At 43.6% G+C, this 72,089-nt stretch overlaps 2 protein-coding genes across 3 annotated transcripts in view; one reads left to right on the top strand and one right to left on the bottom strand.

Annotated features, from left to right (window-relative positions):
• Window positions 1–12,876, top strand: part of LOC123757942 (zinc finger CCCH domain-containing protein 13) — a 122,637-nt gene extending 109,761 nt beyond the window's left edge. For both annotated transcript variants that reach the window (XM_045741910.2, XM_069338802.1), the window contains 2 exons: window positions 6,030–6,354; window positions 10,183–12,876. In XM_045741910.2, the coding sequence (XP_045597866.1) occupies window positions 6,030–6,354; window positions 10,183–11,137 (1,280 nt within the window). In that variant the 3' untranslated portion in view covers window positions 11,138–12,876. The remainder of the gene's footprint in view (window positions 1–6,029; window positions 6,355–10,182) is intronic.
• Window positions 12,877–35,173: 22,297 nt separating this feature from the next.
• LOC123757943 (centrosomal protein of 41 kDa) lies at window positions 35,174–55,640 on the bottom strand. The gene is made up of 4 exons (XM_045741911.2): window positions 55,339–55,640; window positions 49,713–49,913; window positions 41,463–41,654; window positions 35,174–39,312 (listed from the first exon to the last, which is right to left on the bottom strand). Exons 2-4 carry the CDS (start codon window positions 49,908–49,910, stop codon window positions 38,749–38,751), a joined length of 954 nt encoding a protein of 317 aa, XP_045597867.2. The 5' UTR covers window positions 49,911–49,913; window positions 55,339–55,640; the 3' UTR covers window positions 35,174–38,748.
• Window positions 55,641–72,089: the final 16,449 nt, after the last annotated feature.

Raw genomic sequence — 72,089 nt, 5'->3', positions numbered from 1 at the left:
TGACATCTTGACCCTTTCTATAGCTCATGGTAAGCCTTACCCACTTGTTTCCCATGGAACACGACCTGTCAGTGGCTTTCCATACCAGATAACCCAATTACTGGACTGACCCCTAGTCAATTCTCCATCGCCAGGACGCGAACCCAGACCAAATAGTAAGTTTCAAACTTATTTTAATTCTCGTCTTTAACGTACTCGTTCCTGCGTTTCCTTTATCTCTCGTGTCCCCATGTTACTCTAATTTGTCCATTGTCAACTTCCTCACCTCCCCTGAAAAATGAGCATTCATTGCTTTTTGTATAACTATGAAAGCATAAGTGTGTGTTCATAGCTATACTATGTTTTTAATTTGGAAAAATATACTATGAAAAACAATTGCAATGATACGATATATTTACACCAAATCAAACCAGCAATGTTGCATGTGCTTGTAAACTGATGTTGACACAAGTGTTGACTGGCCCGAGGTGTGAGCACTGTGCTCAACACGTCACTAACACTGGCCCGAGGTGTGAGCACTGTGCTCAACACGTCACTAACACTGGCCCGAGGTGTGAGCACTGTGCTCAACACCTCACTAACACTGGCCCGAGGTGTGAGCACTGTGCTCAACACCTCACTAACACTGGCCATATTTGGAACCTTACATGGACATTATCTCAACCACTTGGCGTCTGTGTATTTACTACTTGTATCTGCAGAATCGAGCTATTAGCTCTTGGACCCCGCCTTTCTAACCAATTTATTTTTCCTCTATGTCCACTATATACATATATTTCTCTAACACATACACACCCAGGAAGAAGCCCGTAGCAGCTATCTTAACTCACAGGTACTTATTTACTGCTAGATGAACAGGTGAATCAGGGTGAAGGAATCTGCCCATTTGTTTCCGCTATCGCCGGGGATCAATCCCCGGACCCTAGGACTATGAATTCCGAGCGCTGTCCACTCGGCCATCAGGCTCCTGATTATCAGGGGGTAATATGTGTGTGTGTGTGTGTGTGTGTGTGTGTGTGAGAGTAATTACCTAAGTGTAGTTACAGGATGAGAGCTACGCTCGTGGTGTTCCGTCTTCTTAGCACTCTGTCATATAACGCTTAGAAACTACTGACGGTCTTGGCCTCCACCACCTTCTCACCTAACTTGTTCCAACCGTCTACCACTCTGCGAAAGTGAATTTTCTTATATTTCTTCGGCATCTGTGTTTAGCTAGTTTAAATCTATGACCTCTTGTTCTTGAAGTTCCAAGTCTCAGGAAATCTTCCCTATCGATTTGATAAATTCCTGTTACTATTTTGTACGTAGTGATCATATCACCTCGTTTTCTTCTGTCTTCTAGTTTTGGCATATTTAATGCCTCTAACCTCTCCTCGTAGCTCTTGCCCTTCAGTTCTGGGAGCCACTTAGTAGCATCTCTTTGCACCTTTTCAAGTTTGTTGATGTGCTTCTGAAGATATGGGCACCACACAACCGCTGCATATTCTAGCTTTGGCCTAACAAAAGTCGTGAACAATTTCTTTAGTATATCGCCATCCATGTATTTAAAAGCAAATCTGAAGTTAGAAGGCGTGGCATAGGCTCCTCGCACAACGTTCTTTATGTGGTCCTCAGGTGATAGTTTTCTATCTAGAACCACTCCTAGATCTTTATCAGAATTCTTTAAAGATTTCTCACATAATATATAGGTTGTGTGGGGTCTATGTTCTCCTATTCCACATTCCATAACATGGCATTTATTAACATTAAATTCCATTTGCCAAGTGGTGCTCCATATACTAATTTTGTCCAGGTCATCTTGAAGGGCATGGCAATCATCTAAGTTTCTTATCCTTCCAATTATCTTAGCATCATCAGCAAACATGTTCATATAATTCTGTATACCAACTGGTAGATCATTTATGTAGACAATAAACATCACTGGTGCAAGAACTGAACCCTGTGGTACTCCACTTGTGACATTTCTCCAGTCCGATACATTGCCTCTGATTACTGCCCTCATTTTTCTGTCGGAAAATTTTTCATCCCTGTTAGAAGCCTACATGTCACCCCTCCAATATTTTCTAGTTTCCAGAACAACCTCTTATGTGGAAGTCTGTCGAAAGCCTTTTTTAGGTCCAGATAGATGCAGTCAACCCAACCATCTCTTTCCTGAAAAATCTCTGTTGGTCGATCATAGAAACCGAGTAAATTCGATACACAGGATCTTCCAGATCGAAAACCATACTGTCTGATATTATATAATTTCTCTCCAGGTGTTCTACCCATTTAGTTTTGATTAGTTTTTCCAATACTTTCACTGTCACACTTGTCAATGATACAGGTCTATAATTGAGAGGGTCTTCCCTGCTGCCACTTTTGTAGATTGGAACTATGTTAGCCTGTTTCCACACGTCTGCTACGCTTCCTATACACACGGATGCCTGAAAGATCAGGTGAAGTGGAATGTTGAGCTCAGATGCACATTCTCTCAGAACCCAGTGAAATTCCATCTGGACCAACTGCTTTGTTCTTACTTAGCTCTCCCCCCTCCCCTCCCTGTTCAGCTCGTTGTTGTCGTGAGGGGGGGCTTGGTAGGCGGCTGCCGGAGTGATGCTCCTTGGGTCAGTCCTATGTCGTTTTGTAGCCTTGTGCTCCTGCTGCTGTCCTCTCTAATTGTGCTGAACGACTTTTCCTTTTCCTTCGGTAATCGTTTTTCTCCCCCTCTTCTCCTATCTGCTTGTCGTTTCCTGCTGACCTTTTGCTTGTTTTGGTTATTCCTTTGGACTACTTCTATTTTGACGCCCAGGTGCTTGAGGAGGCATACTCTTGCACCCGTAGAACTGTAGTACCCAACGTTGAGAGCGAGGGGAACCTTTTATTGTCAATCCTCCTTTCGTCACTGAACCTGATCTAGACTGACTGACAGTTCTTAAGGTGGCGTTTGTGGGGCGTATACTCACGACGCACCCCTAGGGGGCCCCGACATGATTGGCGATAGCTTCTTGTTGGGTGTTCTGCCTCTAATTGTGGCTCCATGGTGGGTGTGGGGGCACATTCGTGAATGAATGTTTTTCTTTCGTACTTATGTCGACTTCTGTTTCTCTTTTCCTTTCTCAGGCTCGTGGAGTGGGCGACCAAGCCCCCGAGTCGGTTCGTGTTGGAAGACCGGGTTCTGTAGCCTCCGCTGCATTGGGCCCCGACCTTGCTCCTCCTTTGGCCTCTCTGACTACTCTCCTCGGCTCCCTTCCCTCCTCTGTGGTTGGGTCGAGCCCCAAGCCCTCAGTGGTGACTACCTCGTCCCCTGGCACGGCCCAGTCTCTTGTTGTGACTACTGTGCCTTTCAACCCCTCTTTCTCTGGGTGTTCTCAACGCCGTCATCGACACGGCCGCACTCGTTCGATTCCTTCTTGTTCTGATGCATATCAAGCCCTTGTTTAGTCCCGCTTCGTGAGCCAAATACTTTGATCTTCTCCCTCTTGATTCTGCGCCTCCTGACGATTTCTCCCTTTATAGGCACCTTGTTGATTTCGTAGATGCCTCTGTCACCTTCAACCCCACCCGTCTCGGTACACGTATCGTTGCTGCTCCTTCTCAGGATGCGGCCTCCTGCTTAGCTGCTTTATCCTGCCTTGGCGAGACCCCTGTTCGGATCTCCAAGAACGCTCGGTTGAATGCCAGTGTTGGCACTATTCTCCTCCCGCCCCATGTTGCAACCGGTGTTCGGAATCTGCAGGACTGCCACGATGATATTCAGCATGTCCTTGAGGCCCAGGGCCATTCTGTCCTCCAGGTAGACATGTTTACTCGTCCACCTCGTGGTCGTCGCCGTCAGCCCCTTCGGGTTGTGAAGATTACTTTTGATGGTAGGACCCTTCCGCCCTCTATTATTGTTGCTGGTGCCAGGTGCTCCGTCCAGGAGTACATTCCCTCTCCTCGGCTCTGTAATAAGTGCTGGAGGTTTGGGCATGGTGCTCCCCGCTGCTCTGGAACTGTGCGTCTGTCCTTTGTGTGGGGGCGAGGGTCACTCTTAAGTCGGAGTGCACTTCTTCCCAGGCTTGCTGCCTCAATTGCGGTGAGGACCACCCAACCTTCTCCCGTGCGTGTATACATTACAAGCTTAAGGCAGCCGTCCTCGACGTGAAGCGCCGGGAGCGTTTATCTTTTCCTGAGGCGAGGCACCAGGTTCGCCGGCTCCCGCCTTATGCTCGCGTGTTGCGCTCTTCCTCTCCTCGTCCTTCCCACCTTCCTCAGACTCGACCGTTTCTGGGCCTTGTACCCTGATACGCCCACTGCCCCCTTCTGTTCCTGTTAGTCTGTTTCCACACATCTGCTACGATTCCTGTACATAGGGATGCCTGAAAGATCAGGTGAAGTGGAATGCTGAGCTCAGATGCACATTCTCTCAGAACCCATGGTGAAATTCTGTCTGGAGCAACTGCTTTCTTACTTAGCTCCTTTAGCATATTTTCCACTTCATCTCTAGACACCTCTGTGCTCTGTTGTTCTCTGGAATTCTTATTGTGTCTGGTTCCCTGAAGATTTCATTTTGTACAAACACACTTTTAGAACTTTTCGTTTAATGTTTCACACATTTCATTTTAATTTTCCGTGAATCTATTTCCCATATTCAACTTCCGAATATTATTCTTTACTTGCAGTTTGTTGTTTATGAATTTATAGAATAGACCTGGTTCTGTTTTACATTTTTCTGCAATCCCTTTTTCAAAATTTCTTTTTGCCTCTCTCTTCACTGCCGTGTGAGGAGTTACACACACACACACACACACTGAGTGAGTGAGTGTGTGTGTGTGTGTGTGTGTGTGTGTGTGTGTGTGTACTCAAGTTATGCCTGTGGGGGTTGAGCTTCGGCTCTTTGTTCCTGCCTCTCGACTGTCAATCAACTGGTGTACAGGTTCCGGAGCCTATTGAGCCCTTTCATAACTACATTGAAACTGTGTATGGAATCGGCCTTCTTGAGATGATTTTGGGGCTTTTTTTAGTGTCCCCGCGGCCCGGTCCTCGACCAGGCCTCCACCCCCAGGAAGCAGCCCGTGACAGCTGACTAATACCCAGGTACCTATTTTACTGCTAGGTAACAGGGGCATAGGGTCAAAGAAACTCTGCCCATTGTTTCTCGCCGGCGCCTGGGATCGAACCCAGGACCACAGGATCACAAGTCCAGCGTGCTGTCCGCTCGGCCGACCGGCTCCCACTACATCACTGCCTAATGCATTCCATCTGTTAACTACTGACACTGAAAAAGTTTTTTTTCTAATGTCCCTGTGGCTCATTTGGGTACCAAGTTTCCACCCGTGTACCCTTGTTCGTGTACTACCCATGCTAAATAGTTTGTCTTTATCTACCCTATCAATTTCTCTGAAAATTTTACAGGTGATAATCACGTCTCCACTAACTCTTGTCTTCCAGGGTTGTGATGTTGAGATTAACATTTGAAAATATTGAGATTAATGAGTCTATACCTCTGGAAGATTATTTATATACTGTATATCAGAAACCAGATAAGTCTGAGTACAGAACCCATTGGGACTACGCTAGTGACATTGAGGTCTCACTCCTCACAGTAAAACTCTGCTTCCTGTTGTTTAGGTACTCCCTTGTTCACTGGAGCACCTTATCTGTTACTCTAGCCTGTTTCTCCAACTTAAGCAACAGCTTCTTATGGGAAACTTTATCGAAATCTTTCTGAACATCCAAGAAAATGCAGTCTGCCCATCCTTCTCTCTTCCTTAATGCTTGTTGCTTGTCATAGAAGTCAATTAAACCCATGAGGCACGATTTGCCATCTTTGAAGCCATCTTGTTGGTTTGTTACAAAGTCCCTTCTCTCGAGATAAGCTACAAGCTTTTTTTTCGCAATCTTTTCCATCACCTTGCATGGTATACAAGTTAAGGACACTGACGTGTTTGCACACGAGCACGAAAGGGGAAGATGATGTGTGTGAGGGAAAAAGGAAGGAAGGCAATGTGTTGTAATATATAGAAGACGTAACATTGAGTGCAGGTAATAATGGTGATAATGTTTTACAGATGAGGAGTGGGAGCGACATGTGAGCACAGAGGCGAGGGGTGATGTTGGGCTTATCTTAGTACAACCGTCGTGGCGTGGACGGGACCCCCCCAACCAGGCTCCAGGACCCCCTCCACCTGCCAGGGTGGCTCATAGGGCCCCTCCACAACAAGGATACATCGCAAGAAGCCAGTCACCGACAAGAGGACGAGCCCGCGGGGCCCACAACTCGCCACTTGGGGCCCGTCACCCATCACCCACACGGGCTCCTCGTGACCTCTCGCCCATTAGACCCGTACACCAGAGGAGGACTCCGCCTCGCCGACACCAGAATGCCAGAGACCGGTTAGTGCCTTCACTGCATATTCCTGCCCCTCTGATAGGTCTTTTCAGCTTTAAGTCTGCTCACCAGGTCCTCCAGCTGGGGTTTACACAGTTGAGGCACAAATGAAGTCACTCCTGTTTATTTTAATAATAAAAATAATTTTTATTTAAGCAAAAGTACTTGCCTATATATTCTATTCTTCTTGTATCCTATATATGCAAGACAAGTACTATGTCTAAAGCCACTAATACACACACAGCATTTCCCCCATGATGTGGAATAAAATAAAGAACTTAAAACTGAGATCCAAAGCAAAACTAAATTGAAATAAGAGAAATAGAAACAAAATTATTAAATGGTGACTGGAACAGAAATTGCAACAGAACAACAGATAGTAATTTTCACAGAATAAACAGAAGGAATAATTTTTTTTTATTAAATTTTTACATGACAGATAACAGCAGTAAAACAGGTCCAGTAATTAATGTTCAATAACAGCAAAACATAGGTTGACATTTAGGAAGTAAGGTAGAGTTTATCAGGTAGTTCTTAGTTTTCCTTTTTAAACTATTTGAGAGAACGACAGTCTTTGATGTGATTAGGGAGGTTATTTCACATTTTGGGACACTTGACTTGCAGAGCATTTCTACTTTAAGTCGCACTCTTGGAATATCAAATAGATACTTGTTTCTAGTTTGGTGCCCGTGGGTTCCGTTACAACCCTTTAGGATGCGCTTAAGGCTGGGATTTGCACTGCAGGTCAGTGTTTTATATATATATATATATATATATATATATATATATATATATATATATATATATATATATATATATAAAATATAATATTGATGATGAGAGAGAGAGTGCGCATACTTGAAAGGAGGCATTTCACTTTTTCGACAGCCCCCTTCAGTCCTCCTAAAATTTTCTGCGAATCTATCAGAAGAAAGCTAGACAAAAGATACAAAAGATAAAGAAAAATCCAAAATATTTTTTCACATAAGCAAAAGCCTCCACCAGTATTGGACCTTTAATTACAACCGAAGGTACGTACAAAGGAAAACAAGGAAATTAGTGAAAGTCTAAGAAGCCAGTATGAGGCTATGTTTAGCACACCAATAAACAACATGAAAGTTGAATATCCAGACAGCTTCTTTATGAATGACATCCAAGCAGCAGATAATATAACGGATATTAACATGAACTCGGAAGACTTTGAAGGATAAATTGACAACATGCCCATGCACTCAGCCCCTGGTCCTGACTCATAGAATTCAATATTCATAAAGAAATGTAAAGTACCAGTAATGCAAGCGCTCGGTTTAATATGGAGATAGAGCTTGGATACAGGGAAGATACCAGCAGCACTTAAATCTGCAGATATAACTTCTCTGCACAAGGGAGGAAGTAAAGCTTTGACAAAAAATTATAGACCAGATGCACTAATATCACACACAAAAAAAGTTTTTGAAAGTGATTAGGAATCAAATTTCTAGTTTTATGGAAAATAATGAACTACACAAAAAACCCAGGACAACATGGATTTAGAGCGGGAAGTCTGTCACAGTTACTCAACCACTATGACAAAATCACAGAAGCCCTAGAAGAAAAGCAAAATGCAGAAGTTGAATACACAGACTTTGCAAAGGCATGCGACAAATGTGACCATGGAGTGATAGCACACAAAATGAGGTCAATGGGAATAACTGGTAAAGTAGGATGGTAGGTACTAAATTTCCTAGTCGAACAAAACAGAGTAACAGTCAACCATATAAAATTAAGTCCAAGCGCAGTTAAAAGCTCTATACCTCAGGGTACAGTCCTTGAACCATTGCTTTTCCTTATTCTCATATCAGATATAGACAAAAATACAAGTCACAGCTTCATATCATCCCTTGCAGATGACACAAAAATCAGCATGAAAATTACCCCTACTCAATACATTGAAAAACTACGAGCAGATACAGCATTATTAAAGTTTTCGACTGGGCAGCAGAAAACATGTTTAACAGTGATGAATTCTAGGTACAGTACTCGGGTATGGTAAAAGTGAGGACCTTAAGCATAATACAGGGTACAAAACAATAAAATCTGCCCATAGTAGGAAAGCAGCATGTAAAGGATTCGGGAATAATGATGTCTGACGACCAAATGTTTAGGAAGCATAACCAAGCAAATATTATGTCCACCAGCAAAATTATAGGATGGATTACTAGAACTTTCAAATCCAGGTATCCCATCAGTGGTTGTACTATTCAAATCACTTGTGCTGTCCCATCTTGAGTACTGCTCAGTACTCACTTTCCCCTTCAGTGCAGGAGAGACTGCTGAAAATAGAGGGAGTACAGAGAATGGATTTAGCATACAAAGTTTCGATAAAGCACCTAAATTATTGATCATCTCAATGTTCTCCAAATGTACTTGCTAGAAAAGAGACGAGAGAGAGATAAAATAATGTAAACGTGGAAAATACTGGAGGGCTAGGTCCCAAGTCTACACAGTAAACTAACAACATACTGGAGTGAACGATATGTAAGAAAATGCAGAATAGAACCAGTGAAGAGCAGGGATGCCATAGGCACAACCAGAGAATACTGTATAAACATCAGAGGTCCACAGTTGTTCAACATCCTCCCAGTGAGTAAAAGAAATATTGCTGGAACAACCGTGGACATCTTCAAGAGAACACTAGATAGTTTTCTTTAAGAAATGCTGGACCAGCCAGGCTGTGGTGGATATTTGGACCTGCGGGCTGCTCCAAGCAACAGCTTGCTGGACCAAGCTCTCACAAGTCAAGCCTGGGGCTCAGGCTGAACTTTGGGAGAACAACTCCCAGAGCCACATCAAGCAGGATGTGTAGTGACTTAATATCTAACATATTTAAAGATTTAAGTAAGGGGGGGCCTGAGTGCTGTTTGGTGCTTGAGTTTGTTGTTGTTCTAATAGCTGATTTGTGTTGAGTAACTAGGGGTCATAGAGTGGATAGCAGAACCTCAGATATAGATACCATAGGTGAAATAAGGATAGATGAGAGAGTAATAAAGCATTACCAAGGCAGGGCAAGGTACCAGGGCAAGGCAAGGCATTCTTTCTAAAATTAGATACTAACTGTTTTCAGTTTTTTGTTTTTTTTTTAAAGTTAGATTTTGCAAATGGTTCTGGAAATTCAACTTATCAGTGAGAACACAAAGGAATTTACTGTCTATTTTGGTATTAATTTAGATATTATTAATTCTTGGGTTAATCTGATCAGTGGATTTATTACCAAACAAGATATAGAAGGTTTTATCAGTGTTAGGGGAGATTTTTTTAACAATTAGCTGAAATACTGGGTTCTGCTGAAGACTTACTTGCCTTTAAGTTCTTTTTCGTAGCTCTTGTTTGGATACGTCACATCATACACCAGACCAGTTCACCAGTGAATTTTAAAATTTACCCAAACCAAACCAACCAACCAAACCTAACACAGCCTAACCGTACATCCTAATCTAACGACATACTCTACTAGATACTGTTTTGACACTCGGAAAATGCGCTTTATTGAATCTTCTTGTTTATGATTTGAGCAGCCCAGACCCACATATTCTGGATTACTTTAATGTTCTTGTAGGTTCATCTTGCTAGTCTATATACACAAGTAGTGCTGGAATCCTTGATATAAAATATATTGTCTTAATAGAAACCCAGTCATTTTTCTGCCTAGGTTGTAGGATTAATGAATAATTTAATGTGATCACATTATAACTTGTGCTTAGCCAGATGTAGATTACATTCAGGATTAGGGGAAAAAAATTTGTTAGTAGTAAAACTTGATCATTGATAACGAGAAATTACATTTTTTATTTCAGGAGCGAGTCGCCCGTCTCTCCTCGTGAGAGGTTCCAAGATGCCCGCGAAAAGTTCCGCTCTCTGGAACGAGACTGGCAGCGCCCTGATCGTCCAGATGCCCACTCTCGCCCTCAGGGTATCTCCCGTACTCCATCTTGGGAGCCTAGCCCCAAGCCCACTACAGGGGTGAGAGAGACCCGTGGTCCTGTGGAACAGGTGCAAGCGAGCCGTGATGAAGTAGTTTGGCCAAAGAGTGACCGTGACACAGGCTATGGCTCTCGTGATGGCCTTCTGCGAGAGCGACCACGGGGCCGTGAATATGATCGTGGCTATGGCACTGGTGACACACGTGACTCTGACCCATGGCGCCGTGACCAGGGCCACCGCACACCAGATCTGTGGCAGAAGGAGCCACGGGTACCAAGTCCCAGCCGTGTACCTCGTGGGCGCAGCCCCACCAGAGACTACAGGGTACCAAGGGTCAGGTCTCCAGAACGCTCCGACTACCATAGAGCCAAATCTATGCATGACCTGAGCCAACGACGCTCTGCCAATGAAGAAGAACGTCGAAGTTGCAATGATCCACGCAGACGATCCATGTACGACACGGCAGAGGACCCACGACCATTACGAGAGAGTCGTTCTGGCCATAGATACCGTTCACAGGCTAGCCTTCGCCATCACAATTCCTGTAGCTCTGACTCTTGCCATTCTGGTGACAGTTACGAGCTCCCAGAAACTCGCAGGTTTCCTGGTCTAGACCGTGCTACTGCTCGCCCAGATCCCTTGGAGACTGCCCATTCTGCCCATCTTAATCATGTCAATAAACGTACATATGATTACCCAGTGAATGGTGGCACAGCTGCCGTTCACATCAGCCGAGCCCAACACGACGACTACCGCCGCTTCCGTTACGATCACACTGCCACTCCGCAGTTTATTCGTTCCACCTCTGTCCCCACTGCCCATTACTGAGTTTGGTACTGCCTCACTTGACCAACAAAGCCCAGCCATTGTTTATACACTTTCTTAAATATCATGATGTTTAGTAAAACTCTTCCTGACTTTTTTTTTTTTTTTTGTGACGTATAAAGCTGTGTACTTTTAAAATATTTTATTTACTGTTTCTGCTTGTTTATAGTATAGAATTTTTGTTTTAAATACAATTTTCATGATTTACTTAATATTGCTACACAGTTGGTTCAGGAGTGGTTGCCCACCGATTTAGCCACTGTAAAGTAACACGGAAAGGTTCTTAAAATACACAGGGAAATCACAATACTGTAATGTGATGTATGAGAATATTTGGAGCAGGATGGTGGGATTGAACCAGTGGGTTCTGGTGGACTTCAGGTTGTGTAACTTTTAGCATATTGTGGTCCATGGGTATGGGGTTGCATCTGGGGATGATAAAGAACGCTGGTTTGATCCCAACGTCCTGCTCTGACGACTTTCTCATGTTCTTAAGGTGTTTTGGCTTTGTCTATGTGCCACCAACCTGTAAGTGTTGCACAAGTACAGGAGGCTTAACACTGCTGCTATGAGTATCAAAACAGGTGTTTTGATCAATGCCCCCCCTCCATGTTCTAGGACTGTACTGTACTGCTTAATCGTTGTCTCGCTGTATTATTGTGTATGACGTGCTTTCTGTCACACACGAGAAAAAATAGTGATATTGAGAGGTTTTGCATTTCCTGTGTTATGAGTTACTATATTGTGAATATTAATCTTAAAGTTTGAGCTATACTGATTTTAGTCTTTAATCTGTAATGTAGCTTTTTTTATGCTAACTTGAACTATGTATATATTCTAATGCCTTTGTTAGCTGCCTGTGAGTACACACAAGCTTGTCTGTGACTGCAAGTTAGCCAGCATCTCAAACATAGCTGTAAAAATATAATAAAAATACAAAAATCATAATTTGCCATAAGTTTTCAATTATAAAATGTTTCAAAGAGTTGGATACTCTAGTTATTCTGCCCTGATAGAGCAATTATAACTGATTGTACACAGTTATACAGACTTGTATATGTTGGTATAACTTTATATTGGTGTTTTGCGCTGCTGCTGCTTGGGCTGTGATTGCCATGGTGATATGTGGCAGAGCCCATGCACCGAATTTTGCCAAACATTAAATTATAAGCCACAGGATACTTCCTGCTGCAGAGGGTCCTTCTAACATGTTGACAATGGTCTCTCGATCAGGCAGAAGAATGTATCATTGTTAAGTTTAAGATATTTGCAGGCAGTACAATAATTGATGACCACTCTTCATAGTGGAGATGGACTGTTGTAACTGATCACTCTTCACAATGGTGGGAGACTGTGATATGATGATCATTGTATGATGGAGAGGTAACTGTATTGTAACTGATCACTTTTCATAATGGTAAGCTGCTGCTATTTATGATCATTTATAAATGGTATTATATGTTACAATATTTAACTATTGTAATTTAACCAATATAATTAACTATTGGCTGGCATCACATCTGGGTTTTCAATAATGTCGGCTTGTTAAGAGACCTAACAGAATTATAACTGTTGTGATAAGGTGTTTCCTACATAACTGATCTTGTTACATTAATGACCCAAGCTCTTATACTTTGTATATAGAATGTACAAATGTGAAGTTGTATGTAAATTATGACATTGCTCTGAAAGCCATTATATATATATGTTTGCGCTGGTATCTTTAATAAAGATTAAGGGAGTGTATTTATTTAATTTCATACTCAAATCTGGGTTCAAATTTAGTTAAGCTTATTCAAACTCCAAAATATGGACAGTAAATTTAATAATTTTTCAGTTATTCAGAAAACAAAAATACATACTGTGTGTGGTGGTAACATACTTACTATTAAAGCGACTAGAAGAAACTCAAGATTTTTTAGTTAATCATGTGTAAAGTATTCTGTAGTTCACCAATGGAAGTGATGGTGTTATCCTGTGATGTTAGTATTAATATTAACTGGTAGTGTTAGTATTTTTAACTGGTAGACCATGTGTTAAAAGCAACATACATGCAAGTTTGATGAACCAAATGGAGATTTCACTTTAGCTCACTTAGCTTGAATTGAAGGAGGTTGCAGATTGTGTCATTCAAGATCTTGTACAGATAGAAATTGTCTACACTTGAAATTCGGCTAGTAAATATGTAAATTATTTCAAATTGCAGCACTCATAAATAAGGATACTGGAATCAACACACTGTAACAAGTTTTAGAACACAATTGGGCAAATTTAGGCAAGGAAGAAGCCTCTTAGTGGGACATTGCCCTATTTCATACGGTCCTACACAAAGAAACCCAAAGTAGACATTCTACTTAATTAGCTGTCATTTGTAATAAGTAGCATGAATGCCATTGTCTTAAAGGATTGACTTGGGTGCTCTTGGTACAAAATTTAAATTACACTCGGTAGTTGTGACTTTGCAAGATTATCAGCTCAAGTCACACACATCTCCTTGTCTTCTTATTCAACACTACATTGTTTACACTATCAACCCCCAACATAAATAAGTAATTATCAAAAGAAGGCACCAAGCTGGGGAGGCTATGTAGCACTGTCATATGTGCGGGATATTCAAAAGGTGCTAAATATCATTAAGGATGCCAAAATGAGAATAAAAGCTTATAAGGTGAACATCATCAAAGGTATCTGATTCACCAAGGAATCTATGGAGGAACAGGTCACCACAAGGGACAGAAAGCAAGATGCAAGCACATCTTGGAAGTTGGGACATTCAACATGGATATGCATGACTGTACGAGGGACAATACAGTTTGGACAATGAGTGGGGCGACGCTCCATTAAGTCCCCGTGAGTTAAACATGTAGGGCCAATACGTAACATTGCCAGGACCATTTCCCACCGCCAGTTACTATGCCATGTACGAGGGTGGCCATGGGGACACGCTACCCTTAAGAGCACGCAGTTTGTTACCAGTAACAGAAGACTAACTGTGCTAACTTCTTTGTCTTTGTGTTCTTCGTCATCAAGAAGACTCAATCTGTGCCAACGAGCATGGATTGAAGAATTGACTGGGTAGAAGTCAAAATAAGGAACACCTTTGTGGGAAATGGGACAAATGCTGATAGCCTCCTTCGTGGCAGCATCTGTGCGCTCATTTAATTAAGGAAACACCAATATGGCTGGGAACCCAGCAAAATGCGACTGTCTTACATCTGTAGATAAGAAACAGCCAATGTTGAATTTTGACGACCACAGAATGGACAGGATTAAAGGCCTCCAGAGCCATCAGGGCACTGCGAGAGTCGACTACAACAGCAAAGGAAGAATGACGGCTAGAAAGCAGTTGAAGTGCATACAAAATTGGATAAAATTCTGCCATGAAGATGCTAGAGTCCAGAAGCAGGTGACATGTATTTCCTGATCACACCTATATAACGGAGTAGTCTACACCGTACACCGCCGGCAGACTTGGACCCATCTGTGAAGACGGAATGGAGCAGGAGTGTGAAGATAAGTGAGCAAGGAAAAGGCGTTTCAGAACTGTAGGAGAGGTAAAAACTTAAGTCATGCAGGTCAAGGTTCAACAGAACTCAGGAAGAAGGACCCTCTATGGGGGCAAGGATGGAACGACACATGGAGAAATATTGGTAATACGAACCGAGAGAGAACCTTGCGAGACAATCGTATGGAAGGTGGTGAAAGGGAACAGGCCCCACAGGAGGGGTAAAAGGCAAAGTACGACATAAGCGAGTGTGTGTTGTATGGACCCTGCAAAGCAGCGAAGACAGTAGCGATCACGGCGATCCTGTTTAGATAGGATGCCGGTTTCAACATACAGACTCTCGGTAGGAGTCGAATAAAAGGCACCAGAGCTGAGGCATAACCCAGTATGGTGCAGAGCATCAAGACGACGAGGAGTTGAGAGAGAGGGGCAGACGAGTAAGTAGGACAGCCATAATCGAGTTTAGACAGCACTAGAGAGGAATGTAAAGAGAGGAGCATGCGCCTATCAGCTTCCCAGGAAGTATGGAACAAGACTAAGTAGGTTAAGGGCCTTAAAACATTCAACTTGGAGGTAAGGGATATGGGATGACCAAGACGAATGTGTCAAAGATTAACTCCAGAAGTTTGGCAGAATCCTTATACAAAGGATTACCATAAAGCAACAGAGGGGGTCAAAGAATGACCTGCTTCCAAGTAAAAGTCATAGCACAAGTCTTAGTTGTAGAGAAATTGAAGCTATGATTGGTGGTCCAGGACGACACGGCATCAATCGCAACTTGAATCCGCCGTTGGAGGAAAGGCGAGTCATCACCTCGACAGTAGAGGGTAAGATCGTCAACATAAAGAGCAGAGAAAATGTCAGAGGGAAGGGAGGAAAGAAGACTATTGAGAGCAACCAGGGGGGGAAAAAAAAAGTAGTGGTGAGAACACTACCTTGGGGTACACCTTTGTATTGCCGAAAAGAGGCAGAGAGAGCGGTACCAAGCCTCACTCGAAAGGAACGACAAGAGAGGGAGATTACCACGAAGACCAAAATAAAGGGGTTGGCATAGAATATGGTATCCCCAGGTAGTGTCATATGCCTTTTCCAGGTCAAAAAGGACAGCAACCACGGAGGTCACAGCAAAGGCAGTATGAATATAGACCTCCAAGTTCACAAGGACATCAGTCGTGCTGTGACACTTGCAAAAGCCAAATTAAGAAGGGAAGAGGATTTGATAGCAATCCAAGAACCAATCAGATGGACATTGACCATACGTTCAAAGAGTGCAGACACAGTTCATTAGAGTAATGGGGTGAAAGTATATAGGGGATGACCCTAGAGAACCAGGTTTCTGAATAGGAAGAACAACCACCACAAACCAGTCCTCAGGGACTGACGATGACTCCCAGACATAGTTATAAACATTCAGTAAATACTGAAACGTGCCTTGAGGGAGATGGTAAAGCAGCTCATAGTGAATATCATCTGAGCTCACTGCTGTAGAATCGCAGGGGGCCAGGGCAGACTGGAGTTCTGAGAGAAGATCGTTATAGGGAAGCTGAAGACGAGTGCAAAAATCTAAGGGACAAGATTCAAGAAGGGGCTTATGGGTAAGGAAAGGAGGAGGAAGATTAGAACCAGAGCTAACAGTCAAAAAGTGTGAACCCAGTTTGGTCGCAACCGACCGAAGTGAGGTCCAAATAAAGAGAAGAAGAGCAGAGAGAAAAATCAAGATAGGAAAAGGTGTGAGTGCATGAGTCCACATGAGTGGGTTCATCAGAATTCAGAAGACAGAAGAAAGGAAACTGGTTCAAGATGGCGGCCTTGGGTGATTGTCAGAACATCTCCCCCAGAAGGTATGCAGACAGTTAAAATCACATAAAATGAGCACAGGCTCTGGTAAGGAGTCCAACAGGTGCTTAAGATCAGGAAGAGAAAGTGGGACATTTGGGGGAAGATAAATGGAACAGACTGTATACCATTTACTCACAAAGATACGGGCTGCAGAACACTGAATGAGCAACTGAAAAAGTAGAGGGACGAAGGGATATCATGACTGATCAAGAAAGCAGTAGAGTTATGGGCCCCAGCAAAAGTTGGAGGGAAAGAGATAAAGGAATAACCATGGAAGCGACCAGGAAGAGCGCCAAGCAAAGGCTCGTGGAGACAAAGTGGTGAAAACTGTGTGATTAGAAGTTGGAGTTCATGGAAGTTGGCATAAAAACCATGAATATTCCATTGAGGAACAAACAGACAAAAAACAGAGGGAACAGAGATAACAAAGGCAAAGAAGAACACAGTAGACTAAGGAAGATCAGGACTAGAATCAGTGAAATCGGGGTGATGGGGCATAGGCAAAACTAGCAAAAATAATGGAGGAAAGGAAGCGGGAGGACAGACAAGAGGCGGATTGACAAGAGTCTGGAGTGGGAAGAGGCATCAGAGAGGCGGTCAAGGGAATCCGGGGCAGGAAGGACAGAAACAGGAGAAGGCACCGGATCAAGGGCAGCATCCAAGAGAGGATCAAGGACCAAGGGTACCTCCATAGTAGGGACAGGTTACCTTAAGATACCTTGAGGTGATTCTGGAGCTTAGCGTCCCCACGTACCGGTCATCGACTCGGCCGCCTAAACTCCTCCAGAGGTGACTTTGCCACTGGGAGGGAAAGCAGGGATAGTGTCGGAGTCAGAAGGTGAGGAATATATTGACGCCTTCTTACCCGCCGGGAAGGAAATAGATAGGAGCCAGGCTTACGTTTCTGACGTAGAGACAGGCGCACCATTAGCAATGTACTGGGTGATAGCCTCAACAGGTTCAACAGGAGGAGAACGGGAAGTTAACATAGAAAACAATTGGAGGAGGATGGACAATGACCCAAACAGACAGGTGATGAAGAGGACCAAGAGACAGAGGGGAGGGGAGGGGAGGGCTTCTTGAGGTTATCTTGAGATGGTTTTGGTGCTTAGTGTCCCTGCGGCCCAGTCCTCGACCAGGCCTCCATCCCCAGGAAGCAGCCCGTAGCAGCTGTCTAACTCCCAGGTACCTATTTACTGCTAGGTAACAGGAGCATCAGGGTGAAAGAAACATTTTGCCCATTTGTCTCCGACTCCACCGGGGATTGAACCCGGAACCTCAGGACTACAAATCCGAAGCGCTGTCCACCCAGCTGTCAGGCTGAGGAGGAGTGGGGCAAGAAGGGAAAGAGCACACAGGAGACAAGAAAGACTGGGAAGGAAAAAAGGAAACACCAGACGGAGAACCAGGAGGAAGACTCTCCAGCCCAGAATGCAAAGGAGCTGGCGAGGGGGTGGTGTCAGGGTTCAAGGCCTGGAAACGGTTGCAAAACTGAGAAAGCGGGAGAGGGCGAGAAGGGGAACGCAACACATGAACATAGGACATGCCAGATAAAGAGGGAAGACTAAACCTGGCATCTTGCCTCAGTTAAAGACAAATGATCTCGATGTTTCAAGTTGAGGATGGCTTCCTCAAATTTGTAGTGCACACATGTGCGGGAGAAGGCAGGGTGGGTGTCACCACAATTGATGCAGAGAGCTTGGGAAGCAGGGCACTCCATCTTAGAAAGACCCGAGATTCCACACAAGGGGTATAAACACACCTCACTTGTGCACCTGAAGGGACCATGCCCAACTCTCCAGCACCTGCTACAGAGGTGAGAAGAGGGGATGTACTCCTGCAGGGAGTATCTGGCACCAGCAAGAAAGATGGAAGATGGAAGGGACCTACTATCAAACATGACTTTCACAACAGGAAGTGGCTGATGATGACAACCACGAGGGGGTCAAGTGAATGTATCTATCTGGAGGATAGAATGGCCTTGGGCCTCAAGGAAATATTTAATATCCTTGTGGAAGTCTTTCAGTTCCCTGTCACCAATTGCAACATGGTGAGTGAGAAGAACTGTGCCAATGCTGGCATTCAACCGGCATTTTTAGAGATCCGAACAGAGGTCGCCTCAATGTAGGACAATGAAGCCAAGTGGTCAACCACTTCATGAGAAGGGGCTGCAACAACTGCTCCTGGATACAAAGTGGTGAAAACTGCATGATTAGAAGTTGGAGTTCATAGAAGTTGGCATAAAAGCCACGAAAATTCCATTGAAGAACAAACATAGACAAAAAAAAAAGAGAGAACAGAAACAGAGATAACAAAGGCAGAGAAAAACACAGTAGACTAAAGAAGATCAGGACCAGGATCAGTGAAATCAAGGTGATGGGGCATAGGCAACCTGGGGGCATGGAAAGCCCCCAGGTATATTATTTAACTCCACCTGTACCAGTACGGGTGGGGTTAAAAGTGACAAACGATTCCACCAAATCAACAAGGTGCTCATGGAGGAATAAATCATCAGGATGAGTAGGGTCAACATGACTAAGATCTAAATACTTAGTCCATGTAGCAGAGCCAAACAAAGCCTGGAAAGTATTAGATTAGGAATGATTGGGCACACTCACACTCATGAGTGTGCGAGTGTGGTGGTGATGGTGCCAAGCACCCCTAGTAAGAGAGGGGGTAAAAGGAGCAGTTGTGACAATGAGCGACGAAGCCATGCCAGGTGTTGAGGTGGTGTAACCACTGGGGGCTTGGGGCTCAACCTCACCACAGAGGTGGGAGGGGAGCAGAGTCAGTCAGTTGGGAGAGTCGTAGCCCTGAGGGTTTCAGAGCCTGGCCTTCCAGCACAGTTCAATTCAGGGGCCTAGTTGCCTACCCCCACAATTTTGAGAAGTTAAAGGAGGATCAGAAAAAAACATAAAAACGAACAGAAAAAAAATTAATCCATGAATAATCCCCCATACCCACCATGGAGCCACAATTAGAGGATAGGATATCCGACAAGATGGGGCCCCCTAAAGGTGCCTCATGGGTATACACCCTGCAACTACCACCTTCAGAACCGTCTGTCCGTCGAGATCGTGCTTAGCAACGAAGGCAAAGTTTGACAATGAAAGCGTCCCCTCGCTCGACAACTTCGGGTACCACAATTCTATGGGCAAGTGTGTGCCTCCCTACCTGGCATCAAAACAGAAGACATCAGAAAGAACATTCAAGAATGGCAAAAAATCGGTAGGAAGGGAACAATCTGAAAGGAGAAGAGATTGGGAGGGAAAAATGAAACACGAGGAAGAGGAAAAAACTACTGTACCAGCAAAATTGGAGGGGACAGCAGCAATTATATCAATAGGCATAAGATGTCAAAAGAACAAGCCGTTCCCAAGAGCATCACAGTCCGGCAGCCGCCCACAAAGCCCCCCTCATGACGGCAATGGGCTGGAAAGGGAGGGGACCCCCAATGTAGTAGTTTAGGGAAATTAAAATTTCGGCAGTATTGACTCTTCCTGGGGCTAAGTATTATTGGTTCTGGTAGGTTAATTCATGACTTGCCTAAGGTTTGACATTTCTGACTGGACAAAACCACTTCATTTTCTATGGACTGGTAATTATTTTATCAATTTAATTATTGAATAGTTAAACAGTTATTATACATCTTTGAGGTTTATTATTTCTTCCAAATGTTATATAATGGGAACCTTTCATAAGACACCAGCTTCCTATCCCAGTCAAGGCCATTAAAACTGATGTCCATAAGGTAGAAACAGGTACCTAAAAGTTACTGTGGTGGATACCCATATAATTTAATAATTCATGGGAATTTTCCACAACATGCATAAGGCATACCATCTTGGTTTATACAAGAGATTATTGTTAAAGTAATTACTGGCATTATATAGAATAATGAGGCTATTGTTTTTGAATTTATTTTTTTCATTTTAATAGTTAATAAATAATTTTTAATAATTAATAAATAATTTTTAATAATTTAATAGTTAATAAATAGTTTTTGGCTATTTTTTATTGAAATTTGAAATATTTGTAGACCTGCCTGCCTACCTACCAGCCAGGCAGCTAACGACCCACCCAGCCTTGCACACTAATTAGTGTGTGGAAATTCAAATTATGTTGTTTGTGGTACAAACATTTTTTGGAAATGTTCGCTTTCGGACTTCCGCGGTGAAAAGTCAGTTAATTTGGAAGATGTGCTCATCTGGCTGGGGGTCCTTCCCATATAATCCAGATTAGCGAGCTGCTACAGTACATCTGGTGATATTTTTAAAGAAATAAGATACAAAAACATTTTGTCTTTAAAATTTGAGACTAATACAAATCTTAATTTACATTGAAATCTCACCATATTAGAAAATATGGTAAAATTTCTCCATATAGATATTGATATTGTATGTGATATTGAGCCAAACTGTAAATTCTAATACAGTAATTCAATGAATAACCTCATTATTGGATATAATACCAATACTGAAACTATTAAAAATGATATTTTGTATAATCCTCAGTTTACTTGTTGGTTGACCTATAATAGTACCTAATAACACTCTAGAACTTCTTAAATATTTAGATATTTTGCCAGATAACATTACAGACAATGATAAGCTAAACCCTATTAAAGATCTTATTAACCACACTTATGTATAAATTCAATAATAATTACCTGACTTTAACCAAGGACCACAGTGTCTCTGGTTGCTTCAACACGGACAGGAAGTTGGCGACTTGTCAAAGGTTGCCCTCCATTTGTCCTGATTTTACTGTACTGGATTTTGAAATGCACCAGTGTTTAGGCATTAGCATCTTTGGCTGGTAAGCGGGTTAGTTCCATAGGTTTATAACAATATTGGTGACAAAAGTATCTTCTGTTTTTTGTCCTACAGTGTGGATTGTTGAGCTTGAAGATGACGTTTCTTACATCTGACCTTTTAAAGAAGTTTGAATTAATATCCTCATTTTCAACCAGGGATGGCCCCAGGGTTGCTGGCTCCCTGATCACTGACTTGGCAAAGGCATTTGATAAGTGTGACCATGAGGGGCCTCATAGCCTGGTGGATAGCGCGCAGGACTCGTAATTCTGTGGCGCGGGTTCGATTCCCGCACGAGGCAGAAACAAATGGGCAAAGTTTCTTTCACCCTAAATGCCCCTGTTACCTAGCAGTAAATAGGTACCTGGGTGTTAGTCAGCTGTCACGGGCTGCTTCCTGGGGGTGGAGGCCTGGTCGAGGACCGGGCCGCGGGGACACTAAAGCCCCGAAATCATCTCAAGATAACCTCAAGATGAAGGGATAGCCCATAAAATGAGATCAATTAACATAACAGGGAAAATAGGGTAATGGATATTCAATTTCCTGTCAAACAGAAAAAAAAGTAACAGTCAAACACAATCAAGTACAAGCACAGTATAAAGCTCTGTACTGCAGGGCACATTCCTTGCATCACTGCTTTTTTTCACTCACATATCAGATGTACAGACAATACAAATCACATCTTCGTGTCATCCTTTGCATACGACAAAAATCAGCATGAAAATTTCTTATGTGGAAGACACTGAAAAACTACAGTGTGATATTAATAAAGTTTTTGACTGGGCAGTGGAAAATAACATAATGTTTAACAGTGATAAATTACAGTTACTTAGGTATAGAAAAAAACAGCGTTGAATGTAATGAAACACCATTTTCTGGGTGAGTCTCGAAGGCTCCCCGGAGCTATCGAGGCTGATAGATAGTCCTAACGTTTGGCATCAGTCAATGAGGGTGAGGTTCTAGGCCTACTGGGGACCACAGCCAGAACCTGGCCTCCTCAGAGAGGCACGAGGAGCAAAGGCCTATAGAAATGCACATGTGATTTTGGAGCATTCTATATCTGCCATTGACCGGGACAGGCACCCAGAAAGGTAAGTGTCTCAAAACAAGCCCCTAGTCTGGTAAAACCAACGAAAATAATGAAACAAATGGACAGAACTCCCCCAAGGTTAAACGAGTAAACAAGCATGACGTCACACGAGCCGCGCCGCATGTCTGCACAGTTTTTCCCTCCCCAGGAGGGGGAAGGGGGAGCCCCAGACCCCTCATGCCAGCGATCAACACCTTCAGTTCAGAGGCTGGATATCAAAATACGCGAAAACTGCCGACCGGAGGGAAGGAGGGTTGCCAGGAAGTCTCTGGGACTCACCCAGAAAATTGTGTTTCATTACATTTAACGCTGTTTTTTTGGGAGGAGCCCCTATGGCTCTCTGGAGCTACTTCACCAAAAACTAAGGAAAAAGGGGGACTTACTCGGGAGGCGGTCGGTGCACCACACTTCAACTCGAAGTCGGGACAGGCTGCAGCCACCGACCCAAAACGATACAGGCCCAACTAGGCCCAGGAACGTTCACGAGGTAGCGTGTAGCCAGGACCCTGTTCAACCACCAAAAACCCCATGCCCGAATGTCAAGCCAGGACATGTTCCCCAAAACGGCAGCAAGAGCAGTGAACTTACAAACGTCATGGGCACAGGGATAAACCGCAGGCCAGCTAGACTTAATAGCCCTGTGGACAACCTGAGAGACCCATGCCCACGAACAGGGAGGGGAAGAAGGGAAACAGGATCAACCGAAAGTGTATCCCAGGACACAGAAGCCATGGCGCGCAAATAACGGTGGAGGGCCGCAACCGGACACAAAACACAATGCACCCCTGGCCTGACCAACCAAGCATCAAGAACCCAAGGACCCCTCCGGAAAGCAGCAGTCTCATCCTTCGCCAGAAAAGGAGATGGCTGCAGATGAACAAACCTATTTCCACGACTGAAAGAGCAGAAACCCCTGCGCCGGAGAGTATGAAACTCCCCGACCTGACCCAGAGGCCAATGCCAACAGGAAAAACAATCCTTTGAAAAACAATCCTTTGAAAAACAATCCTGAACTGAAGGGACCATAACAAATCGAGCAAAGAGAGAAAGGAGAGCAATCGGCTTAGGCTGCGCACGAGCAGGCCGGAGGTGAAACAATGCACGAGACAGCTTGCGAAACGGCGCAGAAATAACATCTATACCAAAAAAAACAAGCTGAAGCAGCTCCACCAGTGCCGCACGATATGAGGTGACAGTATTTGGCATAATATGACGGTCCTGGAACAACCATGAGAGACGAAGCCCGCAGGTGGGACACCATTAACGAAGCCACCTGAACACCATACAACTGGTGATAAACTAGAGTCAAAATTACCAAACGCGAAGACTCGAGGAGTAGAGCGAACCTGTCTCGTAACGGACCGGGCCGATCTTCTGAAAGAGGCGGAGCCGGGGGGTATCTCCCGGGTTTGGACACAAAGCAAGCAGCGACCGAAACCAAGGCAGGCAAGAAATCAGACGGAACGTCCACCAGGGAACCAGGAACCCAAACCGGTGAGCCGGGGAAAGAACCAATCCGGGCGAGCAGATATGCCACATCTGGAACCCCAAAAGGATCAACAAGGCCAAGAACGGATGACAACGAGAGGCCGCCGCTTGCCGAAGAGCCGAACCATAGACTGCAAACAGCAAGGTCAATATGGCGACAAAAAAAACAGGGCCCAGGCAGAAGCCAACACGGAAGTGATCACCACGAGCTGATATACGAGACACAAAGCGAAAAACAGCGACAACATAACCCGCAGGAGTAGTGCAACCAGCACCAGCAGGGCAGACAGAAGCACTCGACGCAGAGTAACATATGAACTACCCAGGATGGGTACCGCACTAAGGCAAAACTGCACTGTCCGGCAAAGAAACACAAAGAAAAGGCTGTAGCCAAAACTGTAATCCTAGCTGTTCCTATCCCAACAAAAAGGAACAGTAGGGGCAGGAGTGGGCGAGTGGAACTGAACCTGTACACAGTTCAATCTAGCACCAACACTAGTATAGGCAATAAGCACGTAGTAAGACACACAAAGTGCAGTACAGAGGTAGGAAAAGCAAGGAAAACGGAATGTACACGATCAAGTAAATATACAGACACACTCCAATGTATATATTAGAGTGCAGCCAGGCACTGAACGACGGCCAAGAAAGGAGGGACCAGAAGCAATGACCGAGTCCAGGAATGAGTGTCCAGAGAGCACTGACTGAGGCAACGAACGAGTGCCCAGCAAGGAAGTAGTATCCAGAAAGCAAAGACTGAGTCAAGGAATTTGATTCCATCTGATGTCCCATGGAACCATTCCCTTCAATCAAACCTTAGCCTTGCAACAAAAGCAACAAAAGCGGCAAACCTGAAGCTCCACCACCAACAGTGCCAGACCTAGAACCCTGGAGAGGAACGTGCCAAGAAGTGACCCGGAGGTCCAGGCACCATCCAGGCACCCAGCCCCAACAGAAACCAGACCGGAGACAACAGTCATCCGAAGAGGGCAAAGAATCCAGGGTGCAGACTGAACAAGTCCAGAAGAACCACAGTTCCACAAAGTCCCATTTTGGCATTGGAACAGGCGGGAACCCCGGAAGGATGGAGTGGATCGACCACGTCCAAACGGACCCACACCAAGATGACATGATGAAGCGCAGGGGAAGAAGCTCACCCCGCCAGCCCTGAACCCCCCAAAGGGAAAGGAACCGCCCGATGCCACCAGAGGCCGGAAAACAACCAAATAATTTCCACGAACTGCGGGACCAAGCGAGAGCCAACAGAGCAAGCTGCCCTCCTCAGCGCTTCATCAACAGCGAAGGGATCGGAGCCCCTTCCGAAAGAAAATGGATATATATAACACACACACACACACACATACATACATACATATACAGTGGCACCTCGATTAACGAGTTTAATCCGTTTGTTATGTGGAAAACTCGTCTTAAGAAACAAATTTCCCCATTTAAAATAAAGGAAATAAATTTAATCCGTTCCACCCCCAAAAATATCCATACTTGTATGACATTTTATAATCTAAATATAATACTGCACATGTAATTATAAATGTTTTGTTGTACTGTTTTCATGTTTACTTTACCTTATGAAGAGTCGTTGCTGGCTTGAGGGAGATGATGGGGAGGTGGGAAGGAGAAGAGGGGGTTATGGTGTGGAAGGAGAATCTACCTCTGAGTCAGGTGGGCTCTCTCTTCTTGGGAATTTCACCCCACTGGGACCTTGTTGTGGTTCACCATCACTGGCTCTTCTTTTCTCTACTTTTGCAAAGAACGTATCTATTGACAATTGCTTTTGTCTTTGTTTTAGGATGTTCCTAAAACAAGACGGCAAATTGTCATTAAACATGTTCACACACTGGGTTGTTACTGCTTTATCAGGGCAGCTTTTCCAAGAATGTGGTCACCTTTTCAAACATTCCCAACACTTCCATGATCTCACTGGAAGAGGCAGCATCCTCCCTTACTTCCTCATCCCCTTACTAATGGTGCAAATTGTTGATGAGGCCCTGCCATACTCCCTTGTGAGATCAGTCACACAGACACCATGCTCATGCTTTGCTATACTTTCCTTCTTCAAATCCACAGTAATTGTGTCTTTCTTCCTCTTGACAACACTATCTTTAGCAAACAGCTTCTTTGGCGACATCGTGCATTACAAATTCTTTCCCTCAGCCCCAGAAGCCTGGCATCAAGGCTACAGGGCAGAACCATAGTCCTCGCCTAACACCTGCAACAGAAAGGTGTCCTCCCAAAGAGGTTAGGAGTGGTAATGAGCGGCATTCATTCTTTACAAGAATGTAAAGATGAATGCCCAGAAACCCTGATGGGACCAGAAGGCTCAACAGCCTCTGCAATACAAGTGAATGGGACCACCCCTGGAGAGGGCTGAACTACAATCCCCAAGCTAAACTGTGACCCAACTCTGCAATCCTCAGATGCTTCAGACCCAAAACCAGGGAAAAGAAGACCAGAAGCAGGGCATACCACACTGGCAGGAGAAAGAACAGGAGATGCAGGTTTAGCCCGGATGGTCAGCAACACCTCCAATTCTGGATTCCTAAACACCAAAGGAGCCAACTCCCAGCCCACAAAGTGACAGCTGCCTGAAAGCTACCAAACTCAAAACCAAATTACCTTGGGCAGAAACTCAGCAAAAACAAACTTCACATGACTCAGAGTCATATGTATCACTGATGCAACATGCAGCATTGCAGAGGCAGAAACACTGATCATCATCTGGTAGCAAAGATGATGGATGAACACCCTTCAAGCTTGCACTCCGTGAGCACAAGCTCCACAGGCTGACCCATAACGGAGCGCATCAGAGACCTGTGAGGGTTTAAGGAGTAGCTAACCAAGCAGAAACCTCAGGCACTGGGGAAAGGCCCCTCCCCCACTTGCCAGAAGAACAGTCACCAAACACATCCAAAACAACCAGGCTATGAATGGCTACCAAAGTGTGCCATATAAACAAGCACATAAATCCCAGCACAACCAAAGGAATGCCCACAGTAAAGTGCCCAAACAGAGGAGTCAAAGACCTGTGAATAGTCGTCCAAGGTGAGGCTCTCCACCCATGGTGGCGTGGCCTCTTCGGGGGCAAACTCCCAAGAACATTAGAGAAGATAACGTTGTCAGTACAGAGGCAGCACTAGCAGGCCAACCTGTCCTCTTACAAATTACGTCTGAATTTGGCTGTTTGTCCGTATGGCCAAAAATGGACGTAATTTAAAAATAAAAAAATTGAAAATAAGTTGTCAATTTTTTATCTCCAAAACAGCAAGTTAAAGGTCCTCTGGTAGGTTAGGAGGGCAAGAAGTTCTAAGGTTTCAAAACATCATGAAAACCATTAACTGAAAGTTTCCTCTCCTAACGTAACCGAGTAAGCTGGAGGACTCAAACAGAAAACGGGACAGTACATCACTTTTGTGAGTCGATTTAATTTAAAATTGCATCCAATTTTAGCCACAGCGCACACACGAGTGAAGAAAGCCCTGAGCACATGCAGCCTGAAGCACAACAAAAGCCAAGCCCACACAACATGCTAGAGTTATATTACACACAACACTAATACTAGAGCAACGAACAATACAGAAGCAAATGGACCCCACAGGACGAACAAAGTGCAGGAGCAGCCAGCACTTAGCCTGAAGCAAGAGGACTTGTCCATGACTGGCAGACCAGGGCACTACTGCTAGAACCTTCCACCATAACATCTGCATCAGAACTGACCAAGGAAGCTGGCTGTGCACAGGGGCTGGGCTGCCTGGTGGTGGCAATCAACACTAACAGGTTCCGAGCTAGTTTGAACGAATCCCTTGTTCCATGTGAATCATTTTCTGTGAACCTTCCAGTTGTCTGCTAAGCTTCACTGACCTTCTGAACTTTTTTTTTTTCTTTCCTCAGTGGGGCTGGTGGATTGCCACTTGGTCCCTGTGCCTCTGTGAGGGAAGCCAGGTTCTGGCTCAGGTCCCCAACAGGCCAAACAGAACTGGGACCCAAAGGGCCCAGAGAAAATAACTCTGAACCCCAATGGGTGTATTCACAGGGCGCTTAGGAAAGGGAACCCTAAGCGCATGCAACCCTTGGTATGAACACCTAGCCACCTCCAAAGCACAGCAGGAACACTAGCAGTGTGAAGCCAATCAGGCAACTGAGACCAGAGCAGACTTCCACCCTGTTTAGCTTCAGCTGAAAAACTGATGGTCCCGGCTGCCGGTTCAGTGGGCTGTGACCCCCTCTCCCCCTCCTGTGGGGGGGGGTCTGTGCAGTGTCATGATGTGTTGCTTGTTAGCTTGTTTTTCTTGGGGGTGGGGGGGGGGGGAGTTTCTGACCTCTGCTCGGTCTCAGGTTGCAATTTTTTACCAAGAGGAGTCTGTTTTCAAACTCCTACCTTTCTGGGTGCTCAACCCCAGTCGATGGCAGACATGAATACTTTCATGCACGAGTTTCATAGGCCATTGCTCCCTGCACCTCTCTGAGGGGACTATGTTCTGGCTAGTGGTCCCCAGTAGGCATTATAACTCCATATGACTGAAGTCCCATACTGATATTAGCAAATATCAATCCAATAGCTCCAGGGAGCCAACAGGGCTCCCCTACAGAAAACCAGCGTTGAATGTAATGAAACGCCATTTTCTGGGTGAGTCCCGGAGGCTCCCCGGAGCTATCCCAGGCTGATATGCTAATGTCAGACTTTGGCATCAGTCATGTGTATGGAGTTCTTAGGCCTACCGGGGACCACGGCCAGAACCGGGCCCCCTCAGAGAGGCAAGGGGAGCAATGGCCTATAGAAGCCCCCGTGTAGTTGGAAGCATTCTATGTCTGCCATCGACCGGAACAGGCACCCAGAAAGGTAAGCGCCCCAAAACAAACCCCTATTCTGGTTAAAATTGCTACCTAATACCGAACTAGTGGATAGAACTCCCCAACCGAAAACAAGCAAATTAGTGTGACGTCACACACTGCCGCGCCGCTGTCTGCGCAGCTCCCCCCTCCCCGGGAGGGGGAAGGGGGAGCCCCAGACCCCCCGCGCCGGCTACCCACACCTCAGTTCTTGAGGCTGGATGTCAAAAACGCGAAAAACCGCCGACCGGAGGGAGGGAGGGATGCCGGGGAGCCTCCGGGACTCACCCAGAAAATGGCGTTTCATTACATTCAACGCTGGTTTTCTGGGGGGAGCCCCGTCGGCTCCCCGGAGCTAACTACCCACAGACAGAAAAAGAGGGACTTACCCGGGAGGCGGTCGTCGCTCACCCCTCAACTCGAAGCCGAGACAACTGGCTGCAACCGCCGACCCAAAGCAACACAGGCCCGACGAGGGCCAGGGACATTCACAAGGTAACGAGCAGCCAGGACCCTGTTCGACCGCCAAAATCCCCGCGCCCGAATATCAGACCAAGACATATTCCCAAAGACGGCAGCAAGAGCCGTGAACTTACGAACGTCATGGGCACGGGGATAGACCGCAGGCTGGCTAGACCTAATAACCCTGCGGACGACTTGAGAGACCCGAACCCGCGAACAGGGAAGAAGGGAAACCGGATCAACCCACAGCGCGTCCCCGGACACAGAAGCTGTGGCGCGCAAATAACGGCGAAGCGCCGCAACCGGACACAAAACATGATGCACCCCCGGCCTGACCAACCAAGCATCAACCACCCATGGACCCCTCCGGAACGCAGCAGTCTCATTCTTCGCCAGAAAAGAAGGAGACGGCTGCAAACGAACAAAACTATCACCACGACCAAAAGAGCAGAAACCCCTGCGCCGGAGGAGAGCATGAAGCTCCCCTACCCGACCCCCAGAGGCCAAAGCCAACAAGAAAAGTGCCTTGGAAAAACAATCCTGGACCGAAGGGGCCACAACGAAACGAGGAGATGAAAGGAAAGCGAGCACTCTGTCCAAAGACCAGGACGGCTCAGGCGACGCATGAGCAGGCCGGAGGTGAAACAATGCACGAGACAGCTTGCGAAACGGCGCAGACGTAACATCGATACCGAAAGCAAGCTGAAGCGGCTCCGCCAGCGCCGCACGATACGAAGCGACAGTGTTTGGCATAAGATGACGGTCCTGAAACAACCACGAAAGGAAGGACAAGACCACCCGAACAGACAAGGAGCTAACACGACGAAGACGCAAAAAGAAACGGAAGGACCGCCAGGAAACTTCATACTGCCGCCGAGAAGAAGCCCTCAGGTGGGACACCAACAAGGAGGCCACCTGATCACCATAGAGATGATGATAGACTCGAGTCAAAAAAAACCATACGCGAAGACTCGAGGAGAAGATCGAACCAGCTACGTGATGTACCGGCCCGATCTGCTGAAAGAGGCGGAGCCGCGGGAAAACCCTCGGGTTCGGACACCGAGCAACCAGCGCCTGAAACCAAGGCTGGGCCGGCCACCAAGGGGCCAGAAGGACAACTCTCCCCTGGTAAGTCTCTAAGCGAGTCAGGACCTGGAGCAACAGCCGAACTGGGGGAAAGAGGTACAGGAACCCCCACCTCGACCAGTTGAGCCGAAAGGCATCGACCCCGACGGCCTCGCAATCGGGGAAGGGCGCCGCATAAACGGGAAGACGCCGCGACCACGCCGACGCGAAGAGGTCCACCTCGGGGCGCCCGAACGTCTGGCAAAGCCAACGGAAGGACTCGTCGTCGACCGTCCACTCCGTGGAGAGGGGAACGAAGCGAGACAGGGCGTCGGCCAAGACGTTGGACACGCCCCGTACGTGAACCGCCAGGAGAGCCAAACCCCGAGAACTCAGCAGACGAGTCACCCGAAGCGACCAACCCCAAAGAGACAAGGACCGCATCGAACCCCCGCGGTTCAGGCAATGAACCACCGGAGAGCAATCCGAATGGAGCCGAATCGTCGATCCGCGGGCCACCCGAATCCTCCCCAGAGCAAACCACACTGCCGCGAACTCCCGCACCGTACTGTGAGCTCGACGGAAGGACGGATCCCAACGCCCCTGGCCGGCCTGGTGAGCACTGGTCACAAAACCCCAGCCGAGAGACGACGCATCCGTGTACACATCGAGCGAGGGCTCGGGTAGGCGCCAAGGCACTGAACCCCGAAAAACCCGAAGAGGAAGCCGGTGACGCAGCAACCGACGCAAGTCCCCCGGGGATCGAACTCTGCGATCGCGAGAGAGGCGGAAGGGGGAACCCCGAAGGAACCAGAACAGCCGTCGAAGCCAAACCCGACCCGGCGGGTAGACCACCATCGCGAAGTTCAGGCTCCCGCACAGCCCCTCGAGCAACCGCCGGGTGACCCGAGGGCCCTCCAGAAACAGACGAAGGCGGGACCGCAGCCGCAGGAGAGACTCCGGAGGGAGAGACAAGGAGGCGGTCCGAGAGTCCCACACGAGACCCAGCCAAGTCCGAACCTGAGAGGGAACCAGATGGGACTTCCTCCAGTTCACCAAGAACCCGAACCCGGCGAGCTGGGAAAGAACCAAATCCCTGGCTAGCAAGCAAGCTGACCGGCTGGGAGCCCAAACCAGCCAGTCGTCGAGGTAGGCCAACACCCGAACACCTAGGAGACGCAAACGAGCCACCACAACCCGTGTAAGGCGTGTGAACACGCGAGGTGCCAGGTTCAACCCGAACGGGAGACAACGAAAGCGGTAACTCAGACGCCCCACTACAAAACCGAGCCAGTCCCTGAACCGCGGATGAATCGGGACATGCCAATAAGCGTCCCGGAGGTCCAGGGACACCATCCAAGCACCCGGCTCCAAGAGGAGCCGAACCTGAGACAGCGTAGTCATCCGAAAGGAGGGGCAATGAACCCAGGGGTTCAGACGGGACAAGTCCAGAATGAACCGCAGGTCCGCGCAGTCCCGTTTCGGAACCGGAAACAGACGGGAAACCCATCTGAGGGACGACGTCGTTTCGACGACGCCCAAGCGTACCCACTCCAAGACGACTCGACAGAGCGCAGGGGAAGAAGCCTGCCCCGCCAGCCCCGACCCCCCAAAGGGGGGAGGGGCCACCCAACGCCACCGCAGGCCGCGAGACACGACCCGAAAGGCCCACGAATCGTGGGACCAGGCGCGGGCGAACAGCGCAAGCCGCCCCCCCATCGCCCCGTCAAAGGGGCAAACCGCGAAAGGGCCGGCGACCCTTACGAGACCCAGAACCCCGCACAGCGCGAACACCGCGCCGACCAGACGAGGGAGGGTCCGCAGGAGGAGCCAACCCCAAACCTGACACCAGAGGCCTACCACGACGAGACGAACCCCGAGCCCTGGCACGACCTTTCCGGGAAGACCCACCCCGGGACCCCCGGAAAACCAACAAGTCCGACATCGGACGACAAGCCGCCGACGCAGCCTGAATAAACTGCGCCACGGCCGACTCCCCAAACAGGAGAGGACAAAAAGGTGAAGAACGCCTAAGAGCCAGAGCCCAAGCAGATTCCACGGAGGAACCCAGCACCGCCTGCCGACACGCGAGACGGGAAGCATAGAACAGGGAAACCGCATCCCGCAAAATCGGCGTGAACAGCTTCAACAAGGCAGCCGACGAACGCGCAGCCGAGGACAAGGTGCCGGACCCCGGGACGGACCCAAGCGTCCCCACATCCTCCACGAGCCAATCCGAAGACAGCTCCAGGAGGGAAAAGAACCGCAAGGCCGAACACAAAAGGCCCCGAGCGCGCAAGTCCTCCGCCACGAGCGCCGCCGAAAGGGAGGGAACCTGCACATGGAGCTGAATAACGCCCACATCGCGGGGAAGGGCAGGGGCAAACAAGCACTCATTCAGGTACTCAAGTTCACCCCCCAGGAAAACCTGAAGCACCGTGGAAGCTTCCCGCCACACCAGCGTGCGGGAACGACAGAAGGAATGCCAGGAATCCAGACTAAACAAGGGGCAGTCTGCTAGCCAGGATGACTCCGGAACCTCGTAACGGAGCCAGAAAGGGAACGAAGTCCCAAACCTGAACGTGGACGGATCCATTTCCGAGGCATAATCCGGGTCACGCAGGAGGTAAGCTGCAAAGGCCGCTCGCACCACACCAGGTTGGATGCGATAAGCCGAAAACCTCCGGAAGGACGGAACCGACGTACCCGGGGGAACACAGAACCGTACCCGGGGAGGGGCCGACACCAAATCCAACTCGTACGCAGAGGGGGGGAAAAAAACCCCACTCCTTGTAACAATAAGCCCCGCTCAGTGGGAAGAAAAACCCAGGCGGGGTCCAGCGGGGCCCAAGGCCCCCAAGTCAGCCCCTCCCCAGCCTCGAGGTCCGTCACCACAGGACCCGAGGCCGAGTCCTCTCCCCAAGCCCCGACCCCACAAGACAAGGACGGAGCAGCCGGAAAAGCTGGAGGAAGGGGGGCCCACTGGTCAGACCCTGAAGCTTCGGCCGGGAGACAAGACTCGAATGCCTCTGCCGCCCCCCCGGAAGGGGCAACCCCCGAAGCTGCCCGAGTCTCGAGATCAAGTAACCCCTGCTCCGACCCCGAAACCCTCAGACGCTTCGGGGCCGGAAGCAGGGGCGGGGGACCAGAACGAACAGAAGGGGAAGGACGAGGAGGTGCGGACTGAACCAGGATCGAAGCGACCCCCACCCCCAAGTCCGGGTCTCGAAAAGCAAAGCGGGGCAGCCCCGGGGCATCCGGGGAAGCAACCAACCGAGCGCGTTGCAACAGACGAAACCTAGACTGCAACGCACGTGCCGCCTGTACCCGAATAGAATCATCAGAGGATTGGGTAAATTGAGTCACAAGCAAGCAGCAACACTCACAGGACTCAGGGTCGAAAGTATCACCGACCCAACAGGCAGCGTGGCAGAGGCAAAAACAATGAGGGTCACCCTGAGACAAGGGGACCGAGCAACCCTCAAACTCGCACACAGCGAGTGGGGACTCCGGGGTCACATCCATCGGACCCACGCGCCCCCTAGGGGATTCCCAGGGTCCTGAGCGTTTACTTTAAGAGGACTCGCGCTCAGGTAGTCCCAGGCAGGGTGCTGCAAACCGGCGCCCAAAACTACCAAGCAAACTTCTAAAGCTGAACCCCAGGGACGTGTACACTCACGGGGACCTAGCAGGGGGCGCCACCGAGGAGAACAGTGGAAGGGCAAAAACAAACTGAATAAAATGACAGAACCCCCCACCAGGCAAAAACAAAAAGAAAAACAAAACCCCGCAAGAGGACAGCGAACCCCAAGGAACAGAGCCGGCCGCGATGTCGGGAATTACAAGCTGAGCAGCACCCTGCGCCCCTACCAGTGCAAACTGCCTCTTACCTGCTGGTAACAAGGGAGAACAGAACACCCAAGAGCCCAACAGGCGGCCGAAAAACCGAAAGGTAAAACGGACCAGCAGAGGCAGACCCCGAGGAGCCTGTGGAAGGTGGCCCCAAGCCCCAAGGGCAGTACTTACAGGGCACCTAGGGAAGGCAGCCCTAGGCGCATGCAGCCCGAGTACTGAAGATAACTCCTGGCTCTCGCACCCACAAAACTAACACCACACTCAAAGCACAGTGCAGTAGCGACACCGGAGCCAGAGCACACGACCACCGCCTATAGCATCAGCCTCAAGAACTGAGGTGTGGGTAGCCGGCGCGGGGGGTCTGGGGCTCCCCCTTCCCCCTCCCGGGGAGGGGGGAGCTGCGCAGACAGCGGCGCGGCAGTGTGTGACGTCACACTAATTTGCTTGTTTTCGGTTGGGGAGTTCTATCCACTAGTTCGGTATTAGGTAGCAATTTTAACCAGAATAGGGGTTTGTTTTGGGGCGCTTACCTTTCTGGGTGCCTGTTCCGGTCGATGGCAGACATAGAATGCTTCCAACTACACGGGGGCTTCTATAGGCCATTGCTCCCCTTGCCTCTCTGAGGGGGCCCGGTTCTGGCCGTGGTCCCCGGTAGGCCTAAGAACTCCATACACATGACTGATGCCAAAGTCTGACATTAGCATATCAGCCTGGGATAGCTCCGGGGAGCCGACGGGGCTCCCCCCAGAAAATATATTTCAACATTTTCTTATCTGCAAAGTAGTTAAAAACAGTCATTTAAAATTCCATAGACTTCCTCAGTATGGCCCAAATGAGTCCTAAGACTTTCGATACCCTTTGTTGCATGTTGCCACAGCAGGCTGGACAGGGCAGCAGATGCCCTGATAACCAGGAAATGGTGCGCAAGTGTCCCTATGCCATGCAATGGCAGTGCCAAGGAGGGGAATGCAAGGATCAAGTCAAGGTTCTGGGCTTAACTCTCAGTCATTAATCTACGAGTGGGACATTGCCCATATTCACATGGCTTACAGGTAAGTAATATTGCATATAAATATGTATCTTTTTTTTATTTCTAAATTGCATCAGCAATAATATATATATTTAAATATTTATATGGGACTAGCTTCATGAAGAACCAGCTTCAGTGTTTCGTACTAAAATTATTACCTATTTATGCTTATATAATATTTAACAAATAATCAAGGTGAACAATTATTCAATTTCTCAGTGCAAGAAACTATATTCTAAACCTTAAGTCTTGGAAAATCTTGTATAATAAGTGAAATATTTAAGCTTCTGAAGACATTCACCAACATCACTCAAAATCTAAAATAATGGCCTACTTGAGAGAATAGAGTAACTCATGGATGGAATAATGTGCCCTTTATGTTGGGGTAACAAGGTGTTTTAGTGAGTGCACCATTTGGACAGCTAAGAGGGAGCAAGGCTATTAAATGTTGGACTGCCTACATAAATGTCTACCTGAATGAAAAGCTATGCATGCTAGTCGCTTTACAAGAATGTAAGAACTCTTGTATAAATTACCTATCACATGCTGAAAACAACAGTCTAGTGACCCACATACCTGGCGACAATGCTGTATACCATACACGGCACTAATGCATTAAATAATTTGTTTACATTTATGGCTTTGCATGCCATGAAAGTTACAAACAGATTGCAACTTAAAAGTAACATCACTTTGTAACTTAACTTAAATACTATATTAGATACTATACTCCATAGAAAACTTTACACATGTCCAGACATTTAGTCATGTCTTCCAAGTTTCTGCTGGAAAACAAGAATTTAGCAGGCATGGATATTTGTCTCTTTGATTCCACTGTATTTACCTATGTATTACAATGTTTCTAAGCCAAATAAAGAATTTTACTTTTGCACGTATAGTGACATCCCCAAACTTCCAATCAAATCGTTTCAGATTTCTGAAAAGCTGGCAATTTTTGGCCATTTATTACCATGTTTACCAGGTTATTTTTATAGCAAGTGATACAATATATGCTTACTCGTATTACGATAAATATATAGTAATTTTGTGAGCATATAAATAATGAATAAGCCAGGCCCAGACTACAGTGCTGCTTAATCAATTGGGTGGTTATAAATATGAGCTGCCTCATATGGGCCAATATGCCTTCTGCAATTACCTTTATTCTTATGTTCTTAATTAACTGGTAAACAGTATTATTCAAACCTTTAAAAAGTTTTAATGTTTTTATGTCATTTCAATTTCCACCACTGCTCATTTTATTCACAAGCTATATGACTTGGTTCCTTTTTATGTTAGAAACAGCAATAGTACCAATATAGCACCAATTCCCATGTTTATGTAGCTACAAAAACTTTCAACAACTGAGGGCTAATTTAGCCTAGAGTCTTGATATGGTTGGAGTGACTGAGCATTCAAGAGAAAACAACTCAAACCCTAAGAACAAACTCAAGTCAGAAAATTCAGTCCTGACAAAGCTGTGGCTGCAATCTCCTACATGTGTTGCTGATCTACTTAAGTAATTATCAAAAGAAAGCACCAAGCAGGAGGCTATTTAACACTCTACCTACATAAGCATTCATGAACTGTGGGCATGATTAACTCAACCTGAGATGTAGCTAAAACTCCTGACTAATGTTTTAGTCTAGGTTCTCTTCATGAAATAACGACATCAATACACTTAGCACCCAAAATTGTAGTGACCTGAACACACACATACACTACATACGAACATAAGAATTAGGAAGCACCACAGCAGGACTGTTACCCTGTAATAACTCCACACCCTCTTACCCATATATCTGGCTAATCTATTCTTGAACTGTGTTGAATTATGTCTCAGTAATGCTAGCTGGCAGCACATTCCTTTCATCTTCAACATAATTCCCAAACCCTGTTTCAGAACCTTATTTAAATTCTTCTCCTCTGTGCACCAAAAATAGCCTAACAAGACAGGGAAAGCAAACAGAAATTATGGATCAGGCACAGGACTAGATGCCCAAAGCCATGCCAAGGACAATGAGAGGACCCAGGGCCTCAACACTGACCAGCGGCACAAGTGCACCACACCAAAACATAAGCATCCCTCTCCTGACAAGTAGAAGAGGGCCAAGGAAGATGAGCACAGCCAAAGCATACTCAAAAGAGGAGAATGATCTTACCCAGCCCTTGCATGAACTAGGAATGACCAGAACAGCCCTTTTGCTTTTAAACATACAGCAAAATAAACAATGTATCATCCTAGATACAAATTCCCAAGGAAGAGCCATTATGTAAACATGCAAAGAAGAAATTTAAGATAGGCCCCAAAGTGCGTGAAAATACAGCTTGGCACTAAAGACTTCACAATCGGTCACTGCAAAGCACTAGTAAGATAATGTGTTGATGCCAGGAGTAAAAATGAGGGCAGTTGGCTACTTAACCCTATTATGGCAGGCCATCCTCCTGTTTAGTCAGTACTTAAAGTAACGATGAGGACCATAGTACATATATGATGTAACGGACAATTCCGAAAATAGAAATCCTTACTATAGTATTTGGACAAACCGGAAAAGGTTTTGTATTTATGTTGTAAAGACAACCTAAACTAACCTAACCTTATTAGGCCTAATACATGCTATCTGAGGCCTAATATAGTACACATGTGCACTTTACTAGGCCTGGGAATAATTTAGTTTTTTACTTTAGTTTTTTTGACTCTTAAAGTGAATAGTACCAAATATCTAATTGCTTTTTCCATCAATTTTTATACTATGGTGCAAATAGTTACAAAAAGTACTATCTAAACAAGAGGATGGATTGATTATGGTGACAGAGGTGCCACCTGGTGATGTAAGGTATAGCCTTTTATCTACTAACATTAGTTTACTGAGCAATAATTGGCAGTCTTGGTACAGTATGGTACTTCTGATTTTCCATGGTAAGAGTTAAGAGTCATGATTCCTAACATTATATTACGGCAAGTTAAAACTTTTGGTGGTAGCCTGAAATAGATATTACACTCTGTCTTCCTACCCTAGATATGGGTTCACTTAGGCAGAGATGTATCTAAAGTTGGAGATAATGACAGGAGCACAAGTTTTGTGACCCTGGTGCATGATACAACTCCTGGATGGATCATATAGGAACTGACAAAAGAAGCATCCAAAGAACCTTAGCTCAGAAATATAACTATAATTACCATAAGATACAAATGTATTAATGTAAGGAACGCAAGAGTCAATATTACTAACAAGTAAATTTAATGTAAAACAACTAAAAAAGATATGAACCATAATGCCTTAACAAAAGTAACACTAAAATGTCACATTTGATAACATCAGGTATTTAGGAATAGTGGATAGTGACTGAATTGATATAATATGGATAGAGCATGTAAACCATTAGACTTAGTTGGCTAGGTCTCATAATATTTGACAGTAACAGTTGTATTGTTTTGAAAATATTCTTAATATTGTCCATACATTATGCACACTACATTACAATAGTATAGTAAATAACAAAGTAAATTCATTAAAAACAGAGATTTGAAGAGCCTCATACAGTCAAAGCAGAAACAAATTGATTACTAATAAGTTCATTTAAAAAGAAAGATTTTTTAGAAAATCTATTAAAGAACTATCGCCATGGCTTAATATGTTGATCATCACTGCCTTTTAGTTGTGATCTAGACGTATGGTGACCAGTGGATAGCATGGAGTTTGTGATGGCCGAGTCTGTACCAATGGTGGAATTAGGCAACTTGGAAGCAGCTGCCCACCAGTCGGAAGCATCGGCCATGCTGAGAGGCGGCAGCACAGTGTTTGAGAGCTGCCGAGACACTGCATCAACGACTTGTGGACATAGGGTCTGAGCAGGGTCATCAGACACTAAGGGAAATCCAAATTTATCTCTAGCAAGACGAAGACCCCCGCTGAGCATGAAGACATTGTTGTATCCACGGTGCTGCAGTGTAGCTACAACCTCAGGAGCCACGTCTTCCCCATCATCATATGCAACAATGATAAACTTGGGGTGGTTTTTGTATATCAGTAGTTCAGCACATTCCCAGCCCACAGCTCTAGACAAGCGGGAATGTGGATGGTTGACAGCAGTGGCAAGGTGAAATGCCTGATACTCGCTCTGTGAGCGAACATCAATTATAACATATGGGCACTTGGGACCTCTAGTTTTACCTGTGGTCTGGAAAAAAAGAAAAAATGTAATTTAACATGCCAATATTAAAGTACAAGTAATTTTGTTGATATTTATCAAGAACTTATTCAAGTACAGTACATAACTTCAACAAGGAGGTATTTTTTAACCAAGGTCATCTACATCAACAGAATCAAGATTGTCAATGATTTTGCTTTAACCCATAAATGAAGAAGCCGATTTGGAACTACAGTCAACTTACATACAGTATTTAACTAAATATTTAGTTAATGCTTTACCTGTTGAAAACTATTACAGTATATCCACAATAAAAATACAGTGCTGTACCGACAAATGTGTAATCACCCAAGTGAAGTTACAGGATGAGAGCTACGCTTGAGGTGTCCCATCTTCCCAGTACTCTATCGTACAACGGTTCAAAACTACTGTACTGTCGGTTTTGGCCTCCACCACCTTCTCACTTGTTCCAACTGTCTACCCCTCTGTGTGCAAAAGTGAATTTTTGAATGTTTTTCCAGCAGCCTTGTTTAATTACTTTAAATCTATGACTAAACTAAGATTAAAAAAAAGAAGAAAAGAAAACTCACTTTCACAAACAATGGTAGACGGTTGGATCAAATTAGCGAGGTGGAGATGGAGACCAAAACGGTCATATGACAGTGTGGTGTAGGTTCAAAGAGGGGGAGGAGGGGGGGGGAGAGAACTGCTAAAAGTACAAATGATAAGGCAGATCAACACTACACACTTGTGCAATGGGGATATTATGAAAATGTTATACTGATGCTAAGGGTGACATATACATCCAGGCTGGAAAAACCTCCAGCTACTTTGATTATTTTGGAAATTAAATGAAGCCCATCAAAACACTTCCTAATAATAGTGATTGCACATGCAATCACTACTGTCCGTTTAACCTGTTCAGACTTGAATTTTCCTCATGAACATATTGAGCTGTGCCTCGGGATATTTCTCAGTGTCATTTCCAATCTGTTTTTCTTTCTCATTTCCTCCAAGTTTTCTAAGTTTGGTTTTACATCATCCATTCTTCAACACCTTACACGACTTCCATCACCTGTTGTTATACCTTACTCACTCCCCTCACACTTGTTATACCTTACTCACTCCCATCACACTTGTTATACCTTACTCCCCTCACACTTGTTATACCTTACTCACTCCCCTCACACTTGTTATACCTTACTCACTCCCCTCACACTTGTTATACCTTACTCACTCCCCTCACACTTGTTATACCTTACTCACTCCCCTCACACTTGTTATACCTTACTCACTCCCCTCACACTTGTTATACCTTACTCACTCCCCTCACACTTGTTATACCTTACTCACTCCCCTCACACTTGTTATACCTTACTCACTCCCCTCACACTTGTTATACCTTACTCACTCCCCTCACACTTGTTATACCTTACTCACTCCCCTCACACTTGTTATACCTTACTCACTCCCCTCACACTTGTTATACCTTACTCACTCCCCTCACACTTGTTATACCTTACTCACTCCCCTCACACTTGTTATACCTTACTCACTCCCCTCACACTTGTTATACCTTACTCACTCCCCTCACACTTATTATCCCTTACTCTCCCTCACACTTATTATCCCTTACTCTCCCTCACACTTGCTATACCTTACTCTCCCCCACACTTGCTATACCTTACTCTCCCTCACACTTGTTATACCTTATTCCCCCCACACTTATTATACCTTACTTCCCCCACACTTGTTATACCTTACTCCCCTCACACTTGTTATACCTTACTCCCCTCACACTTGTTATACCTTATTCCCCCCACACTTGTTATACCTTACTCTCCTCACACTTGTTATAAATAACTTACTCCCCTCACACTTGTTATAAATAACTTACTCCCCCTCACACTTGTTATAAATAACTTACTATTGTTTTAGATTCAGCTACTTGGAACAAAAAGTTGCAAACAACACTGACTATGGTGAGCCCGTAGTGGACTTACCTGGCACAGGAGCAGTGCTGCAACTGATAAATTACTCCCCTCAGCTATACAAGCCTGTCTTTTGTTTATAGGGCCTGGGAGAGCACAAGTCATAGATATTTAAAGCTGACTAAATAACACAATACTGCAATACATTTCATTCATTTGTATACTTTAGTGTTACACTTAAAAACACACCTCAAGCTGATTCATCTGATGAACTAAACATTCCACTTCATCCCTGTATTTCAGTGGTACTTCTGCCTCATTGTCATCACTTTCAGATTTGTAATCAATACATTCGTCTGCTTCAATGTTTTCTGCATGTGCCACCATCAGCTGCAACAGGTCTGCCAGAGAGATGCGTCGAAACACCTCATCATTTCTGACCTATGATGAAGGAGATCATTAGTTACTGCTGTGCAGTGCGCAGTAATCTACCCCTTTATTTTTCAAATAAGCTATTTTCCATATACAGTACAGTAAAATCAAATATGTAAAGTTAATAAACTGCCAATTCACTCAAACCAGAAAACTCTGGTCATTGAATTTCAACCAATTTTACAAATGGTATGATCCTGCATATTTTGTTGAAGTAATCCAAAACCCAAAATTTACAGTAAAATTAAAATTATATTTCACACGATACCAAACAACATTATTGCTAAAACCTTTCACTTGCTTTAATTCTTTATTCGTCGCCTATATTTCCACATTCAATAAAAAAACCAGCGTTAAATGTAACGAAACATCATTCTCTTTGTGAGACCCGGAGGCTCCCTGGAGCTTACCGGGCTGATATGTATGTATTAGACCGTGGCATCAAAGTTTGCCATAAAGTTTGAAAATAACATACATAATATTACAAATATATAGTATACATATAATATTATAAATATTAAATATATAAATATATACATATAATTTTATAAAGAGTTAAAAGGACTGACATCAACAAGTGATCCATACAGTGAAGCACAAATACAATACAATACATCAGACAATGGAGAGGTGTGGCGAGTGTTCGGGAGTACTGGGAAAACGCAATATAGGCGTCAAGTGTTGCATCTGTAACATAAGATTTCACCTGGGCTGTACAGAGTTATCTCCAGGATGCACAAAAAGGCAAGGAATTTACTGAGTTTGCAAAAATGACAGATTAATGTTAGAGAACATAACTAAACTGATGAAAAACATTCCCGAGTCACAGAGATTATCATTCACAGACAAGCTACCAGTGATATATGCGGACTGGGAAAAGACAATATTGGATAATGACCAAAACTCAGGAACAGATAGTTTAGAGAACCGCAGCAGTAGTGAGGAGGAAGAGGGTATTGTGGTACAAAATAACAGCAATATTGCAGAGCCAGGTAATATAAACGATGAGAGCAACAGTGAGAGAGTGCATAAATGAAGGAATTGGGACAAAAAACAGAGATGGCTCCAATAAAGAGGTAGACAAGACAGACACAGGTATAAATACCTTGAAAAATGCAAAACCGGAACATATTTGCAAATTCTACGCTAAAGGAATATGCAAATATGGAAAATTAGGAGCAAAATGCAATTTTCTGCATCCTCGAAAATGCAGGAACATGTTGGCGAGAGGTACATGCCGTTTTGGAACAGGGTGTAGATACTTCCACCCTAAATTATGTCAATTTTCAATTAGGGACAAAAAATGCTACAAATCTTCAGTGTCCGGAATTCCATGTGAGAGGTACACAGGGTTATAGACGGGAAGATCAATATGACACTACTGGAAATTTTTAGAGGAAGGCAGAAACAGAGTAGTAAATATAAGAGAGAGGAACAGCCAGATGGAACCACTACAGGATTACAGAGGGGAAGGGAGATACCCACTAGACTGGAATACAAATTATCAACAAGCACACAGGTACTACACCACACAACACCCGTCCTACTACCAAAACTGGACGAATCACTTCCAAAACAACACACCCTGGACCGGGGTAGAGTGGGGGGGAGAACTACCAAAGCCCACCAAAAGTGACACGCAATGTGGGAAATCATTCATATTTGCAAACATACAAGGCTTGAAACCAAAATCAAGAAATAAAGTTAAGTTCATAAATGGCCTCCTAATAGAATCGAACTCAATATTTGGTGCATTTACAGAAACCCACACAAAAGACCACATGGATAGTGAAATCTGGATTCCAAATTATAATCTATATAGATGTGACAGAGTAATTAGGTCAAGTGGAGGAGTACAGTAGGTCTGTATATTAAAGAGGAGCTCTGGCATGCACAGAGCTCCTGAACTCATCCAATGAGGTGGTAGAGGTACTTGTATTCAAGGTAGAAAATATGAATCTAATTATTTTAGTATACAAACCGCCAGATGCAACAGTTGAGGAATTCACTGAACAGATCCACAAAATAGAGAATATCCTTGATAACCTAGCAAACTCAGTACCAGATATCATCTTCCTTGGAGACTTCAATCTACCCAGTTTAAAATGGAGAATAGTAAACAATAACATTATAGCAGGAAATCAACCTGGAAATAATCAACCACAAGTCAGAGAACTACTGAGATTCTGTGACAAATTTTCGCTCAGTCAGCAGATTACAGAACCAACTAGGTACGAAAACACGCTGGACCTGATATTCACGAACAATGAGGAGCTAATCAGAGACATTACTGTCTCAGACACTACGTACTCGGACCACAAGCTCATTGAAGTGCAAACTAACATTAATAACGGTAGTAGGCCCAAAAGAAACAACAAGCGAGAAGGGCTATTCAATAAATTCAATTTTAATAATAAGTGGATAGACTGGGAGAAAATAAACAGGGAACTTACAAACATTCAATGGAAAAATGTTCTAAGAAATAAAAATCCTACACAGGGAATAGAAAAACTGACTTCTGAAGCATATGAAGTCTGTCTGAAACCTGTTCCTTTGAGGAAAGGCAGAAAGAGGTCCAATGTAGAAAGAGAACGCAGACAACATTACAAAAGGAGGAAGAAATTAACGGAAATGCTTAAGCAGACACGACTCTCCATACAGAGAAGAAATAATTTAAACAGGGAGATTGAAGAAATCGAACACAGACTGAAGCATTCCTATCAGACTGAAGAAAGGCAACTAGAACAGAAAGCAATTCAAGAAATAAAGAAAAACCAAAAATATTTCTTCACATATGCTAAATCAAAAGCGAAAAGCACTGCCAGTATTGGACCTATTCGTATTAGTGAAGGTTCATACAATGAGGAAGACAAAGAAATTAGTGAAATCCTAAAAAAACAGTATGAAGACATGTTTAGCACTCCGATACTCAGCATGAAAGTGGAAGATTCAGACAATTTCTTTATGAATGATACTCAAACACCTGTAAATATAACTGATATCAACACGAGCGTGGCAGATTTTGAAAGAGAAATTGACAATATGCCCATGCACTCAGCCCCGGGTCCAGACTCATGGAATTCAATATTTATAAAGAAATGCAAAGTGCCAGTAGCACAGGCACTCAGTATAGTGTGGAGGAAGAGCTTGGACACAGGGGAGATACCAGATACGCTTAAAGCAGCAGACATTGCCCCTCTGCACAAGGGTGGTAGCAAAACATTGGCAAAGAATTATAGACCAGTTGCACTAACGTCCCACATAATAAATCATGCCTCTCACAGCTACTTGACCACTATGACAAAATCACCGAGGCATTAGAGGAAAAACATAATGCAGATGTCGTATACACAGATTTTGCAAAGGCATTCGACAAATGTGACCATGGAGTGATTGCACACAAAATGAGGTCAATGGGTATAACTGGTAAAGTAGGACGCTGGATACTCAATTTCCTGTCGAACAGAACACAAAGAGTAACAGTCAATCAAGTAAAACCGAGTCCGAGCGCAGTTAAAAGCTCTGTACCTCAAGGTACAGTCTGGAACAAGGTGTTCAAAGTGGTGTTCAAGGTACAAGGAACACCACTGCTGTTCCTTATTCTCATATCAGATATAGACAAAAACACAAGTCACAGCTTCGTGTCATCCTTTGCAGATGATACAAAAATCAGCATGAAAATTACCTCTGCTGAAGACATTGATAAACTACAAACAGATATTAACAAAGTTTTCGATTGGGCAGCAGAAAATAACATGATGTTTAACAGTGATAAATTCCAGGTACTCAGATACGGCAAAAATGAGGATCTTAAACATAATACAGGGTACAAAACACAATCGAATCTGCCCATAGAAGGAAAACAGCATGTCAAGGATTTGGGAATAATGATGTCCGACGACCTAACGTTTAGAGAGCATAACCAAGCAAGTATTGCGTCAGCCAGAAAAATGATAGGATGGATTACAAGAATCTTCAAGTCCAGAGATCAGATCACAATGGTTGTACTCTTCAAATCACTTGTGTTGTCCCGTCTTGAGTACTGCTCAGTACTCACTTTCCCCTTCAGAGCAGGAGAGATTGCTGAAATTGAGGGAATACAGAGAACATATACGGCACGCATAGACGAGATAAAGCACCTAAATTATTGGGATCAACTCAAAGCTCTCCAAATGTACTCACTAGAAAGGAGACGAGAGAGATACCAAATAATATACACATGGAAAATACTGGAGGGACAGGTCCCAAATCTGCACAGTCAAATAACAACGTACTGGAGTGAACGACTTGGAAGAAAATGCAGACTAGAACCAGTAAAGAGCAGAGGTGCCATAGGCACAATCAGAGAGCACTGTATGAACATCAGAGGTCCACGGTTGTTCAACGTCCTACCAGCGAGCATCAGAAATATTACAGGAACAACCATGGACACCTTCAAGAGGAAACTAGATTGTTTCCTTCAAGGAGTGCCAGACCAACCGGACTCTGGTGGATATGTGGGCCTGCGGGCCGCTCCAAGCAACAGCCTGGTGGACCAAACTCACAAGTCAAGTCTGGCCCCGGGCCGGGCTTGGGGAGTAGAACTCCCAGAACCCCATCAACCAGGTATCAACCAGGTATCAGTCGATTGGAGTTCTTGCCTACCGCGATCACGAGCCAGAACCTGGCCCCCTCAGGGAGGCCCAAGGAACAATGGCCTATGGAAACCACCATGTATTTAGAAGCTTTCCATGTCTCATCAACCGGGGTCTGGCACCCAAAAAAGGTAGGCGTAACAAAACAAACCCCACATGGCAACAATCGCTACCAAAACCCTAACAGATAGGCAAAGCTCTGAAACTAAAACAAGCAAACAAGCTAACGTCACTAATGCCGTTGCTTCAATTTTCTGTGCAGTCCCCCCCCCTCCCCCCGGTGCTGGCCATTACAGCATTCATTCTGACTCCCAGACTGATGCCGGGCACAGGACACACACATGCAGGAAGATGCCAGGACCACGCCGATGCGAAGAGGTCCATATCCAGGAGTCCGTACATCCTGCATACCCAATTGAAGGAGTCTACCGTCTACCGTCCATTCCGTGGATGGCAGGATTCCACATCCATTCCGTGGACGGTAGGATTCCACGTCCATTCCGTGGACAGTCCAACAGGATTCCCCGAGAATCCAACAAACGAGTCACTCGAAGAGACAAGCCTCCACGACCTGGGTGAGATGTGTGAATACGCGAGGTGCCAGATTCAGGCCAAATGGAAGGCTACGAAAGCTTCAGGCAAATGGAAAGTGTGCCGCCTCACCACAAAACCTAACCAGTCCCTGAATCCCGGATGAACTGGGATGTGCCAATACGCGTCCTGGAGGTTCAGAGATATCCAAGCATCCTGCTCCAAGAGAAGCCAGACTTGGGACAGACTGGTCATCCGAAAAGAGGGGCAAAAGATCCAGGGGTTCAGGTGGGACAAGTCCAAAATGAATCACAGATCCACACAGTCTCGTTTCGGGGCTGGAAACGGGAAGAAAAAAGCCACCTGAGGGACACGGTCATGTCATCCACACCCAAGCTCACCCACTCCGAGATGACCCGACTGAACGCAGGGAAAGAGGCCTGCACCGCTAACCCTGAACCCCCTGAAAGAGGAGGAGCCACCCAACACCTTCAGAGGCCGGAACAGACGACCCAAAGCACCCATGAATTGTGGGACCAGGTGTGAGCAAATAGCCCGAGCCTTCCCCCCACTGCCCCGTCAATGGAACGACCCGTAAATGGCTGATGCCTCTTACGAGAAGCCGACCGACGAGCAGAGCAACCACTGCACCAACCAGATGCCGCCGGCTCTGAAACTGGCACTGCTGGCCCACCATGACTAGAGGAACCCCGAACCCTGGGTGACCCTTCCGGGAAGGCCCACCATAGCTCCCCCTACCCAGACAAGTCCAACATGGGATGACAACTAGACGAAGCCACTTGCAGAAACTATGGCAGACTCCGCAAATAGCAACGGACAAAGGGGCGAAGAAAAAGTAAAAGCCAGAGTCCAAGTGGATTCCAAGGAGAGAGCAAGCACACACTGTCGGCACGCAAGGGGAGAAGCAAAAAACAGACACACCACCACCTTGAGAATTCACGCAAACAACTTTAACAAGGCAGCCGACGCCCTAGCCACTGAGGCAAGGGTACCAGACGAAGACCTTGCACCCAGCGCCTCCACATCCTCCTCAAGCAAGTTTTTTTTTATTATTATTTTTTACCACAGATGTGGCCACACATTTACAATGCTAACTAGCATATATACATTTTCTTCTGTCCTCCATGGACAGTCCTCAAGCAAGTCCAAGGACAGCTCAAGAAGGTAAAAGAAATGCAAGACTGAGGCTAAATGCCAATGGGCGCGCAAATCCTCAGCTACCAAAGCAGCTGAAAGGGAGGAAACCTGCACGTGAAGCTGCACAACACCAACATCCCGAGGAAGCACAGGGGCAAGCAGGCAAGTGTTAAGGCACTCAATCTCGCCCCCAGGTAAACCTGTACCTGAGGGTTATCTTGAGATTAACTTTAGATATTTTCGGGGTTTAGCATCCCCACGGCCCAGTCCTTAAGAAGGCTTCCTGTTTGTTACACATCCCCAGGAAGCAGCCCATAGCAGCTATCTAATTCCCAGGTACCTATTTATTGCTAGGTGAACTGAGGATCATACTACATACTGGGATTATAAAGGCATGTGTCATTAACACTTTTGCCCGGGCATGACGCAGCATTGCGTCATCCGTTTACTGCCGGTAATACCGGGGATGACGCAGCATTGAGTCATCCACTTTAAATAATCGCCAAAAATCAGGTTTTTATTTGATTTTTTTGGGACTGGTTTTAAAATGCGCGCCGATGTCTTCCCATTTTCCTTGTTGCACCTCGTGGCCCGCAGGCAGCTTGGCACACCCCGTTGGCGCATTGTTTTCGCTCCACTGTTGTGACCAATGTCGCCTCCCCTCGCATCTCAAACGTGTGGACATTTCGGCTATTTTCCATGGCTATATTTCTTACTGCAGCTTTAGAAATTATCTACACTTACTCCACGATGGATAGTGATCATGAACAAGGCCCTTCCAGGAAGAAAATTGCGAAAGAAAGGCTTGAAAAGGGCGGGAATTGGGAGTGTAGCTGGAAGGCGTCTGAGCGCTCGCTCGCGGCTAACGCGTGGCCCGTCTTCAACTTGTCGGCGGTTGGAGCGTGACCAGGTTTTTTATTTTATATGCAAATGTTCCTCTAGAGAATTCTATTGCGAACCCATTGAGACCAAAATGAAAGACCTAGGACGAAAATTGAGGTGACCAGAGTGAAAATAGTGAAAACATTTTATCGCGTTTGCATACTCCTGCGTAACTCGTTCGCACTTTCTCTGTTTGCTGCGGGTAATTAGCCGGGCTTTTGGAGTTTATATGCATTTAGTGCTATAGAGAATTCTATTGCGAACACAATGATACCAAATTTAATCTCGTAGGACGAGAATTAAGGTGACAAAGTTGAAGAGAGTATGCACTTTTCAAAATTTACGCGCGCTCCCGCGACACCCTGGGACCCAAATCGCATAGTTGAGCGGTGGCGTGCGGGGTACGCCAAAGTGTTAACTAAAATAAGGTCTGGTATTTAAAAAAAAAAAATACTATCCCAAATTCTAAATGACCTTGGTCAAATGCATTTCAGATCTGAAAGACTTGACAGTACAGTACAGTAATTTATTTATTTATTTATACAGTGTATATACAAGAGTTCTTACATTCTTATACAGCCACTAGCATGCATAGCATTTCGAGCAAGTTCTTAATCCTAATTTTCACATACACACACACACACATCCCCAGGAAGCAGCCTGTAACAGCTATCTAACTCCCAGGTACCTAGGTGAACAGATGCATCAGGGCGAAAGAAACTCTACTCATTTGTTTCCGCCTCCGCCGGGAAGGCGAAGAAATGCTGCGCAAAGGCAAGGTGTGAGGGTTATTACTGGTAAATGAACTAAAAAAAACTATAAAAGATTGGAAAGTTGGTTAGAAAACAAATGAGCCTTTTACCTTATAATATTTCCGTATCTCATGTTCAAGTTCTTGACGTCGCTGAGTGTTAAAGCCAGTGTTTGTGCGAGGACGAACACCAGTATACCGTGGATTAGCTTTTACACGTTTATCCAAGATTTCCCGGTCACTTATGGAGAATTTCTTAAGTGAGTTGACAGAATTTGAGCCTGTGACTAAAAACTTTCTTGAATGCATCCTCTGAAAGTGTGACCAGTCAATATAACACTACTGGGCATAAAAGAGGCAGGGGTAAACATAATATTGATAATTGTGATAATAAATCAGAAAGACAAGCAATTTAATGGTGAAAAGTCTAATTCAAAGATTACTTTCCAAACAGCAATGGCTGTGGCAAGTGTGCCAGGGACAGTGTCCTACTAGTTGCTTATACATAACACTAAAGAGGTTTCACATTATACTATGTAATTGTAGGTAAGGTTGCAAATCCTTGTGCAGCATTTCTCAACCTTAGTACCATTTAAATAATTTCGGTTCATACTTTAAACACACATCTTGAGGTTATCTTGAGATGATTTTCGGGGCTTTTTAGTGTCCCCGCGGCCCGGTCCTCGACCAGGCCTCCACCCCCAGGAAGCAGCCCGTGACAGCTGACTAACTCCCAGGTACCTATTTACTGCTAGGTAACAGGGGCATTCAGGGTGAAAGAAACTTTGCCCATTTGTTTCTGCCTCGCGCGGGAATCGAACCCGCGCCACAGAATTACGAGTCCTGCGCGCTATCCACCAGGCTACGAGGCCCCCTCGTAGCCTGGCCCCCACATGCACATATTTTATTTTCAACTGAAAGGAGATGATTCTGTCTTTTGCTTCTGATACTGTTAAAATGAAACCAATTAAACAGAAAAATGACTCAAAATTCCATTTGCATATACAGCACTGTAATTCATACAAGAATTAGCTTATTTATCACTATCTTTAGCAGAACCCATGTTGAGAAATGCTGCCCTAGAGCAACACATTATATGAAAATACTTCATTATGAATTTTAATACTAAAAGTTCATTATCAACATCAACAAATTTAAGACCCTGCATGTGGGGGATAACAACCCATGCCAAGACTACCAAATTAATAGCATTACATTACAGTAGATTGATGAAGAAAAGGACCTTGGAGTTAAAATCCACCACTCATTATAAGTTGCACAACAGGTGAAAGCAGCAATCAGAAAAGCTAACCAAACTCTCTGGACAATCATGCATACTTTGGACTTAAAGGATAAGAAAGTTATGGTTAAACTGTATAAATCTCTGGTGCCAAGTGTACATTTGGATTACTGTATCCAAGCGCAGAGACCTCATTTTCAGAAGGACATAGCTGCTCTCAACACATCCTCTGATTAGACAGTACGTTTTAATACTAAATATAATAAGTACATTCCTTATTGTCTGAATAGTACATAAATACACTTAATTGTGCTGTTACATTTACCTCCCCATATATTCTCCTCATTTTCTGTTAAGACATTCAAAATTTTAGGATGAAGTTTTCATGTTCAATTCTATATACACAAATTTTAAATATAAAGAATGTCTTTTTCAGTTTTATTAAACAATAGAGATTTTATACAAAATTTGAAAATATCCAGAGTTAATTTTTTTTTTTTTGATATATATATGAGTTGTTACATTCTTGTACAGCCACTAGTACACGTAGCGTTTCGGGCAGGTCCCTGGAATACGATCCCCGCCGCGAAGAATCGTTTTTACAACCAAGTACACATTTTACTGTTGAGTTAAACAGAGGCTACAGTTAAGGATTTGCGCCAAGTAAATCCTCCCCGGCCAGGATACGAACCCATGACAAAGCGCTCGCGGAACGCCAGGCGAGTGTCTTACCACTGCACCACGGAGACTGATAGCTTAATAATTTATTGAAAGATTTTAGTTTTATTTTATTAGTTTTATAAAACTGTAATATCAATATCAAATCAAATCAAATGTTTATTCAGGTAAAAGTACTTACATAGAGGATTAGTTACAAACATAATGTAGGATTTGTAGATAGAGCTAGTACATACAATACCTAAAGCCACTAGTACGCATAGTGTTTCGGGCAAGGTGGGGAAAAAAAAACACTTAGACTAATACTTAATAGTAATTGAGCTTAAGGTATAAATTGCATTGAAAGAAAAAAAAATAAAAGATAAAAAAGGGGGGAACATGGTAGAAAATAGCTAATAGACAAGTTGGTCAACAAACAGCATTGTTTAAAAATAACAAGACATGGGTTGACATTTAGGAGTAAGGTAGGTTACATGGAGTTAATTCGGTAGTACTTAGTTTTCACCTTAAACTAATTGAGAGGGGGTACAGCCTTTGACATGATTGGGAAGGTCATTTCACATTCTGGGTCCCTTGATTTGTAGAGCATTTCTAGTTTGATCAAGTCGTACTCTTGGAATATTAAATAGGTATTTGTTTCTGGTGTGGTGCCCATGGGTTCTGTTATAACCTTCTAAGAAGTTTTTAAGGTCAGGATTGACATTACAATTCAGAGTTTTAAATATATAGAGTAAACATGAGAGGAAGTGGGTGACTTAATATCTAACATATTCAGAGATTTGAGTAAGAGTACCGAGTGCTGTCTGGGGCCAGAGTTAGATATTGTTCTAATAGAAGCTTTGTGTTGGGTAATTAGAGGACGTAAATGATTTTGGGTAATAGAACCCCAAGCACAAACACCATAGTTGAGGTAAGGATAGATGAGAGAGTAATAGAGCGACACCAGGGCAGGGCGAGGTACATAATATCTGATCTTAGAAAGAATGCCAACAGTTTTAGAAACTTTTTTTGCTATATTTAGAATGGGTCCCTGGAAATTCAGCTTGTTATCGATGAGGACACCAAGGAATTTACCATCAACTTTACTTCTGATTTGTATATTGTTTATTCTTAATTTAATTTCATATGAGGATTTATTACCAAACAAAATATAGAAAGTTTTGTCAATGTTAAGGGTGAGTTTGTTAGCAGTTAGTCAAAGATGGACTTTATTTAGTTTAGTATTCACAGTGACATTTAGAGCAAGAGGGTCAGGACAGGAGAAAATGAAAGTTGTGTCATCAGCAAATAAGATTGATTTGAGGTGTTGAGAGGCATTTGGAAGGTCATTAATGTAGATGAGAAACAGGAGAGGGCCAAGTATGCTGCCCTGTGGAACACCAATGTTTATGGGTAGTGTAGGAGAAATGGAATTATTCACAAAAACATACTGGAGCCTATCAGTAAGGTAAGACTGAAGGTATTGCAGGGAGTGACCTCTGACTCCATAATGATATAATTTAAGAAGGTTTTGGTGGTTGACAGTGTCAAAAGCCTTACGTAGGTCCACAAGTAACCCGACAGGGAACTCATTTTTATCAAGAGCTGTATGTATCAAGTTAATCATACTAATAAGTGCATCTTTAGTGCTTTTATTGGGTCTGAAACCATATTGGCAAGAGCTAAGTATATTAAGTTTGGCTAGATATGAGTAAAGCTGCTTGTAGATTAGCTTTTCAAATATTTTTGACAAGGTTGGCAGAATTGATATAGGTCTGTAATTGTTGACATTAGCGAGATCACCACATTTGTGGACTGGGGTTACTCTCGCCTTTTTTAGAATACCTGGAAAGGTTTGGAGTTCAAGTGATTTGTTGAAGAGCAATGCAATGACAGGAGCTAGAAATCTGGGGGCTTTTTTTGTAAATTAGAGATGGTATCTCATCAAGGGCGCTTGACTTAGTTTTAACGGAAAGGATTACCTCATTAACATCAGAGGAATTAGCCGCAGCTAGGTACAGAGACTCTGGATAGTTACCTGTAAGGTAGTCTTTAATATTAGTGAGTGAGGATGGAATATCATGAGCAAGGGATGTCCCAATGGATGAAAAGAACCTATTGAATTCAATAGCAGTGTCTGAGGCCAAAAGCACACCATCGTCATTTGACAGAATTGGTTTTTTATTCAAAATCTTTTTTGATCCTAATATTTGGGAGATTGTGCTCCATGTTTTCTTAATGTTGCCCTTTATTTGGGTAAATTTATTTTTGTAGTATTTTATTTTGGCTCATCTAATTATTTTAGACAGCATGGATGAGTAAATCTTAGAAAATTCTTTGGAGACGACTCCTAACCTATACTACTTCTCAAGGTCATGTTTTTTATTAATAGATTTAAGTATACCCTTATATAGCTATACCCTAATATTATACTACCCTTATATACCCTAATATAGCTAAAAGTTAAGTACTAATTGCAATTAAGAAGCAATAAAATGCTTGTCCTCCTACACTAAGAAGGTTAGGTTAGGTCATGGTTTTCTATACAGCTTTTCAGGTAAACTCTAATATTCACAATATTTTGGCGAGATTCTGGCGATTAAGTGTATTTATGTACTAAGCTGGTAGTCAGGATTGTACTTATTACACTTAGCATTTGGTAGTCAGGATTGTACTTATTACACTTAGCATTTGGTAGTCAGGATTGTACTTATTACACTTAGTATTAATATGTACTGTCTATTTGGAGGAGGGGCTGGCTGCTCTTGAGAAAGTGCAACACCAGGCAACAAAAATCATTCCAGAGCCAAGTCAACTCACGTATCAGGAACGATTGAGGGCCACAGGGCTAACAACACTGTAAACCAGGCATGACAGGGCAGATCTCATTGAAACTTTTAAAATACTGAACAATTTGGAGGCCGTTGAGCCGGACATTTTCTTCAAAAGGTCGGATGTAACCCAAAAAGCAGCAACGGTTTCAAGCCCAACAAGTAGCAATGTAGGACTGAGAACAGAAGATGACTTTTCACCCACAAGGTTATTAACCCATTGAACTGCCTATCTGTTGAACCCGTAAATGCCAAAACCATGTTGAGTTTTAAAATCTACCTGGAAAAAATCAAGGCAAATGGGGGAAACTTCGACAAGCAGCCGGCTTCCTGTCCTCATCGAGGCTACTAGGGTTAGTGACCTCAGGTAAATCTGGCAAATTATTTACTCGATAAACAATTCTGAACTGGTTTTACACTTTCATGCTTGAAGTGCTGTATATTAGTGCCCTGGGCATCGTACAGTTACTAGTCTCATCTAGGAATCTCCACTGTTTTTGCATCTTTAGTGTGTACGTATATATGTATGTACTGTATATGTGTAATTTTGTCTAAATAAATTATCATCATTATTACTGTACTTTGAAATGGGGTTAAAAATTATCAAATGACAACCTAAAAGCCATCCCAACTTAAAGAAACTATAACAAAAGGTTGTTTTATATATGGTGAGCTCAATGGTCAAAATTGTGATACATTTCCTGGTAACCTCCAACTGGAGCAAAGTATCATGATGTCCACTCTGCATCTGTAATAATAATTAGTTTATATCAAATACATTAGAGAAGACAGAGAAGTATCCACTGGTATACAATGAGAATCCCTTCCTCATCATGACTCCAATGCTCAGCTCCTGTGCCAGGTAAGTCCACTACGGGCTTACCATAGCCCGCGCTACTTGCCCCGCTCCTGTGCCAGGTAAGTCCACTACGGGCTCACCATAGCCCGTGCTACTTGGAACTTGTACCGAGTAGCGGAATCTATAACAACAACTCGTCATGACCAATACCTTCCTGTTGATTCAGAGGCGACGATGACCCATGGATGGAATGCCCGCTGGCGACCCAGATCCTGGAACCTCGAAAAAGGGGTCGAGGTCCCCCTACACCTGCAGACGGCGGGGTTGAATGACAAAGTGGAGCGTCTTCTTTACTGCGTAAAAGTTTGTTCTTGCCGATGACTGTACGAGTATTGATGCATCAATCTTGGCGATCAGGGAAGACTACTGTCAAGACGATGTGCGAACTTGGCGGCGATGGTTGTTGTGTTGACTGTGTCAGCTGATCACTTCCATTTCTTGAGTGCATGTTTCCGTTTTCTATGGTTAGTTACGCGGGTGATTTGAATTACATTTAGTCACATCTAACCAAGAATTTAAAAAGGGCGATGGGTCACATTTTGCCCAAACCCCCCTGCAGTTTTCAAAATATCCCAAACATCCCAAATTCGATACCTGAGCCATATTTTGGAGCCAAGTTCTGGCTTTCTGCACGTATTCGCAGTTTGAAATTCCGACTTTTCATACCGAAAATATGCCAATTACTGAGAGCGACGGTGGGTCACATTTTGCCCAAACCCCATTGCCGTTTTCAAAATATCCCAAACATCCAAAATTCGACACCTGAGCCATATTTTGGAGCCAAATTCTGGCTCTCTGCAAGTATTCGCAGTTTGAAATTCCGAATTTTATACCGAAAATATGCCAATAACTGAAAGCGGCGGTGGGTCACATTTTGCCCAAATCCCCCTGCAGGGTTCAAAATAACCCAAACATCCCAAATTCGACACCTGAGCTATATTTTGGAGCCAAATTCTGGCTCTCTGCACGTATTCGCAGATTGAAATTCCGAATTTTCATTCGGAAAATATGCCAATTACTGAAAGCGGTGGTGGGTCACATTTTGCCCAAACCCCCCTGCAGTTTTCAAAATATCACAAACATCCCAAATTCGACACCTGAGCCATATTTTGGAGCCAAATTCTGGCTCTCTGGAAGTATTCGCAGTTTAAAATTCCGACTTTTTATACCGAAAATATGCCAATTACTGAAAGCGGCGGTGGGTCACATTTTGCCCAAACCCCCCTGCAGTTTTCAAAATATCCAAAACATCCCAAATTCTATAAATGCGCCATATTTTGGAGTCAAACTCTGGCTCTCTGCACGTATTCGCAGTTTGAAATTCCGAATTTTTATTCCGAAAATATGCCAATTACTGAAAGCGGCGGTGGGTCACATTTTGCCCAACCCACCCACCCCCACTGCAGTTTTCAAAATATCCCAAACATCCCAAATTCGACACCTGAGCCATATTTTGGAGCCAAATTCTTGCTCTCTGCAAATATTCGCAGTTTGAAATTCCGACTTTTTATACCGAACAAATGCCAATTACTGAAAGCGGTGGTGGGTCACATTTTGCCCAAACCCTCCTGCAGTTTTCAAAATATCTTAAACATCCCAAATTCGATACCTGAGCCATATTTTGGAGCCAAACTCTGGCTCTCTGCACGTAATCTCAGTTTGAAATTCCGATTTTTTTTTACAAAAATATGCCAATTACTGAAAGCGGTGGTGGGTCACATTATGCCCAAATCCCCTTGCAGTTTTCAAAATATCCCAAACATCCCAAATTCGACACCTGTGCCATATTTTGGAACCAAATTCTGGCTCTCTGCACGTATTCGCAGTTTGAAATTCCCAATTTTTATTCCGAAAATATGTCAATTAATCAAAGTAGCGGTGGGTCAGATTTTGCACAAACCCCCCTGCAGTTTTCGAAATATCCCAAACATTCCAAATTCGACACCTGAGCTACATTTTGGCGCTAAATTCTGGCTCTCTGCAAGTATTCGCAGTTTGAAATTCCTACTTTTTATATTGAAAATATGGCAATTACTGAAAGCGGCTGTGGGTCACATTTTGCCCAAACCCCCCTGCAGTTTTCAAAATATTCCAAACATCCCGAATTCAGTACCTGAGCCAAATTTTGGAGAAAATTTTGGCTCTCTGCACGTATTCGCAGTTTGAAATTCCGACTTTTTATACTGAAAATATGGCAATTACTGAAAGCGGTGGTGGGTCACATTTTGCCCAAGCCCACCTGCTATTTTCAAAATATCCCAAACATCCCAAATTCGATACCTGAGACATATTTGGGAGCCAAATTCGGGCTCTCTGCACGTATTCGCAGTTTGAAATTCCGAATTTTTATTCCAAAAATATGCCAATTACTGAAAGCGGCGGTGGGTCACATTTTGCCCAAACCCCCCTGCAGTTTTCAAAATATCCCAAACATCTCAAATTCGACACCTGAGCCTTATTTTGAAACCAAATTCTGGCTCTCAGCACGTATTCGCAGTTTGAAATTCCGAACTTTTATTCCAAAAATATGCCAATTACTGAAAGCGGCGGTGGATCACATTTTGCCCAAACCCCCCTGTTGTTTTCAAAATATCACAAACATCCCAAATTCGATACCTGAGACATATTTTAGAGCCAAATTCTGGCTCTCTGCACGTATTCGCAGTTTGAAATTCCGAATTTTTATACCGAAAATATGCCAATTACTGAAAGCGGTGGTGGGTCACATTTTGCCTAAACCACCCTGAAGTTTTCGAAATATCCCAAACATCCCAAATTCGTCACCTGAGCCATATTTTGGAGCGAAACTCTGGCTCTCTGCACGTATTCGCAGTTTGAAATTACGAATTTTCATTCCAAAAATATGCCAATTACTGAATGCGGCAGTGGGTCACATTTTGCCCAAACCCCCCTGCAGTTTTCAAAATATCCCAAACATCCCAAATTCGATACCTGAGCCATATTTTGGACCCAAATTCTGGCTCTCTGCACCTATTCGCAGTTTGAAATTCCGAATTTTTATACCAAAAATCTGCCAATTACTGAAAGCGGCGGTGGGTCACATTTTGCCCAAACCTCCTGCAGTTTTCAAAATATCCCAAACATCCCAAATTCGATACCTGAGTCATATTTTGGACCTAAATTCTGGCTCTCTGCATCTATTCACAGTTTGAAATTCCGAATTTTTATACCAAAAATATGCCAATTACTGAAAGCGGTGGTGGGTCACATTTTGCCCAAACCCCCCTGCAGTTTTCAAAATATCCCAAACATTCCAAATTCGATACCTGAGCCATATTTTGGACCCAAATTCTGGCTCTCGGCACTTGTTCGCAGTTTGAAATTACGACTTTTTATACCAAAAATATGCAAATTACTGAAAGCAGCGGTGGGTCACATTTTGCCCAAACCTCCCTGCAGTTTTCAAAATATCCCAAACATCCCAAATTCGATACCTGAGCCATATTTTGGAGCCAAATTCTGGCTCTCTGCAGGTATTCGCAGTTTGAAATTCCGAATATTTATTCCGAAAATATGCCAATTACTGAAAGCGGCGGTGGATCACATTTTGCCCAAACCCCCCTGTTGTTTTCAAAATATCACAAACATCCCAAATTCGATACCTGATACATATTTTAGAGCAAAATTCTGGCTCTCTGCAAGTATTCGCAGTTTGAAATTACGACTTTTTATACCGAAAATATGCCAATTACTGAAAGTGGCGGTGGGTCATATTTTGGCTAACCCCCCCCTGCAGTTTTCCAAATATCCCAAACATCCCAAATTCGATACCTGAGCCATATTTTCGACCCAAATTCTGGCTCTCTGCACCTATTCGCAGTATGAAATTCCGAATTCCGGTTTGGGCAAAATATGACCCATCGCCGTTTTCAGCAATTGGCATATTTCCGGTATGAAAAGTCGTAATTTGAAACTCAAAATAGGTGCAGAGAGTCAGAATTCGGCTCAAAAATCACGCTCAGGAGTCAAATTTTTGACATTTCAGACATTTTGAAAACTGCAGGGGGGTTTGGGCAAAATATGACCCATCGCCGTTTTCAGTAATTGGCATATTTTCGGTATAAAAAGTCGCAAGTTGAAACTGAAAATAGGTGCAGAGAGTCAGAATTCGGCTCAAAAATCACGCTCAGGAGTTAAATTTCCGACATTTCGGACATTTTAAAAACTGCAGGGGGGTTTGGGCAAAATATGACCCATTGCCGTTTACAGTAATTGGCATATTTTCGGTATGAAACGTCGTAATTTGAAACTGAAAATAGGTGCAGAGAGTCAGAATTCGGCTCAAAAATCACGCTCAGAAGTCAAATTTCCGACATTTCAGACATTTTGAAAACTGCAGGGGGGTTTGGGCAAAATATGACCCATCGCCGTTTTCAGAAATTGGCATATTTTCGGTATAAAAAGTCGTAATTTGAAACTGAAAATAGGTGCAGAAAGTCAGAATTCGGCTCAAAAATCACGCTCAGGAGTCAAATTTCCGACATTTCAGACATTTTGAAAACTGCAGGGGGGGTTTGGGCAAAATATGACCCATCGCCGTTTACAGTAATTGGCATATTTTCGGTATGAAACGTCGTAATTTGAAACTCAAAATAGGTGCAGAGAGTCAGAATTCGGCTCAAGAATCACGCTCAGGAGTCAAATTTCCGACATTTCAGACATTTTGAAAACTGCAGGGGGGTTTGGGCAAAATATGACCCATCGCCATTTTCAGAAATTGGCATATTTTCGGTAAAAAAAGTCGTAATTTGAAACTGAAAATAGGTGCAGAGAGTCAGGATTTGGCTAAAAAATCACGCTCTGGAATCAAATTTTTGACATTTCAGACATTTTGAAAACTGCAGGGGGGTTTGGGCAAAATATGACCCATCGCCGTTTACAGTAATTGGCATATTTTCGGTGTGAAACGTCGTAATTTGAAACTGAAAATAGGTGCAGAGAGTCATATTCGGCTCAAAAATCACGCTCAGGATTCAAATTTCCGACATTTCAGACATTTTGAAAACTGCAGGGGGGTTTTGGCAAAATATGACCCATCGCCGTTTTCAGTAATTGGCATATTTTCGGTATAAAAAGTCGTAATTTGAAACTGAAAATAGGTGCAGAGAGTCAGAATTCGGATAAAAAATCACGCTCAGGAGTCAAATTTCCGACATTTCAGACATTTTAAAAACTGCAGGGGGGTTTGGGTAAAATATGACCCATCGCCGTTTTCAGTAATTGGCATATATTCGGTATGAAACGTCGTAATTTGAAACTCAAAATAGGTGCAGAGAGTCAGAATTCGGCTCAAAAATCACGCTCAGGAGTCAAATTTCCGACATTTCAGACATTTTGAAAACTGCAGGGGGGTTTGGGCAAAATATGACCCATCGCCGTTTTCAGTAATTGGCATATTTTCGGTATAAAAAGTCGTAATTTGAAACTGATAATAGGTGCAGAAAGTCAGAATTAGGATAAAAAATCACGCTCAGGAGTCAAATTTCCGACATTTCAGACATTTTGAAAACTGCAGGGGGGGTTTGGGCAAAATATGACCCATCGCCGTTTACAGTAATTTGCATATTTTCGGTATGAAACGTCGTAATTTGAAACTCAAAATAGATGCAGAGAGTCAGAATTCGGCTCAAAAATCACGCTCAGGAGTCAAATTTCCGACATTTCAGACATTTTAAAAACTGCAGGGGGGTTTGGGCAAAATATGACCCATCGCCGTTTTCAGTAATTGGCATATTTTCGGTAAAAAAAGTCGTAATTTGAAACTGAAAATAGGTGCAGAGAGTCAGGATTCGGCTCAAAAATCACGCTCTGGAATCAAATTTTCGACATTTCAGACATTTTAAAAACTGAAGGGGGGTTTGGGCAAAATATGACCCATCGCCGTTTACAGTAATTGGCATATTTTCGGTGTGAAACGTCGTAATTTGAAACTGAAAATAGGTGCAGAGAGTCAGAATTCGGCTCAACAATCACGATCAGGAGTCAAATTTCCGACATTTCAGACATTTTAAAAACTGCAGGGGGGGTTTGGGCAAAATATGACCCATCGCCGTTTTCAGTAATTGGCATATTTTCGGTATGAAACGTCGTAATTTGAAACTGAAAATAGGTGCAGAGAGTCATATTCGGCTCAAAAATCACGCTCAGGATTCAAATTTCCGACATTTCAGACATTTTGAAAACTGCAGGGGGGTTTGGGCAAAATATGACCCATCGCCGTTTTCAGTAATTGGCATATTTTCGGTATGAAACGTCGTAATTTGAAACTGAAAATAGGTGCAGAGAGTCATATTCAGTTCAAAAATCACGCTCAGGAGTCAAATTTCCGACATTTCAGACATTTTGAAAACTGCAGGGGGGGTTTTGGCAAAATATGACCCATCGCCGTTTTCAGCAATTGGCATTTTTTCGGTATGAAACGTCGTAATTTGAAACTGAAAATAGGTGCAGAGAGTCAGAATTCGGCTCATAAATCACGCTCAGGAGTCAAATTTCCGACATTTCAGACATTTTGAAAACTGCAGGGGGGTTTGGGCAAAATATGACCCATCGCCGTTTTCAGTAATTGGCATATTTTCGGTATAAAAAGTCGTAATTTGAAACTGAAAATAGGTGCAGAGAGTCAGAATTCGGATAAAAAATCACGCTCAGGAGTCAAATTTCCGACATTTCAGACATTTTGAAAACTGCAGGGGGATTTGGGCAAAATATGACCCATCGCCGTTTAAAGAAATTGGCATATTTTCGGTATGAAACGTCGTAATTTGAAACTGAAAATAGGTGCAAAGAGTCAGAATTCGGCTCGAAAATCACGCTCAGGACTCAAATTTCCGACATTTCAGACATTTTGAAAACTGCAGGGGGGTTTGGGCAAAATATGACCCATCGCCGTTTTCAGTAATTGGCATATTTTCGGTATGAAACGTCTTAATTTGAAACTGAAAATAGGTGCAGAAAGTCAGAATTCGGCTCAAAAATCACGCTCAGGAGTCAAATTTCCGACATTTCAGACATTTTGAAAACTGCAGGGGAGTTTGGGCAAAATATGACCCATCGCTGTTTTCAGTAATTGGCATACTTTCGGTATAAAAAGTCGTAATTTGAAACTGAAAGTAGGTGCAGAGAATCAGCATTTGGCTCAAAAATCACGCTCAATAGTCAAATTTCCGACATTTCAGACATTTTGAAAACTGCAGGGGGGTTTGGGCAAAATATGACCCATCGCCATTTTCAGAAATTGGCATATTTTCGGTAAAAAAAGTCGTAATTTGAAACTGAAAATAGGTGCAGAGAGTCAGGATTTGGCTAAAAAATCACGCTCTGGAATCAAATTTTTGACATTTCAGACATTTTGAAAACTGCAGGGGGGTTTGGGCAAAATATGACCCATCGCCGTTTACAGTAATTGGCATATTTTCGGTGTGAAACGTCGTAATTTGAAACTGAAAATAGGTGCAGAGAGTCATATTCGGCTCAAAAATCACGCTCAGGATTCAAATTTCCGACATTTCAGACATTTTGAAAACTGCAGGGGGGTTTTGGCAAAATATGACCCATCGCCGTTTTCAGTAATTGGCATATTTTCGGTATAAAAAGTCGTAATTTGAAACTGAAAATAGGTGCAGAGAGTCAGAATTCGGATAAAAAATCACGCTCAGGAGTCAAATTTCCGACATTTCAGACATTTTAAAAACTGCAGGGGGGTTTGGGTAAAATATGACCCATCGCCGTTTTCAGTAATTGGCATATATTCGGTATGAAACGTCGTAATTTGAAACTCAAAATAGGTGCAGAGAGTCAGAATTCGGCTCAAAAATCACGCTCAGGAGTCAAATTTCCGACATTTCAGACATTTTGAAAACTGCAGGGGGGTTTGGGCAAAATATGACCCATCGCCGTTTTCAGTAATTGGCATATTTTCGGTATAAAAAGTCGTAATTTGAAACTGATAATAGGTGCAGAAAGTCAGAATTAGGATAAAAAATCACGCTCAGGAGTCAAATTTCCGACATTTCAGACATTTTGAAAACTGCAGGGGGGGTTTGGGCAAAATATGACCCATCGCCGTTTACAGTAATTTGCATATTTTCGGTATGAAACGTCGTAATTTGAAACTCAAAATAGATGCAGAGAGTCAGAATTCGGCTCAAAAATCACGCTCAGGAGTCAAATTTCCGACATTTCAGACATTTTAAAAACTGCAGGGGGGTTTGGGCAAAATATGACCCATCGCCGTTTTCAGTAATTGGCATATTTTCGGTAAAAAAAGTCGTAATTTGAAACTGAAAATAGGTGCAGAGAGTCAGGATTCGGCTCAAAAATCACGCTCTGGAATCAAATTTTCGACATTTCAGACATTTTAAAAACTGAAGGGGGGTTTGGGCAAAATATGACCCATCGCCGTTTACAGTAATTGGCATATTTTCGGTGTGAAACGTCGTAATTTGAAACTGAAAATAGGTGCAGAGAGTCAGAATTCGGCTCAACAATCACGATCAGGAGTCAAATTTCCGACATTTCAGACATTTTAAAAACTGCAGGGGGGGTTTGGGCAAAATATGACCCATCGCCGTTTTCAGTAATTGGCATATTTTCGGTATGAAACGTCGTAATTTGAAACTGAAAATAGGTGCAGAGAGTCATATTCGGCTCAAAAATCACGCTCAGGATTCAAATTTCCGACATTTCAGACATTTTGAAAACTGCAGGGGGGTTTGGGCAAAATATGACCCATCGCCGTTTTCAGTAATTGGCATATTTTCGGTATGAAACGTCGTAATTTGAAACTGAAAATAGGTGCAGAGAGTCATATTCAGTTCAAAAATCACGCTCAGGAGTCAAATTTCCGACATTTCAGACATTTTGAAAACTGCAGGGGGGGTTTTGGCAAAATATGACCCATCGCCGTTTTCAGCAATTGGCATTTTTTCGGTATGAAACGTCGTAATTTGAAACTGAAAATAGGTGCAGAGAGTCAGAATTCGGCTCATAAATCACGCTCAGGAGTCAAATTTCCGACATTTCAGACATTTTGAAAACTGCAGGGGGGTTTGGGCAAAATATGACCCATCGCCGTTTTCAGTAATTGGCATATTTTCGGTATAAAAAGTCGTAATTTGAAACTGAAAATAGGTGCAGAGAGTCAGAATTCGGATAAAAAATCACGCTCAGGAGTCAAATTTCCGACATTTCAGACATTTTGAAAACTGTAGGGGGTTTGGGCAAAATATGACCCATCGCCGTTTAAAGAAATTGGCATATTTTCGGTATGAAACGTCGTAATTTGAAACTGAAAATAGGTGCAAAGAGTCAGAATTCGGCTCAAAAATCACGCTCAGGACTCAAATTTCCGACATTTCAGACATTTTGAAAACTGCAGGGGGGTTTGGGCAAAATATGACCCATCGCCGTTTTCAGTAATTGGCATATTTTCGGTATGAAACGTCTTAATTTGAAACTGAAAATAGGTGCAGAAAGTCAGAATTCGGCTCAAAAATCACGCTCAGGAGTCAAATTTCCGACATTTCCGACATTTTGAAAACTGCAGGGGAGTTTGGGCAAAATATGACCCATCGCTGTTTTCAGTAATTGGCATATTTTCGGTATAAAAAGTCGTAATTTGAAACTGAAAGTAGGTGCAGAGAATCAGCATTTGGCTCAAAAATCACGCTCAATAGTCAAATTTCCGACATTTCAGACATTTTGAAAACTGCAGGGGGGTTTGGGCAAAATATGACCCATCGCCGTTTACAGTAATTGGCATATTTTCGGTATGAAACGTCGTAATTTGAAACTGAAAATAGGTGCAGAGAGTCAGAATTCGGCTCAAAAATCACGCTCAGGAGTCAAATTTCCGACATTTCAGACATTTTGAAAACTGCAGGGGGGTTTGGGCAAAATATGACCAATCGCCGTTTTCAGTAATTGACATATTTTCGGTATAAAAAGTCGTAATTTGAAACTGAAAATAGGTGCAGAGAGTCAGGGTTCGGATAAAAAATCACGCTCAGGAGTCAAATTTCCGACATTTCAGACATTTTGAAAACTGCAGGGGAGTTTGGGCAAAATATGACCCATCGCTGTTTTCAGTAATTGGCATATTTTCGGTATAAAAAGTCGTAATTTGAAACTGAAAATAGGTGCAGAGAATCAGAATTTGGCTCAAAAATCACGCTCAGGAGTCAAATTTCCGACATTTCAGACATTTTGAAAACTGCAGGGGGGTTCCCATCGCCGTTTACAGTAATTGGCATATTTTCGGTATGAAACGTCGTAATTTGAAACTGAAAATAGGTGCAGAGAGTCAGAATTCGGCTCAAAAATCACGCTCAGGAGTCAAATTTCCGACATTTCAGACATTTTGAAAACTGCAGGGGGGTTTGGGCAAAATATGACCCATCGCCGTTTTCAGTAATTGGCATATTTTCGGTATAAAAAGTCGTAATTTAAAACTGAAAATAGGTGCAGAGAGTCAGAATTCGGCTCAAAAATCACGCTCAGGAGTCAAATTTCCGACATTTCAGACATTTTGAAAACTGCAGGGGGGTTTGGGCAAAATATGACCCATCGCCGTTTTCAGTAATTGGCATATTTTCCGTATAAAAAGTCGTAATTTGAAACTGAAAATAGGTGCAAAGAGTCAGAATTCGGATAAAAAATCACGCTCAGGAGTGAAATTTTCGACATTTCAGACATTTTGAAAACTGCAGGGGGGTTTGGGCAAAATATGACCCATCGCCGTTTACAGTAATTGGCATATTTTCGGTATGAAATGTCGTAATTTGAAGCTGAAAATAGGTGCAGAACGTCAGAATTCGGCTCAAAAATCACGCTCAGGAGTCAAATTTCCGACATTTCAGACATTTTAAAAACTGCAGGGAGGTTTAGGCAAAATATGACCCATCGCCGTTTTCAGTAATTGGCATATTTTCGGTATGAAAAGTCGTAATTTGAAACTGAAAATAGGTGCATAGAGTCAGAATTCGGCTCAAAAATCACGCTCAGGAGTCAAATTTCCGACATTTCAGACATTTTGAAAACTGCAGGGGGGTTTGGGCAAAATATGACCCATCGCCGTTTTCAGTAATTGGCATATTTTCGGTATGAAACGTCGTAATTTGAAACTGAAAATAGGTGCAGAGAGTCAGAATTCGGCTCAAAAATCACGCTCAGGAGTCAAATTTCCGACATTTCAGACATTTTGAAAACTGCAGGGGGGTTTAGGCAAAATATGACCCATCGCCGTTTTCAGTAATTGGCATATTTTCGGTATGAAACTTCGTAATTTGAAACTGAAAATAGGTGCAGAGAGTCAGAATTCGGCTCAAACATCACGCTCAGGAGTCAAATTTCCGACATTTCCGAAATTTTGAAAACTGCAGGGGGGTTTGGGCAAAATATGACCCATCGCCGTTTTCAGTAATTTGCATATTTTCGGTATAAAAAGTCGTAATTTGAAACTGAAAATAGATGCAGAGAGTCAGGATTCGGATAAAAAATCACGCTCAGGAGTCAAATTTCCGACATTTCAGACATTTTGAAAACTGCAGGGGGGTTTGGGCAAAATATGATATATCGCCGTTAACAGTAATTGGCATATTTTCAGTATGAAACGTCGTAATTTGAAACTAAAAATAGGTGCAGAGAGTCAGAATTCGGCTCAAAAATCACGCTCAGGAGTCAATTTTCCGACATTTCCGACATTTTAAAAACTGCAGGGGGGTTTGGGCAAAATATGACCCAACGCCGTTTACAGTAATTGGCATATTTTGGTATGAAACTTCGTAATTTGAAACTGAAAATAGGTGCAGAGAGTAAGAATTCGGTTAAAAAATCACGCTCAGGAGTCAAATTTCCGACATTTCAGACATTTTAAAAACTGCAGGGGGGTTTGGGCAAAATATGACCCATCGCCGTTTTCAGTAATTGGCATATTTTCGGTATGAAAATTCGTAATTTGAAACTGAAAATAGGTGCTGAGAGTCAGAATTCGGATAAAAAATCACGCTCAGGAGTCAAACTTCCGACATTTCAGAAATTTTGAAAACTGCAGGGGGGTTTGGGCAAAATATGACCCATCGCCGTTTACAGTAATTGGCATATTTTCGGTATGAAACGTCGAAATTTGAAACTGAAAATAGGTGCAGAGAGTCAGAATTCGGCTCAAAAATCACGCTCAGGAGTCATATTTCCGACATTTCAGACATTTTGAAAACTGCAGGGGGGTTTGGGCAAAATATGATCCATCGCCGTTTTCAGTAATTGACATATTTTCGGTATGAAAAGTCGTAATTTGAAACTGAAAATAGGTGCAGAGAGTCAGAGCTCGGGTAAAAAATCACGCTCAGGAGTCAAATTTCCGACATTTCAGACATTTTGAAAACTGCAGGGGGGTTTGGGCAAAATATGACCCATCCCCGTTTACAGTAATTGGCATTTTTTCGGTATGAAACGTAGTAATTTGAAACTGAAAATAGGTGCAGAGAGTCAGAATTCGGCTCAAAAATCACGCTCAGGAGTCAAATTTCCGACATTTCAGACATTTTGAAAACTGCAGGGGGGTTTGGGCAAAATATGACTCGTCGCCGTTTACAGTAATTGGCATATTTTCGGTATGAAACGTCGTAATTTGAAACTGAAAATAGGTGCAGAGAGTCAGAATTCGGCTCGAAAATCACGCTCAGAAGTCAAATTTCCGACATTTCAGACATTTTGAAAACTGCAGGGGGGTTTGGGCAAAATATGACCCATCGCCGTTTACAGTAATTGGCATATTTTCGGAATGGAGCGTCGTAATTTGAAACTGAAAATAGGCGCAGAGAGTCAGAATTCGGCTCAAAAATCACGCTCAGGAGTCAAATTTCCAACATTTCAGACATTTTGAAAACTGCAGGGGGGTTTGGGCAAAATATGACCCATCGCCGTTTTCAGTAATTGGCATATTTTCGGTATGAAACGTCGTAATTTGAAACTGAAAATAGGTGCAGAGAGTCAGAATTCGGCTCAAAAATCACGCTCAGGAGTCAAATTTCCGACATTTCCGACATTTTGAAAACTGCATGGGGGTTTGGGCAAAATATGACCCATCGCCGTTTTCAGTAATTGGCATATTTTCGGTATAAAAAGTCGTAATTTGAAACTGAAAATAGGTGCAGAAAGTCAGAATTCGAATAAAAAATCACGCTCAGGAGTCAAATTTCCGACATTTCAGACTTTTTGAAAACTGCAGGGGGGTTTGGGCAAAATATGACCCAACGCCGTTTTCAGTAATTGGCATATTTTCAGTATAAAAAGTCGTAATTTGAAACTGAAAATAGGTGCAGAGAGTCAGAATTCGAATAAAAAATCACGCTCAGGAGTCAAATTTCCGACATTTCAGACTTTTTGAAAACTGCAGGGGGGGTTGGGCAAAATATGACCCAACGCCGTTTACAGTAATTGGCATATTTTCAGTATGAAACGTCGTAATTTGAAACTAAAAATAGGTGCAGAGAGTCAGAATTCGGCTCAAAAATCACGCTCAGGAGTCAATTTTCCGACATTTCCGACATTTTAAAAACTGCAGGGGGGTTTGGGCAAAATATGACCCAACGCCGTTTACAGTAATTGGCATATTTTGGTATGAAACTTCGTAATTTGAAACTGAAAATAGGTGCAGAGAGTAAGAATTCGGTTAAAAAATCACGCTCAGGAGTCAAATTTCCGACATTTCAGACATTTTAAAAACTGCAGGGGGGTTTGGGCAAAATATGACCCATCGCCGTTTTCAGTAATTGGCATATTTTCGGTATGAAAATTCGTAATTTGAAACTGAAAATAGGTGCTGAGAGTCAGAATTCGGATAAAAAATCACGCTCAGGAGTCAAACTTCCGACATTTCAGAAATTTTGAAAACTGCAGGGGGGTTTGGGCAAAATATGACCCATCGCCGTTTACAGTAATTGGCATATTTTCGGTATGAAACGTCGAAATTTGAAACTGAAAATAGGTGCAGAGAGTCAGAATTCGGCTCAAAAATCACGCTCAGGAGTCATATTTCCGACATTTCAGACATTTTGAAAACTGCAGGGGGGTTTGGGCAAAATATGATCCATCGCCGTTTTCAGTAATTGACATATTTTCGGTATGAAAAGTCGTAATTTGAAACTGAAAATAGGTGCAGAGAGTCAGAGCTCGGGTAAAAAATCACGCTCAGGAGTCAAATTTCCGACATTTCAGACATTTTGAAAACTGCAGGGGGGTTTGGGCAAAATATGACCCATCCCCGTTTACAGTAATTGGCATTTTTTCGGTATGAAACGTAGTAATTTGAAACTGAAAATAGGTGCAGAGAGTCAGAATTCGGCTCAAAAATCACGCTCAGGAGTCAAATTTCCGACATTTCAGACATTTTGAAAACTGCAGGGGGGTTTGGGCAAAATATGACTCGTCGCCGTTTACAGTAATTGGCATATTTTCGGTATGAAACGTCGTAATTTGAAACTGAAAATAGGTGCAGAGAGTCAGAATTCGGCTCGAAAATCACGCTCAGAAGTCAAATTTCCGACATTTCAGACATTTTGAAAACTGCAGGGGGGTTTGGGCAAAATATGACCCATCGCCGTTTACAGTAATTGGCATATTTTCGGAATGGAGCGTCGTAATTTGAAACTGAAAATAGGCGCAGAGAGTCAGAATTCGACTCAAAAATCACGCTCAGGAGTCAAATTTCCAACATTTCAGACATTTTGAAAACTGCAGGGGGGTTTGGGCAAAATATGACCCATCGCCGTTTTCAGTAATTGGCATATTTTCGGTATGAAACGTCGTAATTTGAAACTGAAAATAGGTGCAGAGAGTCAGAATTCGGCTCAAAAATCACGCTCAGGAGTCAAATTTCCGACATTTCCGACATTTTGAAAACTGCATGGGGGTTTGGGCAAAATATGACCCATCGCCGTTTTCAGTAATTGGCATATTTTCGGTATAAAAAGTCGTAATTTGAAACTGAAAATAGGTGCAGAAAGTCAGAATTCGAATAAAAAATCACGCTCAGGAGTCAAATTTCCGACATTTCAGACTTTTTGAAAACTGCAGGGGGGTTTGGGCAAAATATGACCCAACGCCGTTTTCAGTAATTGGCATATTTTCGGTATAAAAAGTCGTAATTTGAAACTGAAAATAGGTGCAGAGAGTCAGAATTCGAATAAAAAATCACGCTCAGGAGTCAAATTTCCGACATTTCAGACTTTTTGAAAACTGCAGGGGGGTTTGGGCAAAATATGACCCAACGCCGTTTACAGTAATTGGCATATTTTGGTATGAAACTTCGTAATTTGAAACTGAAAATAGGTGCAGAGAGTAAGAATTCGGCTCAAAAATCACGCTCAGGAGTCAAATTTCCGACATTTCAGACATTTTAAAAACTGCAGGGGGGTTTGGGCAAAATATGACCCATCGCCGTTTTCAGTAATTGGCATATTTTCGGTATGAAAATTCGTAATTTGAAACTGAAAATAGGTGCAGAGAGTCAGAATTCGGATAAAAAAATCACGCTCAGGAGTCAAACTTCCGACATTTCAGATATTTTGAAAACTGCAGGGGGGTTTGGGCAAAATATGACCCATCGCCGTTTTCAGTAATTGGCATATTTTCGGTATAAAAAGTCGTAATTTGAAACTGAAAATAGGTGCAGAGAGTCAGAATTCGGATAAAAAATCACGCTCAGGAGTCAAATTTCCGACATTTCAGACATTTTGAAAACTGCAGGGGGGTTTGGGCAAAATATGACCCATCGCCGTTTTCAGTAATTGGCATATTTTCGGTATGAAACGTCGTAATTTGAAACTGAAATTAAAGGCAGAGAGTCAGAATTCGGCTCCAAAATCACGCTCAGGAGTGAAATTTCCGACATTTCAGACATTTTGAAAACTGCAGGGGGGGTTTGGGCAAAATATGACCCATCGCCGTTTTCAGTAATTTGCATATTTTCGGTGTGAAACGTCGTAATTTGAAACTGAAAATAGGTGCAGAGAGTCAGAATTCGGCTCAACAATCACGATCAGGAGTCAAATTTCCGACATTTCAGACATTTTAAAAACTGCAGGGGGGGGTTTGGGCAAAATATGACCCATCGCCGTTTTCAGTAATTGGCATATTTTCGGTATGAAACGTCGTAATTTGAAACTGAAAATAGGTGCAGAGAGTCATATTCGGCTCAAAAATCACGCTCAGGATTCAAATTTCCGACATTTCAGACATTTTGAAAACTGCAGGGGGGTTTGGGCAAAATATGACCCATCGCCGTTTTCAGTAATTGGCATATTTTCGGTATGAAACGTCGTAATTTGAAACTGAAAATAGGTGCAGAGAGTCATATTCAGTTCAAAAATCACGCTCAGGAGTCAAATTTCCGACATTTCAGACATTTTGAAAACTGCAGGGGGGGTTTTGGCAAAATATGACCCATCGCCGTTTTCAGCAATTGGCATTTTTTCGGTATGAAACGTCGTAATTTGAAACTGAAAATAGGTGCAGAGAGTCAGAATTCGGCTCATAAATCACGCTCAGGAGTCAAATTTCCGACATTTCAGACATTTTGAAAACTGCAGGGGGGTTTGGGCAAAATATGACCCATCGCCGTTTTCAGTAATTGGCATATTTTCGGTATAAAAAGTCGTAATTTGAAACTGAAAATAGGTGCAGAGAGTCAGAATTCGGATAAAAAATCACGCTCAGGAGTCAAATTTCCGACATTTCAGACATTTTGAAAACTGTAGGGGGTTTGGGCAAAATATGACCCATCGCCGTTTAAAGAAATTGGCATATTTTCGGTATGAAACGTCGTAATTTGAAACTGAAAATAGGTGCAAAAAGTCAGAATTCGGCTCAAAAATCACGCT

The sequence above is a fragment of the Procambarus clarkii genome, chromosome 40 (assembly GCF_040958095.1).
Source record: "Procambarus clarkii isolate CNS0578487 chromosome 40, FALCON_Pclarkii_2.0, whole genome shotgun sequence".
NCBI classification, from domain to species: Eukaryota; Metazoa; Arthropoda; class Malacostraca; order Decapoda; family Cambaridae; genus Procambarus; species Procambarus clarkii.
The sequence above is the reverse complement of the archived record's forward strand: the minus strand, read 5'-3'. Positions and strand labels throughout refer to the sequence as shown.

Excerpts from the sequence above, each read along its gene's own strand:
- LOC123757943 (XM_045741911.2), bottom strand. The coding sequence starts at position 49,910 with ATGCATTCAAGAAAGTTTTTAGTCACAGGCTCAAATTCTGTCAACTCA. Across the intron at positions 41,655-49,712 it reads AGATACGGAAATATTATAAG|GTCAGAAATGATGAGGTGTT; the intron begins GTAAAAGGCTCA and ends CCTTCATCATAG. Across the intron at positions 39,313-41,462 it reads ATCAGATGAATCAGCTTGAG|ACCACAGGTAAAACTAGAGG; the intron begins GTGTGTTTTTAA and ends CTTTTTTTCCAG.